Source organism: Lagopus leucura, unplaced genomic scaffold (genome assembly GCF_019238085.1).
Source record: "Lagopus leucura isolate 7727_CA_CO unplaced genomic scaffold, USGS_WTPT01 Super-Scaffold_100016, whole genome shotgun sequence".
NCBI lineage: Eukaryota > Metazoa > Chordata > Aves > Galliformes > Phasianidae > Lagopus > Lagopus leucura.
The window spans coordinates 9,552,977-9,612,445 of record NW_024962270.1 but is presented as its reverse complement, the minus strand read 5'-3'; the positions used below and the strand labels follow the sequence as shown (position 1 = coordinate 9,612,445).

Below are 59,469 nucleotides of genomic sequence, written 5' to 3'. Positions count from 1 at the left end.
GGGGCGGCGGGCGCCCGCGGGCAGCGGGGCGCGGGGGACGCCCGGCGGGGCCCGGAGAGGGCCGCGGAGCTCCGCCGCCTCCGCGCATCCCCCGCTGCCCCGTCCCGTCGGGGCCCGCCCGGCGCCGGCCGCTGCCGCTCGCGGGGAAAAAAAAGAAAATCAAAATTAAAAGCAAATAAATGATAATAGTAACAATAAGTTAAATTAAAAGGAAATTAAAGAAATTGAGCTGTTTCAAAAGTCTCGAGTTGGATGCGAACGGGAGCCCAGACGGAAACTTCCCGCGGCGGTGCGGTGCAGCGCGGCCACCCGTCTCTTCCCTCTCCTCCTCCTCCTCTCCGCCGCCCGCAGTGTGCGCGGCGCCTCCCGGCCCGGGGGAAGCGTGGGGGAGGCTCCGCACCGCCCCGCGCCCGAGGCTCTGCCGGCAGGGCCCGGCCGGGACAATCGGAGGAAGTGCGGCCGCCTCTGGGCCGCTGGGAGCGCTTCCCACGTGCGGGAGCGAGCGGCTCCGCCGCGCCCAGCGCCGGGCTGCGAGCTCCGTCAGGTTTAGCCAGGATCCTCCGCGGGGCTGCCCTCACCGACGGCTCTCTTTCATCCCTTCTGTGCGGCTCGGAGCGCACCTGGGCTATGCGCAGTCCCTTGGCTTGGCCGCGTGCACGGAGCCGCTCGTTAGGAACGCACCTGTGGCAGCCCGCCGTCCCAGCCCCGCCGGGCTCCCGCTACGGCCCAGCTCCCACTTCCACCCCACAGAGGCCCCAGGCAGCACGGGCCGAGCACACCGGGCACTTGGTGAGCTCACAGCTCTGAGCCCCACGAGCACAGCTCTGCCTCCGGTCAGTGCCCGGCGTGGGGGCGCGCCTGTAAGGATGAGCACCACCGTCTCGTCAGCCCGTGCACCTCACAGAGCAGCTCCCAGACCAGGTGCTCCTTCACTCTGCTGAACCAACCCCTACCAACAGCTGCGTTAAATGAGCCGCAGGTGCAGCTCACTGAGCAATTCATTTCCCCGTAACTGGCTGCAGGGGGTGCTAGGGTCAGGGCTGCTGAGCATTGGAATAGGAGTGGAAGGACCTGAAGTATTTCTGTGCTGTAGTTGGAAGTATTTCAGGGTCTCCTTAGCTGCTTCTGGGCTATGCTGGAGGGGAAAAAAAAAGAGAGGAAAAAAAGAAAAAGAAAAAAAAAAAAAAGAGAAAAAGAGAAGGTAAATAAAGGACTGGGGAATGAACCATTGGGGACTTGGGCCCAACTGCCCTGGCTGTGCGGTTTTGTGTGGACTCAGAGGAGCACGGCTCTGTCCCGGTTCCAGGATGAGTGCTGAGTGACACTGCTCATAGTGGAGGCTAAGCCTGCAGCTCTGGGCACACGCAGGGCTGTGGAGCCAGGGGGAGAAATCAGTGGTGGAGCTGAATGAATTTTGCTTTGAACGTCAACCAGCAGTCACTGCTCCAGTGCTGCCTGAACGTGACTCCCCCAGCATCCCTGCAGGGAGAGAACAAACACCAGGCAGATGCAGGGCGAAGCTGGCAGCCTTTGAGGACCATGACTTCACCACCTCCCAGGGCAGCCTGTGCCAGCACTTTGCCTCTCTTTGTGAAAATAAATTTGCCCTAATATCCAACCTGAACCTCTCCAGAGGTTCCCTTCTTGCACGATGCGTGCACTGAAAGCAATGTAATTGTGACATCCCCACATTCTCTTTCAGTCCAGGTGCTTCAGGCTCCTTCGGGGACTTCCCTGTCTGCTGTCCCACAGAGGAGCACGCTTCCCCACTCCTCGTTCATTCAGCTCATGTGGACTCAGCACGGCAGGCTCTGCCATCTCCCTCTATAATTCCACAAGGTGGGGACTCGCTGGGAAGCAGCTCAGATCTCAGCAGCCCTTTGCCGCTCCTAGAAATCCCCACTGCGCTACAGCGCGTTCCCCCAGAGCAGACCTGTAGCCTCAGCAGAGCCGCGGGAAGGGAGCAGAGCAGCGCAGGGCCCCGCCGCACGGAGATACGCTTCCACCTATCGGCTCCATTTCCTCCGCTTCCTCCGGCCCCGGGCGTTATGAAGAACTCCTCACAGCCGCAGAGAGCAGCCGACAGCACCGCGAGCATCTCGGAGGGGTTTGGTTTGCGTTATAGAAAAAGTTAGCTCAGGAACACCTCCCCGAGTGAAGCTGGTGCTGATGCAAGTCACGGGTCCCCTCCCCCTGGGGGCTGCAGCCTCCTCCCTCCTGGGCACGGGGCTCCCACTGGCTCCAGTGCCCCCAGACTGGGGATGGTGGCTGGGAGCTCTTTTTCGTCTGGTTTCTTGTTGTTCTTCCTTAAAGGAACAATAGTCAGCGGCAGGCCTCCCTCCTGGGCTTGGTGCAACTCCAGATTTCACGTTTTTTTTCAAGCTTCACACCATGAAGCACTTTATTGAAACCAACAATTTACCCAAGAAGAAATGGGACCAAGCAGAGCATCACTGCACCCCTCAGCATGTAGCACACAGACCTGCAGCAGGAGGGGTTGCTCTACTTTGCTCACCTTTGGGGCTTCGGCTGCTTTCTGTGCCTGGAAACATTCCTGCACACTTCCTGAGCCTGGGGATAGCTGCCTTCATCAGACAGTTCTTGGAGCAAGAACAAAAGCCACCGGCCTTGTGCGGTTCTATAAAGGATGGTTTTATTTCTATACAGGGCATCCTGTATTGAACACCCCTCCCCAGACACAAGGCTCTGCCTGGCCCCACAGCACCCATCCATTCCTTGCATTGGGTGGCCCAAAGGCTGGGAACAACTGTGAGGCTGGCAGTGCACTCAAGGTGGCCAGGTGTGTGCTGTGCCTGGGGAGGAACCAGTACCCCAGCTGGGATTAAATGGGCTCCTGGGCCCACAGGGTGGGTGTGGGACACAGGTGGGGCTGCTCAGGGCCATTAAGGGCCATCAGTGCCTTGGGGCTGTGACAGCCTGGCTTCAATGCTGTCCTGCTGGAAGGCAGGAGGAAGTGGGGTGGGATGTGGCTACAGGTAACAGCAATAGGGCAGGATGTGATGGCCTTAAGTCGCACCAGGGGAAGTTCAAGATGGATAATAGGAAAAAATTCTTCTGAAAGTGGTGAGGCAGTGGCACAGGCTGCCCAGGGAGGTGGGGGAATCACCATCTCTGGAGGTGTCCAAGAAAAGGGCCAATGTGGCACTGAGGGATGTGGTTAGTAGGTACATGGGGATGGGTTGATGGTTGGACTTTGTGATCTTAGAGGTCTTTTCCAACCTTAATGATTCTGTGGTTCTGTAATGAATCCCAGCCCTCACTGTGGTCCCCTATGGGGATGACGGCAGGGAAGCACAAACTCTGCTTTGCCCTCAGAGGCCAAATCCATGCACGGTGCCCATGGAGCAGCGAGTGAACCCAAGCGTGAGGAGAAAAAAAAGTTTGGAGAAAGAAAGGACTGCAGAGATCCAAGCTTGCCCTGTCCCACACAGGTACTGATGGCAGAGAAGCTCAGCCCCAGGCTGCAGAACTGACCTGCTGGGACCAGGGGTGCTCAGGCTCCAGCCTGTTTGCTGCAGGCTCCATTCATTGCAATAATAAAACACGCCCCCCAAAAAACTGCAAAATTCACAAACAACATCTGTGAGGTTCAAGCTCCGTCAGATTCAGTCTCTGTTACTTCCCTTCTCACACACCACACCGATCAAGCAAGGAAATCCCCATTTATCTCTCCTAAGATTTGTTTCCCCAAGTCCTGTTTTTCAAAACCAGCCTTAATCACTTTTTAATCATATCTGATGCCTCTTTGCCTTTGGCATTCCATAATGCTGGAGATGCTCCCCATGGCACAGCCGGGTCTGCCAGCCCCAGGTCCCATTAAACCAAGGCACCCTTCATGCTGGTGGCTGCTCCGGCCTCAGAAGATGGCAGAGAAACGCTGCTGCTGCTCAAAAGCCAAAGCAGAGCTCAGAGGAGGACAAAGTGGGTCTTCCTCACTCACTCATCCTTCTTCCTGCAGAGTGGTTGCAATACAGTTTCTTGAGGAACCCAGACCCAAATTCACCAGGTCTCTTTCGACAAAAAACTGTTCCTTATTTAATGAATGGCAACATGTGGGCATCTAATCACCCTTCTTTCATCTTCTACCCAGGAAATCACACCTCACAATCCCATACCTATTACTTCTTATGTGCAGTCCCAATGCTGTGTTGTGGTTCCTTGGCTTTTGCTGTCCCATTGCCACATCTCTGCAAGCGTTTGAGTGATTTGGTGCTACTCTGCCAGGGAAGAGCCATGGAGGTGTGGGGGCTCCTTGGGACACATGCTGAGGGGGATTTTTGATCTCTCCCATCTCTCTGGTTTGCATCCAGGGGACTGGGTGACACTGGAAAGAATGGAGCATCCCATCCCATTCCATCCCATACTATCCCTCTTGCAATATTTTTACTATTATTTTTATTATTATCCCTGGCAGGCTGCAACCTCTGTCCTCCTTCTGCTCCTGTGTCAGTTGCAGTACGTTGTCACCTGCACCTCAGGGTGACTGGACCCCACGCTGTTCATTCCTGAGCCCACCCTGCAGGGACCCAATGGGGCTCCTGAGGGGAATACTGGGGAAAGCCACTTGTTTTTCCCCCTTTAGGAGCTTCCTAGCATGATCCTGAAGGCTTATTCTGATGGTCTCTGGGAAGTCCTCTCCATACATACCCCAGAGAGCAGATTGCAGGGAATGACATGGCCAGGGTGTGCCCAATCCTTGGGTTGGAGCTGAGGGGATGTCGTCCTGGAGCCCTGGACCCTGAGCTTTGGATAAGTGGTGTGAGCAGTTCTGCTGGGAGCACAAAATAGGATGCCTTCTGCTTTAAGCCTCTGTAAAACAAAAATGAAGCCAAAAGTTACATGGGATGGGTATCTGAAGTAATAATATGGTGCGTGTGGTGCTGCTGCGTGGCTGGCTTTGGGAAATGGGGCACGTTTTGCAGAGGAGAGTGGACCCAAAGCCCTCAGTGCCCCGGGGCAGAGCGGGTCCCGGGGGGTGGCACTGGGCTGAACGGGTCCCCGGTGCCTTCTGGTGCCGGAGCACAACGCAGCGTGGGCACCGTGGGATGGCACGGGAGGTTATTCTCCATAAAACGAACCTTCGCTCCAACTACAGAGATCTGAGCGCCTTATGCACTCAAACCGTGATGTTTCGGTTCCTTCCACCCCCGGCTGTGCCTACGCAGGGGCAGCTCTGGGGCTCCGTCTGTAGGTCGAGCGCACAGCGCGCTTCGGGTCGCGGTCCGGAGCGACGCTCTCCGGGAAGCGCTGGGAGCACCGCTGAGCTCAGCAGTGCAATTACGGAGCTCTCCCTTAGAGGTCAGCCCAGCACCTACACTGCTCCAAAAATCCGCGCGGGAGAGAGCGATTCCTGCAAACAGATGAACGGGGAGGGGCGGGGATGTCCCTCCGGCCCCAGCTGGGGGGTCTGGGGAGCCGGTCCCCCTCCCAGCCGTGCTGCTATGCCGAAGCAGGAGCCACCAGGAGGGATGGAGGCTCCAAGAGACGCTGCAGGCCGGTGGGATTTATTTTCCAGCACAAACCGAGCTCAGCCTCGTGCTAAAAATAGAGAGATTAAAAAATAAATCTCCGTGGCTTTTTGGGTGCCCTGCTTTGCCAGATTTAATTCACGGCCACGAAGCCCCGAGGTTGGATGTGAAGGATAATTTATTCTCCAAAAGAGCAGTGAGGTGCTGGCACGGGCTGCCCAGGGAGGTGGGGGAGTCCCTGTCCCTGGAGGTGCTCAAGAAACGTGTGGATGTGGCACTGGGTGACAGGGGTTAGTGGGCAGTATGGGTGGTATGTGAACAGCTAGACTAGGTGATCTCAGATGTCTTTTCCAGCCTTAACGATTCTAGAACTGCCTTAATCAACGGGCTGGTGCTAATTGGCAGCCTCAGCCTCCTTAAGAAGTAGCCCTTCCCCTGGGCTCCCAGCAGTAGTGGGACAGGAGCACGCAGTGGTGTTCCCAAACCAGCGTTGAGCCCTTGGGAAACCACTTTGAGGAAGAGAAATGAGACCAAAAGCAACACCTTAAGCGTGGAACACATCCACATGAGGACAGGCAGCTCTGAACAGGTTTGCTCAGCACCCACACTCAGCTGTAGCGAGGGAGCTGTGTTTAGCAGCAGGTGATCAGCACTGACCTGAGAGCTCCCTGCTGGGAGGGGACACTCCAGGCTCCGTCTCCACAGGCCGAGGTCGTGCTCGTGTATCCCATGTAGTTTGCTGTCACTGTTTGTTTTCTCCCTGCCCATGGTTAAGATGCAGCGAAGCACTGGGACTCATCCATCAGTGACACTGGTGCCTGCCCTGCTCCGTCCTCCCTTCACGCTGCTCAGGGAGTTCTTCCCTCCCTAAATTCAATTAGATGCCATAAGGGTCAACCCCATTATAGCCATGGCTCCTCTGGGACAGGCAGGGGGCTGTAGCCTCTCCCTCCCATAGGATCAGAACACAGCCCTATAAATAATAATTAAATGTTAAAAGGAGCAGATTTGAAGGACTCGATTGCACCAGTCAGTCCCAGCTGCCTCCCATTAGAGGCAGCAGTGTGAATACAGCCACCTGGGGCAGCTTGGGCCCCAGGGCACTCAGTGGGCTGGTGGCACTGCTGGACAGGCACACAGAGCAGCTGTGGGACCGCAGAGTTCACCACCAACAGCACTGCATTGTCACATCAGTGACAGCTTAAGCCAACACAGCTTGGTTGGCTCTAAATGAAAATGCTGAAGGTTTGAGGCCTGGAAAGGAAAAGCTCTCAAGCAGGGCAGTGTGAAGACGAGCAGTGCAGAAGGATGTGATGCTTCTCCACAGCCAGGGGACCACAGGAGGGATCAGAGCCACCCACCATGTGTTTCTACCACCTGGAAATGCTTCTTGCAAGGACAAATACCCATGTGCACTCAGCAACAGCAGAGAAAGAGGGGAAAGCTTGGCTCAGGGCAGAGCCTCAAGGAGGGTCGTGCTGCAGAGTGCACTCAGTATCACAGCTTGGACAAGGCATGCACGTGGCAGACAGCAGCTCACTGTGCTCTCTGAAGCACATCTTTGCAACCTGCTCACAGTGTAATGGGAGAGGTGGGAAAAGAGAAAGATGGAATCAAGCACAAGTAAGCCTGATACACAAAGCAGGAATGAAATCAGGTGTTCTCTAAAAATCTGAAGTTTATTTGTTAGAATTCAGTGAAAGGAACATTCAGTTTAAAACACAGTCAGTACATTAAAAAGTCAAGAGGATGAGTAGCAATGAGACCAAAACAAAACAGAACAGTCCTGAGCCTGGCACCTGGCACAGGGCAGCACGCAGCTGGGCTGGACGGGGCTCCCTGCATGGCTGCAATGCGGACAGAGGGACAGAGCTGGGGCAGCTCCGCTTCCCTTGGGCTCCCTCGGTTCCCATGTGCTGCCTGCACTGTGGGCCCCGGGATCAGATGCCAGGAGAGCTGCCATCTCGCCCCGATCCATCCTAAAGAACCCCGACAGTGCCCCTGTTTGTTAAGAGCTGCTGAATTAAAGGACACACAAATCCGAGCAGAGCCAAACATCTCAGCCTGGAACTGCTACCTCTGCTGGTGTTGGCTCAGGGGGGAAGAAGGGACGAATGGGTTTTCAGCTTTTCATTTTCTTTTTGCACATGAGCACTGGGCATTGTTCTCTGCTCAGCTGATCATCACGACCTTCTGCAGAGTTATGTCAGCCTCGTACCCCACACAGGGCTGCAAACTCTGCAGGGGCACTGAGTCAGGCAAACAAAGCAGCATATTCATTCCATTAAAAAAAAAAATCCACATTAACTAGTGTTGGGTCTGAGCATACGCAGAGCTCTCCTTTTGGTTGTGACCCCAAAATTCAAGGCAATGTTGTTCCACTCATTTCTCCATCACCCCACAGCAGTCAACAGCACCTCCTGCCCTGCAATGGCTGAAGAGAACAGCGGAGAGCCCGGTTTGGGACAACATAATTGAAGCACACAGAGAAATCCCAAACTGAAATCCACACAGTTTGGGTGTTTGTTTAAGGACAACCAACAACACTTTCAGGGAAAAATCACCACGGTGCACAAATTCAGATTCAAAACAAAGCTAAGAAACAGCTGACAAGAGTGACAGACCAGTATCAAAACAGACATCCTGGCGGTGTCCACACAGAGCGTGCAGTGGCAGTGGATTGGCTTCTCATTTCTAGAGCTGCTCCTTCAGACGACGCCAAACAGCACTCTGCACGGGGGTGTGGGGAGCAACGTGGGTCTCTTGCATTGCACAGGCAGTGGCAGCAGCAGTGACAGCAATAAATTGCTGTTTCTCCATCAGAACTGTAAACCGCACCATTTTGAAACACATAACGTACGTAAGTAAAAGAACAGTCCATAAAATTTCCCCATGAATATAAAATGCAAAACTATACAAAAATAGATAAAATTGACCGTTTTCTTATGCGTATATAAAAAACAAACAAACAAAGTCCCCAAAACGCAATACAGAGCTACTTGGTAGGCTGACCTGGTCAGGGGTTGGTCGGCAGCAAACAGCCACGACCCACCTCTCCAAGGCTTTCCCTGGATGCACTGAGCTCCGTGAGGCTTAGGGGGTGTTCCTCCACACCTCAGCCAGACTGAGCTGCTCACCCCGGGCTGTGTGCCTCATTTCTGTCTCCGCAGACCTCTTTTGAGCAAGAATTACTGCTCTCAAGCTCAGGTTCCTTGGGTAAGTCTGTATTTTACCAGGTTAGAAGACGATGGCTTGAGCCAGAAATGAGAAGCTGCAGCCCTCAGTGAGCGGTCTGACTGCTTCTAGCTCCCATGTGGTCCAAGGACTCAGGTGGGAAATTCCTCCATCACATTTTTAGGAAAATCACGCTCATTAAGAGGTCAGCATTGGTCAAAGAGCTCCAAGAGCTCACAACCCATAAGGGTGTCCTCCCAGGCCCCTGCCCCATACCACAGAGCAGCCATGGCATCCCACTCAGTGGGACAATAACTTGCTCTAAGCACTCCCTATGACACCAAATCCTCTTCTGTTTGGCTTCAACAAAGGCTGGCCACTAAGCATTCCCAATCATCAACAAACAGCCTGGTAGGTCAGAGAAAGGACACAGGACCCCCTTAAAGCTTATCCTTTCATTCCAAGATGCACTGCTTCTGAAAATGGGTTAATACCACACAAGAATGACTATTTCCCCCCTCTAGCGATGTCTTAATTCGGACTATGCAGCTGTGAGAAATCTCTCCCAAAGCCACAGGGGGACAAGATCAAGACCCAGGAGCTTGTATTTGGCATTCAACCTGTAGTCCCTTTGTAACTCCCTACTAGTAAAGCACAATGGGAAGATCAGGGCCTATTTATTCCATAGCAGAAATGTATTATAGAAGAAGGAAAACGTTAGGTACTGAAATCCAATCTATGGCAGTGACAACTTACAGACTAGGTTAGTAAATTGAAAATGCTTATTTCTTTGGGTTAATGGGGCAGAATACTCCAATAATTCAATAAATTATTTTAAAAATGCTTTTAGAAGCCTCATTTTAAATCAACAGATACTTGATTCATTTAGCTCAAATCAAATTAAGAGGAGAAACCTTTGGTATAAAGTCAGATTATCAAGTCTTGGCTGTATTGCTTTCACACATCAGAGTCTACGAACTGTTGTCCAATAAGTCTCCCCACTACGTACCTACAACCAAAATAATTATTACTACAGACATGCATTTGCAACTGAACATTCATTTTAGCACTGAGACACTTTCATCCTTCACCAGAACTTTGGCAAAGGCTGCACCATTTACAACAAAACACCGCGCAAAAGCCCTGTGAGCCACAAGATGCCTTTGGTGACACGCTATAACAAGATAATGGTTAAAATTCCTGTACAAGGCCACTGCGGAGGCCAAGCGATTCCAGTGAGCACCTATTTGTGTTGTGACAGCTCTGTGTTGCCAGTGATAACTACAGGATCCTTTCTTTGGAACTGGCACTGAGTTGCAGCAGAGCTCGGCTGAACTCACTCTGAGCAAGAGGGAGTTAGGAGCATTTGTTAGGGGATGCTCGTGGCACAAACACTGAAAAATGAAGGTTTAATCCCAAGGACACACAGATGGGTCTGCTCAAGCCTCAGGAATCTGTTCAGAAAACAAACAACAACATACACATAAGTGGAGCTGCCCATAAGGAATTCCAGCTCTGCCTTTCCCAGCTCCTTCATGGACATACAAGGACAGGACAGTAAGAAGCCTCATCTCAAGAAGAAATCACAGGACCCATTTTGCTTAGGAAAACAAAACAGAAAAGCTCTTCATGCCTTGGTACCTTACAACTAGAGCAGTACCAGGGAGCTGCCCGCGTTTCCAACCACAGCCACATGTGTATCTGTGCTGCAGCTGTGGGCAGCGGGCAGTGAGCTGCTCTTGGGGAAGGACTCAGCTCCAAAGCAATGCTGAGCAGAGCCCTGCCACCCCCATGGCGTGTCAGGCTCTGGAGAAGGGCATCACTGCCCTATTTTCAGTTTGTGATTTATTTAATGTTACAACTTCCGCTGCAAAGAGAAGCAGAAAATTGGCAATTTGGGAAAAAGGACACCTAATTCATCAGTAACTGAATTTCAGTCAGAAATAAGAAGTTTTTTAAACCACAGAAAGCGACTCAGAATATCCCAAGTTGGAAGGGGCCCCTACAGATCATCAAGTCAGACTCCCGGCTCCACAGAGGAGCACCCAAAAATCAGACCTGTGTGTAAGAGCACTGCCCAGACCCTTATTGAACTCCTGCAGCTCTCAGCCATGCCCACTGCCTTCTTGGTGCCCTGCCTATCTTTTCTGAAGAGCCTGTAACCGCCCATCACAGCACACCAGCCACAGGACCCTTCCCACCAGGTTTTGCTTACACCAATGATGTAGTAGCTCTGGGACTGAGCCAAGGGTTTTAAGCTCTTCTTGCTTGTTCCTTGCAGGGTGTGTTGGTGGAAAAGCATTTCAGATGCGCTTCATCGTACCCAGCACCTCGTGGAGCAGAATGAAGGATCTCAGCAGCACGCAGCCCCTCCGATTGTGGCGTCCCACCCCACAGTTCATCACCAGTGATGTGGGTGCACTTGAGCTGCGCTATTTGGCTTCTCCCCTCAACTTCAGCACCGCCAGCCTGCACTACCAGAAGCAGGTAATAACCGGAGACCTGTACCAGACCAGGGAGCTTCCTGGTGGCGTCCATGACCCAGGCCCCAGGTTGGCAGCACACTTTCTTGTGGGAAACAGTCTGGTCAGCAAATTGGGCCCTCAGTTCGCCTCAGAACAGAGTCCCCTATGACAATCACCCTTCTTCTGTTCCTGGCAAAGGCAGTTTTGGAGTTTCTGGGTGACTGACTCACCGTACAGAATCTCCTGGATGGATGTTCACCAACATCCTCATCTGCTTCTCTTAAATTCCAGAGCCGCATACCTATTGTGCAACAGCATCTGGGAAGGCAAGGTAGGCTGGGGTAGGGGGGAGGGAGGTTTGCCAGCTACCCTGTGCAGGGACCTGTTTCCATTCCTCCATCTCTTAAGTCCTTTCCTTCTGCCCGATGGCAAGAGGCTATGATTCTGCAAAAGGTCCCTTGGCACCCGCCTCTGCTCTGAAGCTGATCAGCTCGAGGGAAGGTTTGGTTTAGAGACTAACGTGCTTCAGATCAACATGGACACTGGGAACCTCTTCAGGAAAATGTCAGCTCTGCTTTGCTATCCTCCAGCAGGTGTTTCCAAGAGCTCTGACAGAACGTTGGTCTCCTATGCTTGTGTTCCTTCTCCACATTTGTTCAAAAGAGGAATTAAAAAAAAAAAAAAAGAAAATCAAAAGCCTGTAGCAATCTTCGGCATTTTTGTTCCCTCCCATTAGAAGGAAGAAGTTATGAAGCCTAATTTAGGCTGTGCTACATTCTGTATTCAAATTAATAGAATACTTTCCTCGTATGAGTTTGTGGAAAGAAAATAAACACAAAATATAAAACAAAAAGCAACACAGCAACAGCAACTTTACAGCTACAGGCCCAATGCAAGTTTAGCTTATTTAAGAGAAGTCATACACGTGCCCTTGGCCTGGGAGAGGCTGGGGACAAGACATAGGAAAGGTGTCAGCTGGGAATTACACACCATGAAGAGAGACCATGACAGAGAAAAGGGACTGACACTTTGTTCTTGAAAGGGAATCCATCAATAGAACATCTCTCTGCACACTGTATTCTTGAGCACGTTAAAGCTAGAACTGGAAAACGTTATCAGCACGCACACAAACATTCCTACTTTCCTTTCAGGCAGGAAAAAAAAAGTGACAGCAAAGTTGCCCTTGCGGCTGAACGGCCCCCTGTCCTTGCTCTCAAAATAACCTGCATCCTTCCTCTGCAGCTCTCCAACTCAAGATCAAGATGGAAGATGTTAAAAATTTGTCAAAAAAAAAAAAAAAAGTGTTTCACAGAGAAGAGGAAGAAATCCAACTTCTTTTGAAAGCTTCCCTAGGACATGCTCTCCTGGCTGCAGCTCTGAAGTGGAGACTCCAGGAATGTCCACCACAGCACGCACTGCAGCCCAGCCCTATGGTGAGAAACCCCAATGTGGGAGAAGCGACCGCTCACAGCCAACCGACACAGCGAGCGAGGTCACAGCGCAGCAATGCTCCTCACTCCTTCACAGCTGCCAATTGCTCAGCTTCTTTTTTTAAAGGTGATGGTGCCCCTTCATCTGCAGAGAACAAACCTGCCGTACTAGAAATGGGTCCATTTCCAGATTTTATTCTAGCAGCAATGGGATTGTGCACTGAGGCTGCTACCACATTTTGCATCGTGTACTGTGTTCGAGAGTGGTGGGTCGCACTGGAAAAAAAACAAAAGTGCCTCAGTGTTAATCTATGAATCTAGGAGGTTGCTCTGCACCAAACCAGAGTACCCACAGCAGTGCAGAACGGCAGCAGCACGGAGACTATGTACTGCAGCTGCAAGAGAAGTTCATCTTTGTTGGCCCGGTTCGACATAAGTCACTCGTTAGTGTTCACTTTCTCCCTCCCCCCGCCCTCCCTTCTCACCCCTTTCCCCACTTCCCAGCCACCCAGCAGGAGCTATTTGGCTCCCATTACATTCACTGCAGTGCTCAGGCAGCCGCTGGGCAGCGCGCTCCCCGGCGCAGCTCTCGCTTTCAGCAGCTCTTTGCCAGCACTCCCATAGCGCTCTGTGAAGCAGGCTGAGCTTTTTAAGGTTTCGGTGTCGTTGCTGTCATGGAAGTGGGGCATTCCTTGGGTGACGCCGACAGGTTTGCACTTGGCTGGTTTCTCTGGGGACTGGGCAAAGCTGATGCACTGCGGTGGCTCCGGTTCCCCCAGTGGGAGCACACGTGCGAGCTTTTTGGCCGGGGCTTCTCCGTGATACCTATATGACCCAGACGCGTCCTGGGGCTGCCTCGTGTCAGGCTGCAGAGGTAAGTTGGATGGCCTGACCAGGAGCCTGTTTGGCTCCAGATCTTGGGGCTGCCTCTCCAGAGTTTCTCTGGCACTGCTCCTTGAAAGGGGCAAAAAGGGGGAGTCTGCATCTGACCGATCAGATGGCTCCCAGCTGCTCTGCATCCCAGCAGATGAAGCAAAACCCCAGTGTTTGATCCCCCCAGGAGCCAGCTCGGCATTGTACTGGAGGTGCTGCAAGCCCGGCCAGCTCAGCACACCATTGGCCTCCCCACCTTCGGGAGCTGACAGTTCTGCCTCCTCTTTGCTCCTGCTCCTTCTTGCTCCATCGGAGTACTTTTTGTCCCATTTTGACCACAGCTGGCAAGGCTTAAGGCCGTTCTTGGAAATCTGCAATTCTGCAAGTTCAAACTCCAGGCTCTCCGTGTCAAGCGACCTGCTCCTCCTGTTAAGGGAGAGCGGTGCTGGCATGGCAGGGCTGAGCTCATGCAGACGCAGGTGCCGGGGCAGGCTGGCTACCCCCCAGTTACAGCTCTGGAAGGAGCCCTGGGGGTACCCCAGGAACATTCTCTCGTCACATTCAGCAAACGACTCCTTCTGCACATAGCTCTCATCGAAGGCCTCAAAGGATGCAGCCATGTCTTCATCAGCATTCATCTCGAGGTGCTGCTCGCACTCCCCTTCCCCTTCCTGCTCCACATCAACAATGTCAAATGTGACCATGGTGGGAAGGACGGGGAGGTTCTGAGTGAAGGACGAGCCAGAGTCAGAGCTGCCCAGGCTTTCCGACAGGCTGGAGAAGAGGGTGCCACTGCTGGTGAACTCCACCAGAGCTTGTGAGAAGCTCATGGCGTGCTCAGGTTCGCACTCACGGTCAGCCTGGGGCTCTCTGCCAGCAGCATCCACCCCACTATGGTGGTCGCTCTGCGAGCAGCCCTCATGCTCCAGGGGTCTGTGGCTGGGGAACATCCCCGGTTTGGCTGAAGCTGCATTGCCATGGAGAGACCCCCCAAACAGTGCACAGTCTGGATCAGAGCTAAATCCTGGGTTGTTCTTCATGAGCTGAATAAGGCAACTTCCTTGGGCTTTTTGGCTGTTGTAACAGTTCTCTGGACACAAAGGCCCTGGAAAATCACTCCACTCTGGATTTTCAGCTCTAGCCACCAAAATCCCACCACTCACACTCCTGTTTAGAGCTTGAGAAGCAATCTGCTCACTACCAAGGCAACTCTGATTTTTGCCAATCAAGTTGGCTGCTCTAGTTTTACATTCAACATGCTGCTTTTCCCTGGGACACTTCTCTTTGCTGGGAGCATCAAGTCGTTTCAAGCCTGGTTCCCTCTTCAGCTCCCAAAACAGCAGCTCTTTCTGAATGGCAGCTAGCCGCTCTTCTTCAGTTTCCATAACCCCCCTCTTCTGATCCATCATCTGGATCAAGTTCTTCTCAGAAGGGAGGCAGAAGTCCAAGAAGTAGCTGAAGATCTCTGGATGAGAGACTTTGCTCTCAAACAGGGATTGCTCCCCATGAGAGGGGCTCATTAGTGTGTCATCAGGCTCGTAAAACTCATAAAGTGCATCACCACTGTAGCTGTCTCTGGGAAGACGGTCCTTCTTGATCTCACAAAGTCCATCCCCAGTCTCATCCTCTGGTCCCGGTGTGGTGGAGTCGTAATATCCCTCATCACTATTAGGTGCGGACTCTTGCTGGTCGCTCTGCGGTGTCAGGAGCTCGACCCCATCCATTGCCCCACTAGCATAGGGGTGGACCTCCCCCTCACGCAAACCACATGTCTCCAGCTTGCTACTCACTGCCTGCAGTTCGGGACTGCTCACAGCAGGAGGGAGCGGGGCTTCATAGCTCCTGCCCTCTTCAGCGGTGCTGTCCCATATCTGCTGGAGGTACTCCTCCTCAGACATGGCCATCTCCTCCCCACCTCCCTGGTAGGTGACAAGGCATGGGCTCCGTTTAGCAGTGTCTCGGCTGCGCTCCACAGAGATCGTGCTCTCAGCAATGCTGAGGATGTCAGGCTCAGCAATGATGTCTCCGCACCCAGTAAGGGAATCAAAGCTCTTCAGGGATGTGACGTCTCCAAAGAGGAGACTCAGCTGGTCCCCAGAATGTAATGAGGGAGGGTCGTTGTCTGGATGAAGGGCCACAGGGAGATGGCTGTAGTTGGACTCTGTGTAGACAACAGCATCTGCCTCTGATTTTGCATCCAGATCATCCTTGCCCCCAGGCACTACCACCACATCGCCCTCACAGCCGCCCTTATCAGCCTGGAGCCAGTCTGGCTCAGCAGCCTCCCCAGAGTCAGCTGCTGTGCGCACCAAGCAGTGACCTGCTGAGCTTCCTGGGCAGGCTGCAGCAAGAGGGACAGACCCGGGTCCTCCTTCCTCCACAGCTCCAGGAGTTTCCGCTTTCATGCCCTGAGCTTTGCTGGTCTCCTCCGAATCCCCAGGCCACTCAGAGAGCTCTGTTTTCTCACACTCAGCAATCTTGCTCTTACGGTGACGCCGGATGCTGTTCAGAAGTCCCTTCAGGCCTTTTTTTGGTCTGGGGAAGGATGACTTGTCTCCGTTGGGCTTCTTCTCATAGCCCTCAATACTCCCTGGTGGAGAGCCATCCTGCCTGCCAAAATCAAACTTGATGCTGCTGTCTATGGCCACGTGAATGCTTTGGGAGCTTGGCAGCAGGCAAGGATGGGAATCCCTGCTTCCATCTGAAGGGCTTTCCAACTGTGCCCCACTGCCCTCATCATATGCAGTGCCGCTGATCCCATCATGGGTCTTACTTTTACTGAGCCCCTTTTTAGAAGCTCCTTTCCCCTGGCCTTTGTTTCTGCTGCTGAAGAAACTCGGCAGTGTACATATACTCCTCTTCCCTCCAAATAACTTGAAAGCAGTTTTTTTCAGCTTGCCAGAGGGTGCCGGGAGCTGCTGCTGCTCTGCAGCCACGGCTGAGGCATCGCTCTGCTGGGACAGCTGCTCAACATTCTCCTCCGGCTGCTGCTCACCGCCCTTGCACTGCCTGCATGCTGCAGACTGCAACCGGGTCCTGGCAGCTTCCTCTGTGCAGCCTGTTTCCATGGCAGCTGCTCGGTTCTCGTGTTTCTAGCTGGAAACAATGGTGGTAGAATCTTCTTGCAGGCACAGGGACGAAAGCATCGTGGCTGATCTAAAGCAAAAAGAAAGGAGAGAGAGATAAGGAGACAGCAGTGGGTGACACATAGGTGTAGCAAGGCAAAGAGCTACATCACCACCTGCAACTACAGCTGCAAAAACCTCCTACCTGTTAGAATTCTGCACAAAGACGTCACTGTTCTGAATTCTCCGGAACCCACCTATAGCCTTTGGCAATAGCACCACATCACAGGGACAGGTAGACCTGAGCCCTGAGCCACCTCATTCAACCTCCGACCTTTGTCAGAGACACTGAGGTTCTGCTCTGTTAGCAACTGCCTGTCAGCACAGAAAACACGGGCATCTCCAAAAGGGAGAGAGACCAAGACACGCCAAACTCTGCTTCCAGCCATCCCAAACGTAGCACCAAACAGGAAGCATCTGGACAGTCAAGCCAGAGAGCAGCCCTTATGGCAACTGCGCATCCAGCAAAAGCAGCCATTTACCATATTTTGTTTTCCTCACTAAATTTCAATTGTTTTTGAAATCATCTGTCAAACAAGATAAAACTGCATTAGAAATACTTATTATAAACCACCCTGATCAGATAATCTCAGAAGCAGAGAAAGGTAGGTTTTCAATTTCATCCTGGATTGATGTTAATAGCAGCAGAAATAAAACAGTAATATTTCTTTTCCAGAATTAAGATCGGAGAAAATAAATCCGGTGAGAATTGTAATGCATCGCTGAGCTGCAATACCTGAGGCTTAGCTCTGATCAGCCCAGGGCCAGGACAGCTTCCCAGAGATCTCAGTGAAAAACACCCAAATGATGGCTTTCAGCTCCTATAACCCAACAGCCAGCCCACGATGTGAGGTTTGCTCTCAAGCCTTGAGAACCCGTACAAGAGTAGCGCAGTATTTATTTGCCTCCATAATTAATGATAACCTTGGTGTTCACCCTCCTTACTAAAATAAGTGGCTTGGGAAAACAGATGGGACGGGACGCAGCTCTGCTCCCAATGCTGCAGGCTGACCTGTCCTCCTGCCTGCAGTGGGGCACAGAGCCCCAGCACAGCCGGATCCCCAGCTCACTGCTCCCAGGGGCTGTGCCCGTGCCTGATGTTTCTTTTGGCTGCTCGAGCCCTGCGGGCACAGAGCCAGCTGGAGGTAACAGAGAGCAAGGCGTAGGTGGAATTCAGGCCTGCTGAATGTAACCGTGCTGTGGGTGAGTGCCTGACACAATTCCCTGACAGCAGCCAGCAGGATGCTCAGCTGGGACCTTGCTGCACGACCCTGAGCCCTGGAACAGCTCCGACACTCACCTAGAGGCTGGAGACAAGGGGATGTATTTACAGCCATTGCTGACAGAGGCGGATTTAACCACCTTATACATCCCTGACAGCACAGTTTGCCCTTTCTCTGAGGCTTCCAGGGCCTCTCCAGAGCATCCCATGGGCCAACCAGTGCTTCTCGAGCTCTGACAAACAGCACTTCTGCACTCCTGGGCAGATCCAAAGCCTGTCTGGGGTGACTCCAGGATTCTTCTGGAGCCTCCAAAGAGCCTCTCTAGAGAGACCTGACTAGATAGGATCAATAGAAAATAGTATGCAAACATCTGTATACGTGCATTGCTAAAGTAGTAGAAAAATGAAACAGGAACAAGACTTCAGTTTGAAAATAAGCTCGCTCTGGCTCCACATCAGCACTGGCATCAGTAGATGCTCACTGCTGTGACCACACAGCTATTTATGGATGCCAGAACAATAAAGTCACCAAGGGCAAACACACAATTGATGGAATGCAAAAATGGGGTCAGAAACAAACATATACAAATCACAACAGTAAAAGACAGCACTTCACCTGTGCCCAGCTCCCTGAGGCAGCCAGCAGGATGAGGTAGATCTGGCTGTAGTTGGGGTGACACAGCTTCCTGCTCTAGCCATAGGTAGAAGCAGGGCATGTCTGAAACTGCCAGGGGAGCAGGCAGCCGGTGCCAACAGGCTGACCTGGGCCAGAGCTTGGGGCTCTTAGTGTTCAACTGTGACAAAGCACCTCTGCTAACAAGCTGTCCTTCTCCAGCAGTGAGTGCTGAGCACCGCATCCCCTCCTCCAGCACATCCATGGCACTGAAGATGTGTTCTAGAAGTGTTAAGGCAATTCTCTCAGAAGTAGAGTCTGAATTTTGAGTGGTTCTGTGTGGAGCCAGGAGTTGAACTCAATAGTATCCATTGGTCTCTTCCTACTTGGGACATTCTGTGTTCCTATGATTCCATACTAGGGACAACTTCCATCCACCCCAGCATCAGCTAAAGCAAAGGCCTGCTTTTGTCCTCAGCTGGGATCTCAAGACTTTTAAGAGCATCCATGAAAAGGCACAACCACCTCAGCATTCAACAAAAACAGAAATGTGGTAGAGGATGAGAGTCTCACAGCCTGCACCTAAAAGACTTAGGAAAACGGCCCTGTTTTATTCCTTAAACCCACCACAGGCCTTAGGCAGCTCATCAAGCCTTTCTCCTTCATGCAGACTGACACTGCCTACGGTAAGCAGAATGTTAAATCCCTTCTTTGTGCTGCACCAGAGATTAGCTGGTGTGAGTGACCCACTGCCATCAATGGACTCACCCAACTCCACCCTGGCTGCGTGACTTTCAGCAGGGCCAGAGCCCCCCAGATTCCCCTGATGACCGCTAGTGCAGATCACAGCACATTGCTACCCTCATCCGTGGTGGGGACAGCCGCACAGAACACACCCGTTCCCTGCTCTGCAGAAGAGCTGCACAGCTGGGCTCTGCACAATTCCCTCAGATCCTGACAACTGCCATGCAAACGTCTGCCTGCAATGAAACACCACGACACCAGGTAGCATTCATCCACCCGCTGCTTTCTATTCCTGCACGTCACAACAGAGAACTTCCAGAACAGCAAGAACCACTGAGCCCGAGCGCAACAGAACAGTGCCCTCTCCTGCAGCTCTCATGTGGTCAGCTGGGAGCACACAGGCAGTACAGCCGTCAGAATGGCAGGCAGACGCTTGAGCGTGATCAATTAATTCTCACAGGCATCAGCAAAGACAAGCTACGATCAATTAATTCTCAGCAAGAAACCAGGCACGTCATCCTGATGCTACAAATGGGAGACGGGGCATTAAATTAAGGGACTTACCCAACTCACAGGGGAGCTTCTGTCTTGTCGCCAGGATTAGGATGCAGAAGCAGTCACGGCAAGAGCACGGATTTCTGTAATCCAGGATAACTGCCTAAATGCTGGTTGTAGGGCTGGCATCAGACGAGGCATCCCCTCACCCTAACTCACAGGTTGCTCTCATCCTTAAACCACTTTCCCCAGCAGCAGTCTGGGAAGCGCTGGCAGCGTGCGATCCTGACAGCAGCCTCCTCCAGCAGGCCACGTGTTGTACACCATGACATCAGGCTTCTTTCTCCCTCCTCTATGGAGAACATGGCACGTCTTCCCCATGCTGGAAATGCAAAGACGTGCAGAGCAAAGCCGGGCACGGTGCTACAAGGGCTGCATCCCCAGGACTCCCTGCAGGAGCTGCACGCCTCACTAACAGCAGGCCACACAAGCTGGGTCCCAGCTCTGAATGGGAATGAGCCCCATCTGTCTCACTGCCCATACAATGGTGCAGAGTGATGGAGACAAAGGCACAGTGAGGCACACGAAGCCCCGTGCAGCAGGAGGCGTCTGGCACCAGTCAGGGCAGTGGCTGGGAGAACCGGAGTGAGCCGCGGCTGACACAGCACAGCAGCATGGCAGGGTGCACGCCTGCTCCAGACATCTTCAGGCAGCACGATGTGTTCAAGCAGCAGTTCAGCACATTCTGAACGCACATACAAACAAAAGACATCCTTCTACCATCCTGGGAAGGGTCTCAGCTGAGACGCAGAGAACTCGCTGTGACACTGCAGCGGGATGGGTACGTCCCCAGGGACCGAGTCTCCCTCCTGCTGCAGCTGTGCAATCCCTCCCCACTGACCCCACGCTCCTCCACAAAGCAGTTGGGAGCGTCTCTCCAGAGCACTCTGAGCCTGCCTCAGAAGTCAACGGCCCTGAGAATTGCAAACCATCTTCCATTTTCCAATGTAGTTTTATCCGTGGCCATTTTATACATCCTTTATCTTACACGTTACATGCTGTTTTTTACTTCAGCAGCATTCAACCCACAGCATCCTCACCCCTACAAGCAGTTCTCATTCCCTAGGCCAAGCAAACCCTCCAAACTCTCCCCACACAACACGCTCTGAGCTCCGTGAGCCATCCCACGGTCTTTCCCCATGCAGCAACAGAAATCAAAGCCTTTGCAAACAGAGGCAGCAAGAAATGCACATGGTGCCCCGAAGCCCCAAGCACACACAGCACAGCCCTGCACCACCAGAACAGCACAGCCCAGCTCCTTCTGTGAGCCCCACATGGAAACTTCGCTCCATCTCATTTCCCCAAGCACTGCTTACAAACAAACAGCAGTCCTTTCCAGGACACTCCTGCATATTCATGCCATTAATTCCTCGGTTTACAGAGGGATGTTATTGCAGCTGTCAATACCGACAGGCACGGAACTGCTAAAACGTGCTGCCGCTATCCTCAAATAAACTGTTGTGCTAATGATTTTTGTTACAGTAAAACCAGCATGCCACAGAAACCGTTTTGTCGGAAAGCCGCGTATTAATGTCATTCTGTCTCAGAAACAAAGACAACTAGAGCACTTCAAAGTTTCAATCCCGAGGCCCGATTTAGCAAAAGCTTTATAGTTGTAAAATTCCTTTACTCAGAGCTGTGATTTTCTCCAGTTGTTTGTCACTGCAATAATTACACCGACGTGCAGCACCACATGGGCAGGTATCTGTGTGCCTGGAGCTGGTGCTGCTTGTCCCCGGCCTTTCCTCCTGGTGTGACCACATCCACAGCAGGACATGCCGACTCTTACCCCAGCAGGGTGTAATTAGTGTGCTGCATTTACATACTTAATAAGGCAGGCTGGGTCCTCTGGTGAGCAAAATGCTACAGCGTAGGTGGACACAGTGCACTTGCATGTGTGGCAGGGCCTTGTTTTTAAGGGGAGAGATGGGCAGCGTGCCATTCACCACCAACCTCAGCTTTCCCCCACTCAGAGTTTCCATCTCACCTTTTGTAAAAGAAAATCATTTTGCGTTTCGTTATGTTCTGCCACCAGGCCAACAGGTTTGGAGCACACTGACAGGCACAGAGAGAGATGTAGGCAAACATTGCTGAGCACATCTGTGCTCCAGCCCCCAGCTGCCACAGACTACACTCAGCAGTGGAGCAAGAAGACAACAGCTGAGCAGCACCCAAACACCTGAAAACACACCAGAGATGCTCCCAAATCAGCAGCCCCCTCAGTTCACTATGACCCCACCTTACTGTAGGACTTCAGCTCAACCGAAGCTGACCCACACTACCACAGCAGCAGAGGCACAGAGCTCGGGATGAGCCAGGAGCACTGCGCCTTCAGCCTCCACAGAGATCACAGCTGCCACAACTGCAAGTAGTAACCACATGAAAAACAAACATGCAAGTGAACGCTTTTACAAGATGAGTGTAAGTTTAACAGCTCCGCCCGAGGAGCTCACAATGCCTCCATTAAGGCTGCTATTGAATTAGAAGGCAGAGCCCTCCCACGGAGGCATTCCTACGCCTCTCCTGCTCCAGCCTGGCTGTCTGGGTGCCTCGCTCTGCACACACTCTGTCCCTGCTGCTCTCCGTCACCTCATGGTGTCCAATGTTCAGCTTTTGGATGTGAACGACAGAAACCTAGAAGGAAAAGAGATGCTCCCAACAAAAAGTCAAAGCCACCCTATTTCTGGGGGAAGGCCGCTGGCTTCGGGGCTTCGTCGTTGACTGAACACCAGCGCTGCCCAGCAGCTCCAGCAGAAGCCTAAGATGCAGTTATTTCCACCTTACACAAAGCCACACGACAAGTCACTTTTCTATCTGTGGCTCGCAGATACCTGTTTTTTTCAAAACAGGGCACCGGCACAGCGTCCATTGGATCACACCGGATGGGGAGAAAGGCAGCCAAGAATGCAGGTCCACATCTGACAACACAACGCGCCCCGCTGCAAAGCCCTCATCCAAACTCTTTCCGAGGACCTCGTAAAACCCACGGGATCGTCCACCGCTCTCAGCAGGGCACCCCACAGCCATTCCGCCTCTGGGAGCCCTTCAGCAGGCTGGGCTCTGCAGGAGGACGAATAGATGGAAGGACACAGAGCAGCCGGGCCTGTCGCGTTCCCACGAGCTGCCCGCGGAACTCGCCAGAGGAAAGGCGAGGACGGGAGCACAGCAGCTCCCGGCGGGGCTCGCCGAGCCCAGCGGCAGCACGGTCCGGTCCAGCCCCGCTCTCAGAAGCGGAGCCCGGCGCAGCCCCACCTCAGCCCCCCTCCCACGGACACGCCGTCCCACGCACCCGGGCCGAGCAGCTCCGTGCCGAGCAGCTCCGTGCCCCGCCGCCACGCCGGGCTGCAGCCAGGCCCCGGGCGCCGCGCTGCGGGAAGCGCCGCGGATCGGAGCGGCGGGGCAGAGCGCCGAGCACGGGGAGGAGCGAAGCGGCTCCGCTCGCCGTCAGCCCCGGGGCCGCGCCGCCACAATGGCCGCCCCGCCGCACTTACCGGCGCGCTGGGCCGCGATCGGAGCTCGGCGGAGGCGCGGCGCCGTACGGCCCTGCCCGCCGCCGGGAGGGACGGGGCGGCGCCAGCCAGAGCCGCGGGGCCGGGCCGGGCGTGGCGGCGGGGCCGGGCGCTGTGACACGGCGGGGCGGGGAGAAAGGCCGCTCCGCGCAGAGGGCCGAGCCTCACTGCCCGCTCGTCGCCCTCTGCTGAACCGCCGTGAGCCAGAAACGAGAGGAGGTGCGTCAGAAAGTGAGGAAGGCGGAGCGGCTGGTGCCGTGCGTGCTGCTCGCGGCACCGCTCCTGATCACGAAATGTCCGGTAATTAATAAAGATGGGCAGCTGGCACGAGGCCACCGGCTGGTACTGGCTTGGTGTGATTACTGAGAACATGACGTTTTTCGGCCATGCAAATAGTCAATTTCATTCCCGTTATGACACTGCGCCTGGCCCGGGGGTCGCGGTGTGAGGCCGGGGTCCTCCGTCTTCCCGCCCCTCAGACACAGCTCAGCCGCTATGGGAGCCCCGTAGCAGAGGCTCAGCTGCGCTCCCCTTCCTACAGCCCCAAACCCGAACTTTCTTAGCCCACCGCACGTGAATAAGTGGTTTGGTGGAGGAGAAAGGTGCGCCTGGGTGACTCCGGCCATTTTCAGAACAGTTTGGGAACCCAACATCAGGACCTAAGCCCTCATTTCCATCCAGGATTTTAAATTAAGGACTAGAACAAGAGTAGCACAAGAGTTATTTGTGCTCAGCTGCAGCACCAATGCATGCTGCTGCATAGATAGAGCTTGAAGATCACACAGCCTTATCAGCCTTTGCAAAGGAAACAAACTTCACTCTTCCACCTTTAACACTGAAGATGAATTGGTGGTGGACAAGCCGCTGGAGGATTCCCACACAGCGCAAGCTAACCTCAGAGAATGGCCTGGTACTGCTCAGGGCAGCCTACAACACAGAAGAATCACCCCTGTGAAATCCCCATGCTGTTACACTTTCTGGGACGTTAGGGCATTTCAGACTGAAATAATGAAGATCACAGCACCAGCTGAGTGCCCAACCCAGCACATGCAGCAGAATAGAGAGCTACAGCACTACAGCCTTGGAAGTGGAGGGCATCTGCCATGGGGATTTGTTGCTGCTGGCGCTCCCACGTGTGAGCAGGCTGGTAGAGGAATGACTTCTTGTGGTGTTAAATCCTCTCCTGGAAAGAGGCTGCTTTATGCTAACTGGAGGAGAGCAAGACCCACCAGATCAGGCAGCTCCATTCCGTGCAATTGCTCCCCACACTACTGAGTGACTTCCAAAGCATTGTTCAGCTCATTTGAAGAATGCCAAGCTTTAGGGATCTTCCCATGAAAGACTTCCTACAGCCTAGTGAATAGACTCCACAACCTTTGAAATGCAGGACGTACCTGTGTTTTGCAGACAGCAACCTGTGCAGAGCCGTTGTCACACTGACATTTTGCAGGAGCTTAATAGTGACCAGAAGTCTGAACCAAAGCCAATGGGCCACTCTGCCAAGGGTGTTTGGAAGCACACACTCTTCCCTTTGCCTTCATTTCAACAGCAGTGCTGGAGTGAAGGAACTAGCAGTTAGCAGAATGTATCCCTGATGAAGGCCATCCAGGCATAATGGTCACTTCCAGATAACATGGGCTGGGCTTCTAGTCTCTTTCATGATCAGTTTAACAATATTTTACCAAACAGATCACAACAGTTTAATAAAAATATTAGCATACATTTTTAATTTTAAAATCCTGCACTATCATACGCACTCAGGCAAGAGAGATGCTTCAGCCCTCAGCGGTAAAGTGAATCACTTTCAGTAAGAGTAAAATGGCATTTAATGGTACTCCTTGAGCAGAGAAGTGGGATTTCGGCCTTCAGGGATTTTTGTCTGGGAACATGAAGTGCAACTTCTGCCCGAGTCATCTGCAGGCATGGCCACTGGGAACAGCCTTTGCGTTTACCCGGTGTCAGGGCTTGGCACAGGGGTGCAGGGGAAGTGACAGCCACATCTAGGTAGTGTTAGGGCACTTGAATGTGGCTGAAACAGTCTCCTGCTGCTCTCACCAGGCTGCACAACCAAGGAAGTACCTTTAAAAGTACCTCTCTGGGAAACAGATCTTACACACAGCTGAGGAACAACCTGCAGCTTCGCTCAGATCCATCTCTGCCATCACTCTGATATGCCCGGTGCACAGCAGGAGCTGGAGACTCCTGGTTTTCTCTCCTCCTTCTCTCACTATCTTTCCATACAGGTTTCAGAGACACTTTGCAAGCAAAAAAAAAAAAAAAAAAAAAAAAAACCCAAAACTTTTTAACCACAAATTCACATCTGTTTTGTGCTGTGCAACAGCAGCATCAGAGGAGCTTTTAATTCAGGCACTGGGCATGTTTCTGGGGCAAGTGTCTTCCATGGTCTCTGCTAAGGCTGATGTTGGAGGTAGCTCACCAGCACTGGTGGAATGTCCAGGTCTCTGAGGGCATGTGCACGGCCAGCCTGCTTCAGGATGTGTCTCACCACCAGCCTAGACTGAGACATCAGGGATTTGGGATGAGCTGTGGAAAGAAAAGGAAGGAAGAACAAGATCATCACTGCAGACCTTCAGGATACACAACCCTGCTGGAGAGCTTGTGTGGTGTCAGCAAAGGGTGAATTGATGCACCTAAACCAAGTGTTTTTGCTGGGGTTGGTCACAGGGTATTTTCATGGGAATTGGATATAAAGAAAGAAATTTTGATTTATGCTGAAATAAGTGCAGTTTCCCTGGACTTAGCCAGCACAGGAAAGATGATGGTAAGCAGCAGAAAAAGAGAGACATGGAGAAAAGCAGTATTTAACCCCACAGATTTAGGTTAACCAGGCATACCAGCCTGTGGAAAGACCGTGTGCTCTAGATTAGCACCAGTGGCAGTGAGAACACTCATTTAAAGTAGCTTTGTGAAATTGCTACAAGCAGCAGACATTGAGTGAGGTGAGTCCAACTTGGAGGACAACCACATAACCAGCAGCTGCACCGTCACCCAAAGACCTCCAGTAGGGTAACCTGTCTCCAACAACAGCCAGCAGTAGAAGCTGGCAGATACTACAAACAAGTCCTTCCGTGATACTCCCACCTAAATTCCAACCATTTCTTTTGGGAGTTTTGTGAGGCAATGTGTATCTAAGCTATCATGTTTCATTACCAGTGCTGGACCTATTCTCTGCTAATTTGTTACACCCTCATCCTTTGCATGCATCGTACTGGAGCTTTTTATTGCTCTTACTGTGAAAACCACTATCACTGGGGGGAGGTAGGAATAAGTGTTCAGAGTAAAAGAATGATAATATTCAATAGTTTAAGACCAGAGAGACTCATTCTCTCAAGTGAAGCTGCAAAGAGGGTCAAAGCTTGCAAGAAAACTTGCTTAAGCCAATCTCTCCCCTCTCTAATGGGAAGTAGAAATAAAGTGAAGGTGACCTGAAGCAACTTGCCCCCATATAAGCCCTGGGGGCACGCACACAGATTACCTCTTGCCTGCAACAGCAGCTCCAGGCCCTCACTACCAGGTGCTATCTTCTTGATGTTTGGCAAATACACATTGGCTCCAAAGTCAAGAAGCAGCTTGATGAACTCACGCCGGCAGCTGTGCCTCAGGCAGATCTCCAACAGAGTCTTGGGCTCCTTGATGCGCGCGATCATCCTCTCATCAGTGCAGTTGTAGTTGGGATCGGCACCATAGAGCAGCAGCAACCTAAAGCATTCCAGGTGCCCATAGACAGCCGCGAGGTAAAGCGGACCAGAACAAGCAGTGGAGTTGGCAGCCCACTCAGGCACCCTGGCGTGGACATTGGTCTCTGCACCATGCTCCAGGAGCTGCTGCAGAATCTCAACGTTCCCATCCCTAGCTGCGGTCAGCAGCGGTGAGCAATTGTTGTAGATGCTGCCAGAGGGACCGGCTCCTGCCTCCAGCAGCGCTTTCACACACTCCAAGTGGCCATTGCTGACTGCTGTGAAAAGTGGGGTTTGTGCCTTCACGTCCAGACTGTCCACCTCTGCCCCATGAGACAGGAGGACCTCCAGGCTCCTGAGGTGGCCCTTGGAGGCGGCCAGGCGCAGCGGGGTGCTGGGAACACCCCAGCCACTCCTGTTGTTGATCACTCTCTTGTACCGGTCTTGGTGCAAGAGCTTGTCAAGAGTTTGGTAATCGTCCTCAGATACCACTTGGTTCAGCTCCTCACTTTCACCATCATCTTCATCTTCTCTGGGCTGGAGCATGGAGAAAATCTTAGTGATGTCCATTAAGCTCATTTTTTTTGCCTGTCTTCTGAGCACCACTTTCATTGTAAGCAGTAAAACCTGATGTCTATGGGACAACAACAAGGGTGAGAACCAGGTCCCTCTGACACCACCCTCACCTTTTCATTACTATTTGTTACACATTTAAGGAAGATTCTGGAAAAAAACAAAAACCAACCCTATTATATTTCTGACATGCATACCCTGCTGCCTCCATAGGTGAAAAAAACCATGCTGGTGAAGTATTAATGTAAAGACTGAAGACATCTCTGTAGCACTCAAGTGGGCCACTTCCCCTTAAAATGTTGCAATCAACAATGTGCCAAAACAGATAATTTGGTGTTGAAGTTCAAAGGCTGCATGGGTGAACTCAGATCTTTTCACTTAGTACTTTAGTTTACAGCTTTACTGCTGTCCCCAGAGGTGATAAAGGGTATGGGACCACTCATGGGATACTCAAACCCAGATCTCAAGAAGGCTTCTGTATGGCCACAGACTTTTGTGAGCATTCTGCACCCAGCTCGTAAATAAAGCCGCCCATTTCCCCAGAACCCTCAGAAACCTCCCCATCCAGCTGTGCCCCATAAGTGCCTGACAAAAGACCATGTGGAAAAAAAGAATTTATTCTGCTTCATATTGAGCAGCACTGTGCAAATAGCTTCACCTGCAGCTGCATTTCTGAATATAATGAAAGCTATGGAATGCTCAAATGATCCAAGAGATGACAGCATTACTGGATTTTGCTCAAGAGCACACAAAAACAAAACAAAGCACTCAATTTTTACACCCAGTTGAGTTCTAAAGGGATTAAATTTCAAAATAGGACTCCAGAATAGAAGATGAAGTTAAGGTGAGTATGGCCATGTTAAAGACTTTTAGCACTGCACTTCCTTAAACTGTTTACATCCCAGTTCAGCACAGTGCACGCTCTCCTGCCTGCTTCAGCACAAGGAGCAGGGCTGCAGGAAGGACTGAGGATTTTCCATTGGCCATGCAAGGAGAAAAGAGAGGGGCACCTGACAGTGTTACACACAAGCCAGGCCCAAAGCCTGGGGATTTGCAGGGCCCAGCCCTGCAGCAGGGTGGCACTAGCACAAAAGGATGCAATAGAAACACTGCCTGTCAAGGACAGAAGAATTTGTGGCATGGCAGCCCTGCAGTAACTCAGGTTTCCTACAGGAGAGGCTCCATCATCTCCACCTTGACACAGGAGAGAGCTGCACTGAGCAATTAGCCCTGTTCTGCAAGTGTGCATCTGCTGGTAGCAAGGAAAAGCCACAGGAGATGTGTCCCACATCAGCCTTTGATGGAGAGGAGAGGTGAGCCCAGGGAGCTCCCCAGTGCCAAGCCATCTCAGCAGCTCTATTTTTGGGTTAAGTAGAGCAAGTTTGATGGCAGCTGATTAAGGCAAAGCTCTGTTGCACTTCCACCTGTTAAATTAACCCAATCCATCTCTGTTGAAATAAGTGGAAGTATACATTTTTGTTATTCATTAGACACACTAATACCAAGAACTGGGGCTCTGAAGTCACCCAACCAACACTGCTAATAGCATATGGGGAGGGGTAGTTTGAGGACCTGAGGCATTAGGGTTATTAATCCTGATCCAGGGAGAAAAAAAGAAAGAGCTGTCATCTCTTGGGCTATAGGAAATCATTCACCACCTGTGGACCCAGAAAAGAGGTTACAGCTAGGGCTGAAAGAGACAAAAAGAACATGTGTGAGTTCATACTCACGCTTTCAAAATCCTGGCTAACAAATTGCCTCCAATTACCCCAAGCTGCCCACACGCTGTTACGCTATTGCCTTACCTCTGCGAGGCAAGTGATGCTCACAGCCAAGACAGGCAAAGCAGACGCTCTCCCATGGAGAATTCTTCCTTGGTTTTAATTAAAAAAGGGGAAGAGAAAGAGAGCCCTTGCTCTGTCAGGGATGGACATCCACTCTGCGCAACTGGAAGGGCGCAGGCTGTCAAGCTCACAGCTGAAATGCCACCACAGGGAGCAGGGCCAGGGAGCCTGGGCTAAATTTAGCCCCCACAAGCATTTATCTTCCCACTTCCATTCTTGGAAAGTTCCCACTGGGTAAATATAGAGAGGGGCAGCACGGGGGGAGATTCAGACAGGTGCAGGAGGTTGCTTGACCAGGGGTATTTGCTCCAACCAGGAACCATCTTAATTTGCTTCACTGTTTCCTTGCTGAAATCGCAGGGAACTTCTCAGTTTTGAGTCCCTGTTGTGACCCAGCCCAGCAGGCAGTACCTTGCCAGGACAGCCCATCGTAGCACTGGCTTCCACAGTATGCTGCTTGCTGCCCGTTGTCCAAAAGCTCTCCTCTTCACAGCACACTCAAATGCTTTTTCCACTTTCACGGCAATAAAATGACCAAGCTCCCCTCTCATCTAAATCTGCAAAAATAAGTCACTTACTTGGTTCTATAAGATTATGCAGTTTATGTGCATAGTAAAGCAGAAAACTTTGTGGGGGCAAACAAAACAAAGAGGAAGAAGTATGCAGGCTGTCTTATCAAAAGCTGTCAGCTGGTGAGTGTAATCTTATTTTACCCAGTTCCCCCTCAACCTTTTCCAAACTTCTCAGCAGCGGAGCAGGAATGGTCTGATGGTTTGAAGCAGCACTATCAGTAGTACTAGATAAGAAAGAAACCAAGTTACCAAGCAGAGAAATCTCCACTACTGCACAAACTAAAATCAGGGGACTTGGGAAAATATTTTTCAAGTCCACCCCACCACACTCTGGTGAGTTTGTAGATGCACTGTGAAAAGTGTGAAGAGCAAGAAAATGTTAAATAATAATAGGCTTTAAACTTTTGGCTTACTTGCAGTTTCCCTCTCTTCAAATTCACTTAAAATACTCTGTTACTTCAAAAAGATCCCTTTCCTGAGGTCAAGACTGTGAATGAAATTATTGAGAAGAAGCATGGATAAACATCGTGACAAAAGCTGAGAATTAAGTATTCATTAAACATCAAGAGGTTGCAATCACAACTAGGATTCTGCAGTCAGAAAAGCCAACCCTGACTCTAAAGCCATTCAACAAAACAAAGAAATAGAGGCAGTAATTAAAAAGGCAGAGATTATAAAGGGGAGAAAAAAGATATAGATAACAAAATCAATATACCTTGAAAAATATGAAACATGGGAAATTGTAAAGGATTTAGACATGAAAGGGAAACCATTGAATGGAAAAAATTAACAATAAATTGCATGTTCTTTTATTGCTGCTGCTGCTTTCAACCAAGAAATCTTAGAAAGACCACCAACTTTTTTTTTCTTCCCCCTCAAGGAGCAGTGATAAATAAACCCAATACTAACAAAGCAAGGAGTTGAAAGTACTTGCTGAATAAATCCACCATTCAACCGGACAAGAGCAAATAGAAATATTCATTATGCTCCTTTAACAGCTGAAGAGCCACCTTAAACAGAATCTTGCATGAATATTTCAACCAGTAGCTTCAGATAAGCTCCAAACAGGAGCTTGAGGAGAGGTGGCTGATAAGTCAGACCTGTTCCTGTTAAGCTTCCTAACACTTCCAACTCTGGGGAAGGCTCAGAAGTCAGGTCATGAAGGACTCTCCTATCTGGGCTCCCCCCAGGCTGTGTCACCTGACACACGCTCCAGGAAAAGACATTCCTTTGTCAGCTGTCCATTAATTGGGAAAGAATTAAAGGACAGGTGTACATTTAATGTCAATCAAGGAGGTTGTTTGGAAGATCAATCCTGCTCCATGAAGTTGCTCTCAGAAAGATTAGTTATTAACACAGCTGAACAAAGTTAATGAGCTTTCTGACTTAACACTGCAAAGCAACCAGATCTGAAATTTCAGCACTCAGTCGTACCAAATAAATAACTTTACAGGGATTAGGGATTAATAGCAGTCCTCGAGGTCTGAAACGAGCATTTATTGTGAGGGGATATTTCTGACTCCTCTCTTGCACTGTAAATCACTGCAAAACAGAACACAAGAGCCAATTCAAACTTGGGGTTTACTCCTGTGCCCATAAAATACCTGCTTGCAGCTTCCTGGCACTTGCAGCTGTCTGCCCTGCAGTCACTCCCTTAAAAGTGGCTCTGGTGACAATCCCCAGCAGCACTGAGATTCAGATTTTAGCCACGAGGGGGCACGAACACCTGCACACATCCCATGCTGCTCCTACCCGCACGGCGACAGCTGCCGGGTGAGCTTCGGCATTTACAGTCTAAAGGATGCATGCACATACATTGTGTACCTACAATCATCGTGAGCTCAGATGAACTCACTGAACCGAAGGAGGAGCCATGAAACTCGTGATTCTTCCTCCATGAGCTATAATTCCTTAAAGAACTCGAGCCACAGAAGCACGGTGGTGCTGACAGCTGCTCCCTGCGTCCCCTTCCTTCCCATGCTTTTTTCCCTTCCAGGCACCCTGTTCTTTTTCAATCCACTGAAGCCAGCACCTATTAACTGATGCCAGAATATGAACCTTAAAGACCTGAAATACAGAACCCAAACTCAGCACGTACCCACTCTTAAGCAAGTTAATCTGTGTAACACCATAAATCTGCTCCTCTCAGAATTCTCCACTCAACGTGCTTCAGGCTGGTAATGCTTAGAAGTTATTTGTGGAAGAAGCAGGAGGCATCTGTTTCTATTTTGCATACTAAAATACACTGGGTTTAATTCTAAAGCCTTGGGACAAAGTAAAACCAAAAACTAAGCCATGCCCCAAACCACCTTGGCCCTGAGATGGCAAATCACATGCTCAATAGAACTGCAGATTTTTGTGTTTGCTCAGAAAAAGCAGATAAGATGCAGCAGCCACCTCTCAGTTGTGCACCACTTCTCTGATCAGCAGGAACTGCCATGTTTACTGCCAACAGCTTTTAAAAACAAAACCAATCAAAAACAAACCCCACAAACAGCAAGAGGAAGTATTAAGTTCTGAAGTGAGGTATGAAAGGAACATATGCACTCCCTGTTTCTTGCCTGTGTCAGGTAAGCTCAGTCAGTGTCTTGTCTGTTCAGCTGCTGTAAGTACCTCACCAGTGAGGATGACTGAGAAAGAGCAGCACCTGCTAGCTTTGGATATACGTAGCTGACTTTCCCCCTTCCCGAATCAGTGCTATTTATATCATTTTTAAGATCAATTCCTACTCACACTGTATTTCTTGCTCCTCTCTCCCATGGCTGAGCAAAGCTCCCAGATCTGTTTTGTTCTTGGGGGAGGAAAGGGGCATGTTTTCGTAAAGAGCATCCACTTTTCTCCAAAGCCACTGCAATAGAGACATGAGAAGTATGGCTCTGATCTGACTTACTTATTTTCTTATTTATTACTCCTAAGGCTACTTTGTCCCCTCACATCTCCTCCTTCATCTCCAAGTGAATGAAAACACTAATTAACACTCGAATTGAAAGATTGTGCATGATAGAAATTGTCATCAATACGCCTTCCACTTGTCATTAAAGAAACATTTAGAACAGAACTTCACTTCAGAGAGATGAACTTATTATTTCCAGGAGCTCCACATTAACTGACCCGTGCAGATCCACACAAGGCATTGCATGCATTTCCCATCACTGGTGAATAACTAAGGTGAAGATTCAGTCCTGTTACTATACTTTGTTATGAGGTTGTCCTTCCACACATATGCATGAAGCTTTAACACCAGCAAGTTACTGCCAGCATCATTAATTGCAAGGCAGCTGAAACGGAGGGAAAAGGGTACAAAGTTAAATTGCTATCAAAGAAACAGAGCACTACTGCTCCAGTGCAGAACTGAAATGAATCAAGCACTAAGATCTTTGGTACGTATGAACCTGAACCTCACCAAGACAGCATGCTAAATGTTTTTTCTGTCTTAATAGCACACTTGTCTTCAGGACAGAGCTCCAGTTAAGTTTACTGATCAGTATTTTCATTCTGTGAAAGGTATCCCCAGTGTATTAAAACCTAGAGCTCTTAAAACCACAAGCCTTTAGCAAAACTGCTACCATGACTCTACATGGAATCCACCCCCTCAAAGCTTAAGTTAAAGCTTAAGCAGGGAAGTTTTAAATCCTCCTCACCAAAGGCGCTCACAGACAGTAAGTTCCCCAAAAGTGCAAATTACATCTTTATCTCTTTCATTCATACTATATCCACTCCATGCTAATCCAATTAGATTTCTCTAGCATTTAATTAAGATTTCACTGACAGCATTAGGAATATTTAACATTAGCAAAAAATTTAAAGCAAACATCTGAAGAATGTACATAACCAACTGTCAGGAATATTTTTGGCATTAATTCACAGAAAATAAATATCCACTTCTAGGATGCACCGTGCAGTGGAAAGCTCTCAGCAGCTGGGTAACAGGTGTTGGTTTTGGGCCCATTCCTGGTGCTGAGGGGCTTACTGCCCTCCTCCCGACTGGGATGAAGAGCAGGCAGCTATTATTACATAAGCCTGAGTGTTTCGGTGCTAAACTGACCCGGTTCCTCCATCTCTGCTGCAGAAGCACACAGAAGGTCAGCAAGGCACAGCCCTGTGACTTGGTGTGCTCCCCAACCCCTCTCTGCACCTCTCACACAGCTCAAGTCTCCAAACGCATCTTTTAGAAGTACCAGAACAGCCTGCTCTGCTCCGCCACACAGATTCAAAGTATTTACAGTCCTACCATGAGCGAGGGATAGTCTGCCAGGAAAAGAAGTCTGGAAAGAATATTAGTTTTTAATAGAAAAAGAGATCTAAGCGCAACAAAACGTAGAGAAATACATGAAGATTCAACATCTCTTCATTAGAATCACTGTTAGAAAAAAGCACAGGCACCAAGCAGTGCTGTATCCAACAGGCCCTCCTAAAACCAGGGACGTCACCTACTTTCTACTGTGAAAAAAAAAAAAAGGGAAATCACACTCATTGAGATCAACTCGCTACGTAAGAGCCTTCAGATGAACTTACATTTCAAGATATAAAATTCTGTGTTAAATTTAATTAACAAACAGACCAATCACCACCTTTAAAAAGGCAAGGTATTGATATTTTCTTTTTAAGAAATAAAAATAAACTGTAATACAAATGTAACTCTGAGACAAATACATTCAGAGAAAGGACACAGTGCTCCTCTTAATACGGTACAATGTTTTTAAGCAGTGCATTAACTAAAATGACTTTCATGTGCACAGCCACTGCAGCACATTCAAGAATATGGGATTTAATCACACACAATTTTATACAACTGTCCCTCAACAGTTACAGTAGGACAAAATAGCAACTCACAGAAACAGCAAAAACATTTAACATTTTCAGCTGAGTACTATACACAAGCTTAGGCAAGCTCCTACAAAGATCACTTTGTGATGAAAAGTACATATGTGTGCTCCAATACATATGATTAGATCCAGTGCTACAAGTTATTCCAGTAGTATGCTGCTACATTAAATACAAAGGCATATACACACAGGTCAACATTATGAGAAGAAATCAGGTCAACCCTTTTAGCCTACCCTCCTTCTGCATTGCTTCTGTAGTCCAGGAGATGCCAAAAGGACACCGCACTGCATGTTTAAATACTTACACTAACAAATTACAGACTGCAACTGGCACCAACCTGGCTGCTTTTGGTGCTGAAGACACTTAGAAGAACATGCACTTTAACAGGACCTGCTGCTTGTTAATGAAAACAAAACTATTACATTCAGAACAGATAGTCTCCTCCCAGCCTGGATTTCAGACATGGGAAATGCTTACACACGCAAGAGGGACAGCATGTAAGCAAGAAATTGCCCCAGCTTCTAATAATAGAACACACACACAAAAAAAAGATTCCAGCTTTCAATGCAAAGTGGTGGTGAAGGGGAGAAGAGAAACAACAGTCAATTTTTTTGGTCGCTCACTAATCATCATTACAAAGTAGTGCCAAGAAACTGCTCCTCTGGGGAGTAAGCACTGGAGTTACCAAATGCCAGCTTTACCAGGAAAGGATACAAAGCAGCACCTGGCAGAAGAGCTTATGAATACTTCCCCTCACATTACAGGCTTGCCAGTTGCGAGGGTACTCCGCAAACACAGACCGTGATCCCTAAGCGCAATGGAAACAACAGACGCTGCGTCCTTCAGCAACTTGGTCATTTCAACCTGCAGCCCAAGGTCCAAGTCAAGGCAGTGAACCCCACAGATCTCTGCACACCTTTAGCTGCCAGCAATCCCTCTCGCTAGGGCTTGGAGACTGCATATAAGAATTTAACCATGATACCACAGAGAATCTCAAAGCAAGAAGCGCTCCAGAAAAGGAAAAGTTCTGCATAAGCAGAAACCACCCACAGCAAAAAAGATCCCTCCTTCATCCCTGGCAAAGGAATCCGAATGGAAAGCAGCAAGTTCCACTGTTCAGTTAACAGCTCCCCATAAAAAAGTACTCATTGACTTTGCAACACGCAGGTAGATGATCCACTAGGAATAAATAAGTTACAGGAACTTCTCACCTATACAGTGCTCAAATAAGGAGATTCCTATCTAAGAGCTTTTAAATTTCCCTTAACACTTCCAGGGAACATATACTGAAGTCCCTCACTACTGCCAGCAGGGCACCAGGATCCAGAACACAGAATGCATGCAAGACTCCAGAAAGCCAACCCCAGTTGGCCAGAGACCTGAGGACACTGCAGTGCTTTGAACAGCTGCTCATTTTTTGGTCTTAAAACAAAGTCATCTTCAAAACAACAACAAAAAACACCCCTTGTAGCTAAGCTAATGAGTTTTCAAACAAATAATCTTATGAATTCCAAGAAACCCTGAAAATATATTTCAACTCCCTTAATTTACAGCACCAGCATGAATGATTTTTGTACATTGTAGACTTTGGCCAAGTTCACATACATTAATGCCAAACTCTGTAAGACCACAGCTCATTACCCTCCCTTCAGCTAGGCTCTGCATTTCCAAGTACAGAGCCACGCATTGATTACTAACAGCTCCTACATACTTTCAGTGCATCAAGTAATCTTTTCAGGGCTGTATGCTCCTAAATATCATCTTTCAGAAAGATCTGTGGAGACGCCGGTGTCCTATTTTAGGGATAAGCAAACATTTACACTTGGGGAAAAAAGACAATCTAGGTTAATTCAAAAGACAAGGCAGTGTGTAAACATAGAAACCTTCTGCAAAATGTTTGTATTTATCTAAAGATTATCGAGTGGCATATCTGAACTCCTCAGTAGTCAAAGTTTGCCTACAATGACCCCGTTTTCATTACAAAAAGCACAGAACCTGTTGACATTTGGAATAACTGGTGCTAAGAACTGCCTTCCTTGGTCTTGTTTACCATTTGTGAGTTATCTATTTCAGAAGCTATGCAAGCCATTCACTACTCTTCTACTACCTACAGAAAGGAGCGAATCTACTGGCTTGTTTGAACAGAGCTCCAAACTGCTGAGCACACACATGAAATGAGCCTTTAGACTATGAAGAGACAAAACTTACTTTCCAGTGAAAGTCTATGGCAGAACTTTAAATCCTGTGCATTTAGAGCAGCCAGAGTAAGACATGGGTGTAATCTCTCTGCTTGATGAATAGGTGGATATTGCAAACAAGGGCTGGCAGACTATCTAGCTTAATGCCGAGCATGATTAGATTAATGTTAATAAGATCTTTTTAACAGCCCAGAGACAAAACAACAGATAACCTTGAGATTAAAAGAAGATGCATTTGGAAACGAGCATCCCTCAAAATAAACATAGCTGCTCGCATGACGCAGTACGTAGCTGTGATGCTCAAAATATGTTGTGGGTACATTTGCTCAAGTGTAGCTAGGTTCAGTACTTGATGTACTTAGCTTTTAAATCAAGCATACATTTATAAACCTTAAAAACAGCTGCTTTTTAAAACAGACTTAAACATTACTTGCTTTAAGGTTTAAAAACCTGTAACACTAGAAAAAGTAGAAAAAAGTTTTTCCTTGCCACTGTAGACACTAAAGAAGCTTTCCTCTGGTATTACCCTTGCTACTTGAGTCTCTGGGTATGCTTAATAAAGCATTTTCCTACCCAAAGGGATAAGGGATAAGAAATCCTCCCACACAGGAGGATTTTTTTCTTCTTCTTTTTCCTTCTCTTCTTGAAAGTGTTCATCTTGAACACTGGAACTTATCCAGTCACCTCACCATAAGTTGTATGCACACCAACAATGGTAATGACAATGCTGTTATGGAGTAACTGGATGTTTCTACTTTTCAGTGTAGATTGGGAGGGTTGATTTTGAAACAAAATATTTTTAAGTTTTATCATAGAGATTCTGATTTAAACACCTGATTTGAACAACATAGTCCAAAGGAGAGTAAAAAAGCATACTGAATTAAGCTGCATCAAGGGGAGTGTTTCTGCAATTTAAACACATCCATAGGTTAAATCTGTCCAGAACAAGCACTGTGGAATAGCTTTTCTGGGCTATCCATTTCCCCAGGGAGATGAACTTTTGGAATTGAATAAATGGAATATATTTCTCCTTTAAACCTTTGACTTCAACCAGCATCTCCACTGCAGATTAAAGGAACCAAGTAGCACAAGCACTGAACTGAGTCCAACATGGAGCCACAATAATGAGTCAAGATGTTCACTTCTTGATCCAACAGTGGGTGACATCCTGATCTATAAATTTATGTTTTGTCACCAGCTCCACAAAATTACCAAGTTCAATGCTCTGAAACTGTCCCTTCCCTCAGGTCTTGACAATGCAGATTAGTCACACCTAAGGTCCCACGTAATTTTAACATTCACTATCATCACTCAACAGGTGATCAGAAGTGATCACTTTACATCTCATTTCTACAACAGAATACACCTCATCTATAGTTGCCTCATTGAAGGATCGGAATAAAGCACAACAACCCCAAAAAGAATGAGTTACTCACTGAAGTTTAACCAACACCAATTAAGAGAAGAGGAAGACTCCACATGAATTTCAGTATTTCTCGTACATTTCCTCATTTCTGATCTGTCAAAAATTCACGTGCTACAGGCTCTGTGGCTTGCTACACTCCCACAGATAAGTAAACGAGGTCCATAAAAGCTCACTCTTTCAAAGGTCAGCTTAGAAAGAAGCTGCTCAACTTGGGACCAGCACAGATCCAGGGGAAATGTGGCAGCAGATATAAAACTTTGTTTAAAAATACTGACTACAAAGACAAATAGTACACTCCACACTAAAATAATACCACTACATTGCACAGCTAGATATAAAAATGGTCTCCATAAAAAGGCACAGTTTTTTGTTTAACAAGTGTGCATAGGAAACAAAAAAAATGAATCAGTTCTTCCATAAGGTGAAGGTCCATGCAGAGATTCACTTGCAGCCAAGGTTTTTTTTTTTTTCACTTTTAGATGAACTGAATATATATTTATAACCCTGCACCACCACTGAGAATAAACACATTGTATCTCCTATTCCCATCATGAATACTGCATCAACTCTTAAACCCCATGTTAATTGGCCATGATGGCTTAAAATAGCAGTACTGCCAGACAATTCTAAGCCTTAAAACAAACATCATACCTCCACTTAAAAATAAGGTTCATACTGTAACTCAGGATAGCCTTCTCAGCAGCTCTGTATGCATCTTCATCATTTTAGCCCCAAAATGATGCAAACCAAACACGGACTGCACTCGTTACAGCGAGAGCACAGCACCCTGCAAACAAACACAGTAACACTTAGCAGGCTGGCCAGGTGCTCTGCACCCAGGCAGGGTCACAGATCCTCCATGTCTCACAAGCACCTGCTCCACTGAGTACAATTCTCAAAGCTGATCAGTGGTGCTGAGGCTTGCCATCCTTAGCTTCAGAGCTTAAAACATCAACACTGTCATTAAGACGGAGGTCTCGGCGATTAGCCAGGTTCTCCTTGTTTTTCTGGTCCACGTCTGACGTCACATCTGTGTCTCCAACTGAGATACCGTTGGTCAGCACAGGAGGTGGTTCCCCTTCATAATCCTGGGGAGTGTTCAGCATGGACGTTTTTGAAGCAGCACATCCTACTTTAGATAAGAAGCAAGCTTCCCTGGGTAACGGACCATCAAGGAAAGGAAGTTTCTACAAAAACAGAAATACATCATAAAAAAAATAATGAAATAATGAATTCCCAGATGTCAGGGTACACAACAAACACAGCTCCATGTCAGTGCCTCTTTTTCAGCTCCCTAATTGGGAATTAAAGTAACACGTGCAAGTACCTACCTAGATCATTTTGGGCTTTTACGTACAAACATTAGGAATTTGTTCAACTAACTAACTAGTAAAACTACAGGTTTAAGCCTTCACATAAAGCTAGCACAGACATTAAGAGGTCTTCTCACTGACATTTTTAGATGACTATCTCAATACTGTATTTGTTATTATTAAGCAACAGAAAGAATATTGCAAGTAGAGTTAAACATAAATATCTACTTCTCTTTTAAGCAACTGTTCATAGGCACTATGGAGAAAAACAATCCATAGCACTTTAAAAGTTAACAGTATTGACATTTTTTGCTCCCCCTCCCCTCACCTTCCCTCTTGCTGTGACAAGACAGTTATCTTTATCTTTGTATAAAGACAGATCTCTAGGGAACCTGATCAGTGCTGACTGAGCTCCTGTGCAGTGCATTGCTGTGTACTTCATTTTGTGGTTTAAAGGAGAGAAGCTGGTTACTCTGGACACCATTTGTGCCTTCCAGCATCATCACAGAAGTGGGAAGCGCACAAGCATCTCCTGCCTGCATTAACAGAGCACTTCAGCTCCAAGACAGCCACTTCCAGAAGACAATTTAGCCTATGACCCAGTTACATTTCAGCCATTACATGAAAGCCAACTTTCGCTTCAATTCCACTGTTCTGGTAAGTGGCTGAAAACTTTTTCCAGCATCTTGTAAATTAAAAGACAAAGAAAAACTGTGAGGATAAGCTGTAAATATTTTTATTTTTTCACGGGTGGTGATGGGGAAATAGGAGTCCATTCTTTTTCTCCCTATCAACTCCCTGAAGTTCGCTGCGTATCAAGTTGAAACTCAGATTTATTTTAATACCTGTTTTGTTTAGACAATTTGATTAGGAAATTAAAGAACTTCTCAGCCCTGCTGAGGACTTATGGGCCCTGGTTGATGAAAAACTTAACAGGAGCCAGCAAAGTGCACTTCCAGCCCAGAAGTCCCACAGTAGCCAGTGTTCCATCAGAGGAGGGGTGGCAGTAGGGTGACAGAGGTGACTGTCGCCTTCTACTCTGCCCTTGTGAGCCCCAGATGGATCCTGGTCTGGGGCCCTCAACACAGATAAGATGTGAAGCTTCTGGAGAGGGTCCAGAGAACAACAGATATGATCCAAGGGTTGGAGCACTTCTATGAAGATAGGCTGAAGGAACTGGGCTTGTTTGCTCTGGATAAGAAAAGGCTGAGGGGAGACCTCATAGCAGTCTTCCAGTATTTAAAGGGTGTTTATAGACATGGGGGAAAACCAACCTTTTGAATGAGTAGATAGCAACAGGACAAAGGGAAAGGGTTTAAAACTAAAGGAAGATTTAGATTAGCTATCAGAGGAATTTGTTGGTTTTGGTTTTTTTGTTTTGTTTTGTTTGTTTGTTTTTTAAATGAGAGAGTAGTGAAGTGCTTCAACAGGTTGCCCAGAGAGGCTCTGGAAGCCCCGTCCCTGAAGGTGCTTAAAGCCAGGCTGGATGAGGCCCTAGGCAGCCTAATTTTGATCCAGTAGTTAGCAACACTGCAGTACAGGGTTGTAACTCAACGATCCTTGAGGTCCTTTTCAATCCAAGCCATTATATGATTCTATGAATGAGAACATCATGGAGCTTGTGCCATCACTCGCCCAACCAACTTTAGCAAATGAGGGTTCTGAGTCAAAGAAGCTGTTTATTACAGTAACATAAAACTTATCTTCTCATTTTGTCCTGCTCTGCACAGAATGTTGAAGCAATTTTTTTTTTAGTGTCAATGTTTAATCCCAATTATGTTTGCCAAAGCCATCCCATGACAAAAGTACTACTGACATTCAGGACTCACATTCTCCAATTCAGATGCATTGTCCTCTAGTTTTATCTTTTGGTTCATGCAGCTCAGTAGATGGTCCAATACACACTGCTTTGGATGCATTCCTTTGTCAAAGCGATTGTACATCCCACACCAAAACCTTAAGAACGTGGCAAGAAAGGAGAATTAGGCAGCAAGTTTTACACTCCTGGTCATAACAATAAAAACAAGGTGCTTAAGGAGGAAAGTGGTCAACAAACAGATCAGTAATTGATTTTAAACAAAAGCCACAGTCTTTGACTCCAAACTTCAACACGAGATTTTCTTAAAGCTTTAACAAAGTTCAAGAAAAACCTTTGAAGGGTTGTTTCTTCCCTATGATACAAATGAGCTGGCAGTAGGCACTGAAATACGACACAAATACAGTTTATTCTGCAGTAGACTCACTCAAGAGTTCACCTTCAAGTCTTCATTTTGTCCTACTTCCCTACTTCCATGAAAATCCTCTCTTCCACGTTTGCATCCCTCTCTCAGCAGGGAACAGAAGCAGCCAAAAACAAAGCAAAATTACCCAATCCAGCTGAGGGACCCAGGGAGGCAAATACACATTGCAACAAGAAATCCCTTGTTTTTGTGAAAGCCATCATCACTGCATAAGTCTGGGTGTGATTGGACACTGAAATTAATATTCCTTAATAGATGTTAAAAAGGAGGAAAAGAGAAACTTTAACTATTTACCCTCTCGAGTAAACTTGTCAGAGCAAGGAGTTAGAAGTGGGAATGGGTGCATAGATTAATCTACAGACCTGAAATTCATCATCTTTCCTTTCCTCACCACCTTTATTAACACTGAAAAAATTACATTACTGTACCTGCATTTATTCAGAAAAATTGCCTATATACCACTGCTCCCACTTTGTGGATGAGGAATGGAGTGAAAAGAAACAAGCCGCTCTAAGCAGCAACAAAGTATTTTAGTACACTTGAATTACCAATTTCTGTTACCATGAAACACACCACACACCACAAGCAACTTACTGAAAACTGAACGGTAGTGTGTTGGGTTGAAGCTCTTTGTAAGCTGTAAATCCTCTGTACAAAGGATTTCTCAATTCCTGCTTCTTCTGTAGGAGGAAAGGCCACAGAGAATGGGTCTTCTCAAAGATTCTGTCAATTAGAAATAAGATTTTTTTTTTTTAGTTATTAGATCAAGTTAAGTAAACTAATTACATTGACTGTTCTGAGTAGAATTGGACTGAGGAAGTTAAGAACTACTTTTCCATAGTAACTGATTAATGTCTTAAAGACAAAATACATCACCGAGAAGCACATACAATCATTTTAAACGGACAGTATCCAGTCCTAAAGCTGTATCTGGAGGTTATTATTGCACTTCAGATAAAACATCTGACCACGGCACAGGTAATTCATCTACAATTCTTTCTCACACTGAAGTTATCTGTAGACAAAGTTATCTGTTACCCTTTACAGATTTACAATTACAATAAAAACAAGCACACAACGTGCCCTTTTTCTGACATTTGAAGTGACTTTTAAACTGGTGGCTTCACAAAATGCCAACTCACTTCAGATCTTCACGCTCCTTATGGCAGGTCCCAAGGAAGTTTCCAAACTGGCAGGAATAGACATGATCATGGATTTCCAGAAGAAAGTGTTCATTAAACTCAAATGCACAAGGGAACTGCTGCATGAGCTGCCAGACACATTCAATGAACTGAGTGAAGACAGGGGATACTTCCTTCGGGTCACCATCCAAATGGCCACACCTAGATAGATGCAAACAGGGTTAAATCCTGTGTCACCCCCCCAAAAAAAGGGCAGCTTGGCCACTAAACAACTGAGAAATATTCCGGTAGTGAAGAACACAAAAATGTTATTGCACAGCCAAAAATAACACAGTTTATCCTACAACTGCCCATTAAGGTGTGCCACCCTCGTGGGATTAAGCTCTTACAACTTCGCCTTTGCAATACAAAAGGGTTCTGATCAACAGCAAAATCTCACAGTGCTTACAGACCTGTGTTTTGTGCACAGCGATAAATAAAACCCCAGCAACTCCCCAGTCCTTTCACCAACACAGAATCCAGACTGGAGAGTCCATACCAGCAGAGGAAAAGACTGATATCAAAAGGTAGTGACTCTGAGCAGCCTGCCTGCCTTACTTTAGTGCTAACCCACGTACTAACAGGATACCACAGACACACACAGACTGCACAGCACCCTCTGGACCACAGAAACACAGGGAACAACTGAACCTCAGCTCACCAAGGCAATAACAACATTCCCAAACCACTCAATACATGGCCAGCATTTTAATAAACTATCAGAAAAGAAAAATACAACCAGGATAAAAAAATCCCACCACCACAGTACTTTTGGAAGGAAACCAACCCCCTGCTGTATTACACTGCCTGTTCCTTCTTCACAGGAAAAGCTGGGGGATATAATCTGGAAACCAAGGGAAATAAACAAGGCCCAAGTAGCTGTATATCTTGAAATAGCTTCTTCTAAAGAAGTAGTATTAAGGGTGCACACATTGCTCATTTTTCCTTATTAAGGGAACAGATTTGTCATGCTACCAAATGAAGGATTCAGTTCCACCTTGAAAACAAAGTCTCCGTTCTTAGTAAGTTAGTATCACTATGCAGATCCACTCCCAGCATTCCTTTGGATCTTCAATTTCTACAGAACAATAAGCACCCCAAGGCAACATTCCTTCTAGAAGGCAGCTAACAATTACAGGAATGACAACACTTAATCTGCCTAGAGAATGCAAGTCACAATTGATTTTTAGCACTATAATGGGATGAAGTTTCTGTACTACATATTGGGGAAGTCCCAAAAAACCAGTAGACTCAATTTTCTTCCAGAAAATGCAGAAGAGCATCCCTGCCAGAACATCAGCGCTTGTCACGTAACATGGATGCTTTTTTACAGGTAGGAAAATATTCAAAATTCAAACAGCTTATTCAAAACCTTCTATTTCAAAGTAACGACAAAAGACCACCCTCAAGTAGCACTGGAGAAATAACCCCAGTTATTTCACTGACTGTAGGTCACCAACTCCAGTGGTATCCAAGTTTTTTTCCTTCCTATTTTTAGAGGGAGCACACAAGTCTGACACCACTGATTAAGTCTCACCATCTAGCCTTCACCCCAGCCATTACACCAAGGTAACACGTTCTTACCTGTGTGAAAACTTATGGCCCATTGCAATCCACTCCTTTTCTATAAGAACCTTCATTTTCAAAGCAGAGGTTGGGGGAAAAATAAAAGTATTACTTATTTACAAGCCTTTGATGGTAATTCCATACAGCTCAAAACCAATGCTACCTGACTACTATTTCAAGCACAACCACAGAAGTCAATGAAAACTCTAACAGCAATTTACACGTTGTTTATCCACTACACTGTAATCTATCCACTATCAGTAATCCAGTACTGTGTGTCTTGCTACATCATACAAATATCAATTCCTGATATCATCAGCCAGAGACCTAAAGAAAAGAAAGGCAGGAACTCACAAGAGATCTCTTTCAAAATTAAGTTATACTGATTTTTTTCCAAACTTTTTGCTTTCTTGACAGTTCTGTTGCATTCATCTAGGAATAACTGCTGCCTTAGGATCCATGCATACAAACTATTTTGGCAGAGGACAAGGATTTGTCCCTTTCGGTTACAGCTCCTGATCCTAATCAAAGCTATGTTCATCACACAGAATTGTCCAGAGCACTATTGAAGCCCACGTATGTGTTGTACTGGTATAATTTTAATTGTTTAAAGGCTGCAGTGTAATCCAGAAGCAAAAAGTAATAATAAAAAAACAGCACGTAATGAAAGGAGCAGGCCTAGCAGTGCAATGCAGTGAGGGAGGCAAAATCTGCATTGTTCTGATCTCAAGGTTTCTTTTAAGGAACTCTGAGAAAGAGCAGCAAGTTGTCTTTGGGGTGATTAACAAAACAAGACGACTGGAAAGATCACAGATCTGTCTGTATTTATGCAGTGATGGCTTCATATAAGAAGTACCTTACTGCAGAAGCAAAGGCCAAATTCTTGTGTTATGGCTTTACTCAGACCTGATATGATATACAGGTTATGTATTTCCCTGTGTACTTCAGAGTTCAAAATCCTAGAAGAAATCCTCACTGTAAGCCTTAAATGACCAACTTCTTCACCACTTTTTCTGTGGATTGCTGCCAGTTGCTCCCTTTACTCACTCATATCTTGCTGCAATGCCTCAATAAAGGCTCTCGTGGACTTCCAAGGAAACAAAGATTTGGGAATTGTAAATCAACTACCACTGTTCTGTGCCTATAGTGTTCAGAGCAATTAAAGCTTGTTGAAAAAATCAAAGCTGTTTTTATATAGGTCACCTACTGTTTGTTCCAGGAAATGGCCTGAAACTTAAATTAGGCCTTGTTTACTTTTCAAATCCAAGGAGCATTTTTTATTTTTGAAATTCCAACACCTATGCTCTTACCATGAAGCCTTTAAAAGTCCTATAAAATGGATCTAGGAGGAGGCCAGCCAGGGAGCAGACCTGTGCTGTGCGGTCCCACCCATCAGAGCAGTGCACCAACACACTGGCCTTTTCATCTTTCACAGCCTGTGAAGAAGAGCAGACAGAACAGTTTAGCAGCTTTCTGGTTTGGTTACTGTAATTAAATGCTATCCCTTCATCTGCATTTACCGGATTGTTCTCAAACCTAAGGGAAAAATTTGTCATTTCTAATCTGAACCATAGAAAAACACCATTTCTGGGCATGCAGCCATCAGCCCCAACTAGAATAGAATGCTGCAGCATGCCTTGTCAGCAACACAGATCATCAAGAAACAAAAATCCTCTGATCTGAAAACACTTCATCTTCTGAAATGCCATGAATTTTCAGTCCTTTCCTCCGAGGGAGGATTTGGTAGATGAGTAAAGAATAACTAGAAGCTTCAAGAAAAAAAAAACCAGAAGCGCTCTCATAAGCATCACCTTCTTTCCATTTCTGTATTGCTGGCAGAAAATAGCTTTTTGCTCACTACACTGAAAAGTTTTAAGAGAAAAGACAACATTTACAGAAGTAACTACTACTACAGTTTGTCATCTGCATTCCCTTCACTGTTGCTGAAGAACAACGTGCTTTATGGACTCTTCTCTCTTGACTGACCTGCAAAGCCACGCTCTTCAAAACACCTGCAGAAATGAGGACTCAATTGAAAAATACAAATCTGTGATTCAGCAGAAAGCAGGATGGTCTAGAGAATCCCCCAGTTAAAGCACAACAGTCCAACAATTAGTGAGCGCGCTGCATTAAGAACGTAAGGTTACAAACTGTACTCCTAAACATGCTATAGGGTACAGAGGCCTTTACAAGTGTCATTTATCCACATTCTGTGATTCCACTCATTTCAGTGAGTTTTAAGGATGTCAGAGAACCATAGAATGGCCTGGGTTGAAAAGGACCTCGAAGATCATCTAGTTTCAACCCCCCTGCTGTGGGCAGGGTTGCCAAAAAGTCCAGATAGTCCTACTGATTGCATTAGAACAAATGGCTCTCTCAATTCCAGTGGTATTTCCTCTAGTCTCATGAAGAAACGAGGAGAAAGAGAACTGGGCTATTGACTTGATGTGCTCCAAGCACAGGTTTTTCAGCTGAAGCTCAGTATATCAATTTACCTTTGCGAGAAAGACGCTTGCATCCATTACAGCCTTTATGTGCCGTAACCAACCCGAGTTCTCCAGCCCAGTAAGGAAATCACTCATCGATGGAGACTTTGTTTCACACACTAAGAACACAAACAAAATAATTAGCTGAGACTCTACTAACATTCTTTGCTTTCCCCATCATCACCTTTTCACAGCAGCAGAGTTTGGTAGATTCTAAAAGCTCACAATCTGACCTAAGTGTCTGCCTAAGGAAAACGACTGGTTGCATGTCTAAACACAATCCAGCAGTTTTTTTAGCTACAAGAGAACTTGAGATATAAAAGTATCTTCCTCCTCCTCCTTCTAGAACTAAGTCAGTTTTATTTTTTCAGCTAAGCTCCCTCTGTTAAGATCTGGCATTCAGTGGCACTCCACACCAATGACCCTCACACAGACACCTAACAACCACCTGCACGGTGACACTTTCAGAGGTCCAAAGAAAGGAGAGTTCTAACTTGTAACATACAACCTTCGAGGTTCATAGGCGCCTCCTCCACCAGCACAGAATAAATCTGCCAGCCATAGGCAACTGAGGACTTACATTTGTGTTAAAGCCAATCCAATCGCTGTGTGAATAGCCTCATTTTTCTCCAAGGTCACTACAGACCCTGCAGAGCTCCCTGGCCAGGCAATTGGCAGCATCAATTATTCAGCTACTTGAGGCTAGATGGCCATTATGCTGACTACTAAAACCTTAAACTTGTATTTTGAATGACAGCATTTGTACTATAATTAAAACTAAACACATGGACCAGAGAAGGATTTACAGCACCTACTCTGATGTGGTTTTCATCTTTGTCAACACAAGGAAGTTAACAAAGCTGGAAACAAACTAGCAGAGTATGCCTGTTTGATCCAAGGTGCTCTCATCAACTTCAGTGCAACTTCCAGAATTACACCAACAAGCTCACTCAATCAGAAACTGATCTCATATAGAGCTCTCATCTCTAAGTCTTCAGAAAATCAGGAGAATTTCTCTTTCAAGTAGACATACTGTTTAACACCAAAATAGCACAAACTAAGCAACAGAAATCTCAGAAAAGTATCTCAACATCCAATGACAGCTTCATGGTTGCATTAAGCTACTAAAATAAAACTACCTGAGCAGTACAGTAAGTTTTTCTAGTCTTTTAATTTGGAACATTTAAGAAATTCACATTTTAACTAACATAAAATTCAGAAATGTTGCTCATGTTACCTGCTAAGTTTGATTCCCTATAAAACTAAGTGCAGCAGTGTATGAAATAGCTACCAGGAAAACATTTTAAAACTGGTATCTTCAGCCACTTCAATAAAACAGACAAACTAAGTTACTTTGACTAATTTATCACAGCACCCAAGTCCATGCCTACTTGTGCACACAGGACAGATCATATATTGGTCAAAATTAGGTAGAGGCAATAGAGAGGCCAGCTGCATGCACACTACTTACCTTCCAGGAGTTTCTGCAAGCTGTTCCGCATCACATGGATGTTTTCAATGCCAATAAATTTAAAGCGAATGTTATCATAATTGTCTTCATTCTCATAACCCTTCCCAGCAGCTCGGTTGGCCATGGCATTTAACTGTCAGATTCAAAGGAAGAGGATGGAAAAGAGAGAAAACGACAAGAAACAATACAGTCTGCTTGCCAGGTCTTTTTGTGTGTTTGCTTGTCATCTCCCAGAAGGCACACTCAACAAAAGCTGCTACTCAGGTGTGCTTCCCCACCTCCCCACACATCACTTTCAGACATTTTACTAAATGTATGTCAGCATCTCCAGTCCATTAGTCACGTGCAGAGATTCAGTAAGACCTTGGCTAGCACTTCTTATGCCAGGCAAAATCAAAGCCTGACCCAACAGCAAGACTGCTGTCACAAGGAAGGTAAAGAGACTGTCTGTCTTCACTGTGAAGCTACATAAAAAAGATGCAGACAGAAGGAAACAAAGTAAAACTAGGAATGCCACTTCACGAATAACATACATACATGGTAGTACAGAAGTAGTTAGAGAATTCCAAAGCTTTTCATAGACATGCATGCACAGATAAAATAAAGCCATCTGAGGGAAACACAGAACATCAAGATTGAGCAAAAAGAATACAGCAATAGAGTGGAACTTCAGAAACGAAGTTGAAAAGCTGCCGGTTGTGTTAATAATCACCCCAAATTGCTCAAGAGCTACCCTAATCTTCAGCAGCGACGAGGAAAAGAGTACCTCAACCTCCCACAATGATTCACTAACACAGAAAGGAGAGAAGGAAAAAAAAAAGAAGACATAGATATCTGAACATCTTAAAAGTAACTGAGTAATTCTGGTGCTTCAATTCTATCCATCCAGGGCACGACATGGTGCTTTGGAAGGGAGGCTGATCACAAGTGTTCCTTTTCACCAAATCTATCAAAATTACCATCATTAAGGGTAGATGCCTGTGGAACATCTGATACTAGAAGCTGTGCATGCAGAAAAACCATGCTACAAACAGACTGTTCTGTAATTAAATGGAGATCTCTTATAGAACATCATACTATAAAAAGACAAAATGCATCTTGAAACAACAGGTGAAGCACTCTGTGCTTTCCCCAAAGGGCTTTTCCCTCCAGACCCTCTCCACAGTTTAACTGTGTTTGTAGTTTCTCTAAAGTAACTCTAAAATCTGAACATGCAGCAGTTTCTCAGAGCAAAATCTATGTTAGATTTTTATATTTAATCATGTGCTGTGCAAATCCTTGTCCTGATTTGCTTATATTCCCAATCAATATGATTACAAGCCAATCATTTGATTTAGTTTCTAAATTCAGTTCTTGAGATCATTACAGGCAGTATTTTGTCTGTTTCTTCAAGGTTATTCTTACGTGAAAATCACAACAAAGTTCTAGCTCCAGAGAGTGGCTACCAACCAAGTAGCTGACTGTACTAAATTCCAAGCTGAGAGATCATTAATGTTTTGTTTTGTTTTCTTTTACTGAGGCAAAATTGTTCTCAGATTCCATACAGACCCACTTCTGCCACCAGGTAGGCAGACAAAAGCACTTCAGTCTTGCACAGCTGATTCCGAAAGCGTCTCTCCAACCCAATGTTTTAAGAGCACATCTTGAGAATGGCTCACTGTTTCAGCCAGCTTCAAGACTGCTGGTCATCTCAGGTGATCCCTACCACAAATCTCAACCTAGAGCAATCCAGGAGTACAAGCATTCTTAACAACACTTGACGTTACAGTTTGTTATTCACAAGCATTCACCATATCAAGAGACACAGAAAAAGGAGCCTGATTCTGAATTCATCACTTAAGACTGACACAATTTAACCTAAAGCTACCTGAGAAAGCCTTAGCAGAGTAGTAATGATTAATTGGAAACAGCCTTGCTAGCACAGATACAAGCTCTAGAAGTAACCACAAACACATGAAGATACCTTTGGCCTTGTGTCCACAACGTACATGAAGGGACTCCCAGGGTTGGCTTCTCTGATTGCCTGCAACATTTGTTCATCCTCCAGACAACGAGCACTGAACCCAGAGAGGGGTTGGCTACAACGACATATGGCAGCCTGCAATACACAACAGATCACACTTCAGGGCAACGCAGCAGAAACAATCTGAGAGCAGGAAGTAATATCACATCATTCATTTTATATCTCACATGTTCAGTGAGATTCAGCTTCTTAGGTGGACATGCAGAATTGCCATTGGAATATTCCACAAAACTAGGATTTTGAGAATCTTCAGAAACAGATATATATATAAAACAGAATAAAGGAGCCCTTTATTGCTCTGCTCTCAAATTCTCTGTCAGATTAACATGCACTATACCATGCTACATTTCAGTTTGGCTCAGTAGCTGTTACCCACACAGAACTGTGCTGGGCACACTACAGGAAAAGTTCAGCTGTTGCCAGCACAACCCCACAGGCGCCCAGGTCGAGGCACGCTTCCTCAGGAAAACAACAACTTGACTGTGACAGCATTTTCCTAACATCTGCATCTAAAACACTGCTGAAGCAGCACAGTTAAAAATTTACATTGTGGTCTTTAGTGAAGGAAAAAAACACAACAAAACTGAAACCTTCACTTATTCTGAGTTAAGAAGAGTTATTTCAGGACAGTTCTTCCTCTTCCTGAGTAAGAAAATTTAGCTGAGTTAACATGCATCTTGTTAAACATTATTCAATATAGCTACAGGCAATCAGAAACAGTACATTAAAATAAGCACACAGAAAAAACAGCACAAAAGACATTCCTGAAAGCTGATAAGAAATTTCCAGACAAGAAGCTTGAAGAGCTCGTGCTTTTTACACTGCACTGCTAGGTCTTTGGTATGTAGCTTATTCTGCGACTCAAAGCAATTCTAGAGCCCTTACGAAAAGAACAGATAAACAAGAAGTTAAAGCACTTCAATAATGACCTCATTCCTTCCCTTCACTGGAAGGGAGCTGTACAAGAAGGGGGACCCTTGCTCTCCAGCCCCACCCCACCCAAGATAGCAGACAGTTGAACTACTTACATTGTTTTCTTTATATAAGTAAGAAAGCACTGGAATCCGCCCCCTGCTTCTGAACCTTGAGCTTCCAATCACTGTTGCCTTACTAGCAGCTCTAGGCACCACAATTTCTGGAGGATACGTGTTGCAAACCTGAAGTGAGAAGAAAGAATTTAGATGTTACTGTTTATCAATTCAAGACACAGGACAACTTCGTTTTCAGTACACAATCTCACATTTATAAGCAACAATACATTGTTCACCGCAGTGTATCAAAAACCATATCTGAAGCATCAAGGCATTAGAATGCATCTAGGAACAAACAACACAAGGGAATGGGTAAAAATAATAAAACAATATGGGAACAAACAATTTTGCAGTGGAGCCCCAAAACTGAATTGCACAGTGTGCCACATGTTTTGAAAGGAAGTTCTTTAAAGCCATACATTCTATGAAAGCTACTAATTTATCACAAAAAAATATGAGTAATTATATTTTAAGATTTCCCTTTAAATCTCCAACTAGAAAGGAGCTTGCAGCCATCAGGTATCATCCTCACAAAACAGCCTCATCCACTTTCCTCAAAAAGCCATAGTCTTTTCAGTAGATGCTTTAAAGATGAGACATCCTCCAAGTCTTTACTTGAGGCTTGACAAGTTTCAAATGCAAACTGGAAACTCTGAGGAAATTGCTAAGCATTGCCAATTGAAAGTTACATAATAGCAAGTAAAGCTTCAAAACCGTCAATATTTTAGATACCCACATTCTGATGCCTTGATGGGAAGAGCACTTCCCACGTCATCTCAATTCAGGCATCCAAAGATGGCCACTTAAAACTCCAGTCATTTCTGACAGAAAGGCATACACTACTTCAACCCAAAGCATAACAATAAAAAAAACGGTGGGGAGAGAATGAAGAGCACAGAGGAAGGATTCAGGACAACATACTGGTATCGTCCTCACTCAGAGATATCCAGCTTATTTTAGATAGAAAGACTGTGCATAAAACCAGAGGAAACAGAAAGGGAAATTGTACAAAGCTGGAGTTTGAGTAAACTTGTTGAGTGATGTTTCCATTTGATGTTGTTTAGACCTAACCTGATCTTAAAGAGAAGGAAATAGCAGAAGCAAGTTAGAACTGAAACAACTAAGTTTTTCCTTAGCATGAGATCTAAACAAGCAAAAAAAAAAAAAAAAAAGAAAGCATCTTCAGTTTCTGTTTTTTCCTTCCTTACTCTAGTCCCTTGTCACTCTGCCTTGATCCTCATCAAGCCAAGCCACTCCCATGTATTCCTCCTCTTAACATCTCTCATCACACAGGAGGGACACAGTCTGGAAATACATAAAGAACTTAAGGGTACTTCAAGTTCTTGTAGCAGATGGTTTGACATTTCTCTAGAAAAATAAGTAGCTGATATTTTGCCAGAGGAATCAAAGCAAACCAAGGTGACTCTGCAGCTCTGTTCCTTCTTAGCATCATTATCCACAACTTCACATTAAGCTGCTGCATCGATTAAAACCAACTGAGCTCATTTTTCCCCAGAGGCAACACTTATGCAGCAGCAGGATTGCTGAATGTCATTAACACAAAGAGGTATTGCACCAACTGGCTACTATGGACAAGAATTACCTCGTAGTCTTTATTAAGATCTGTTATTTCCCAGTAGTCATTTGGGATTCCCATACGCTGGTAATCTACTTTCAAATCAATCAGTTTCCATCCAATCTCCCGGTTATCTTTAGACATTTTAGGATTGTAGGAGAAAGCATAAAGTTCTTCAGGTTTCACTAGGAAGAAGAAAAAAATTAATTAGTTATAATTCAATACAGAAAAGTCAGGATCTCTTCCTAAAGGTTTTTGTTCCGGCCATCACTGTGCAAGCCACTGAGGTACAGATGTACAACAACTGATACAAAGATTAAAAATTATTCAGCTAAGAGCAATCAGAAAAAAAAAGTGCTTTTTTTTCCTCCACAAAAGCCAAGGGCTGTGTGACTGCTGTATCCATAGTTGGCTATATTGCAGCAACAGCTATTTTATTTACGTTCCTGCACCAAAGATCACTTTGTAAATTTCACTCATCTAAGCAAAATATTCAGACTGGTTTTGACGCCTTAGAAAAATACTGAGTACTACAACAGAACAGTGTGGATATCTGGAGTTTCTCAGTCCATCAAAAACTTTCCTAACTTTATCAAGAAAGAATTATATGCATACAAGTTTCAGCCATAATGCAATGTTCCTCGTGTTTATAAGGTTTCACTCTGGGTAACGCCAAGTGCCAACAATTCATATGCAGATCCTCAGGAATTTCCAGTACTCCTTTCCCCACAGGCAGGGAGATGTGCTACAGTATTCTGTTACAATTAAAACTTCAACATTTCTGGGGAAAAAAAACCTACTGAATTTTCTGCAATACGCATGCTCCGAGAGACTGATATTCTAAGAATGAATGCAGAATTAAAAACATTTATGAAGAGACCTTTTCTGTGAAGCACTCATAAAAAAGCTCTTGCAAAGCTTCAAGTTCAGTGCTCAACAGTGAATTCTGAGCTGCATGGAAAGCATGACAGATGTACTGAGCATTACTGGTGGCCCAACAGAAGCTTCAGGCTGTACCTGACAAATGATAATTTCTTCCTCCCTCCATCTCTACCTTTCCAATTTCCCTCACTCTCCTCAGGAAATGCAAATCCCACCAATAACTCCTTTGGTTGATTCCCAAGGCAGGAAGCTCTCTGGAGAGCACACCTGGCAGTGTGTGATAACACAGCCAGGTTACCAGACAGGTAACCCATACCTGTCAGTCATACACATGCAAACTATAAATAATCAGATGCTCTGACAAATAACATGAAGGAAAAATACACACAAAAAAATTTAAACCAAATGAGTACAAAAAACAAAAGTACAAAAATCAAATAGAACAAAAGAAAGAGCCACAAAACGTTACACCAAACTACACAAAAGAAACTGACTGATGTGATCTCCTGCAGTGACAGCTCCCACGCTTCAAGATGCTACAGAACTGTCTCATTTTCAAAACTGAAAGAACAGTGACACCTTTTAAACACAACAGCAGAATTCTGACAGAAACAGCAGAAAATTAGAGCTTCATAACTAAGAAAACTCGACAGCCTGGGACACAAGGAAAAAGATGGGAACTGACAAGAAGCTCTAATCTCCATAGGTGGCTCAAAGCCAAACTCAATAAAACACTTCTACTGCAGTACTTCTAATTAATTCCTATGTGATGACCAGCATGAAGCAGACTGATGCTATCAACTCTCTTCCTTTGAACTACTGCTAAAGTTACAAAATGCAACACCAAGCAGGATCTTCATAATAAAGCACGACTTCAAACATTGGTTCAGTAAAGGAAACAGAAGCTGCTGAAGATGGAAGCAGGTAGAAAATGGAATTCTGTCCTGCAAGGAGAACAAACAGCCTGAAAATTCAACCTTACACTAAACAGCTGAGCCCTGAATAGACCACAGGCTTCTGAGGATGTTTTGCATCTACTTGGAGACTGATTCCAAGACAGGACACCAAGGTGAAGCATAGGGTTTCACATCCAAAAGAAAATAAACACTAAAGAGTTACCTAAGTGTGCTACTGGGAAACAACAATAACATTTACAACTTTGTGGGATCTGGAATTCTATGCACATCTGGCTCAAATGGCAAGAGCAGAGCTATGCACAGCCATGAGCCAAATCACAGAAATGACTGGCAACAACAGGACTGAAGCACAACCTGGCACATGTGCCACACTCTGGCCAATCAACTCTGCACTGGTCTTCAGAAGATTCCTCATTTCCACTGCCAGAAGACGTGTGCTTACTTTACAAGCAAGTTGTTTGGCGCACAGAGTAGCAATCTACTGCACCAACACACACAGATCACCTCTGACAGTGCGAGTACATTCTGATTTCACACCCTCCTCTCCTGCTCTGCTACAATAAAATCAGTAGTGTGACAGGCAAAGCTTTCACTAGCGCTCAGATGAGCCTTTGAGCTTACTGCATTTCAACAGTTTAAGAAACAGACTGACCCAAATACCTGGTTGTGAAAGTTTGAGCAAGGAGGTATACACTTCATGACAATCACGTTCCTGCCCAATAACAAAGTGAGCCACGTGGAAGTTCTTGCAGTGAATAAGGAGTGGGCATCCAGCTGTGGTCAGAGGCAGTTTTTCTACAGTTGCAATATGATGATGCAGAATCTGAAAAACAGGAGATAATCAAAATCTTTCAGATAACACTAACAAGGCCATAAGCTGTACAAGCAGACTGGAAAGCTGTGCAATACACTATCAGCAGAAAGTGAATTGATTTATGACATTTATCAAGCAAACATAATAAATATCCAGACTGCGTACCCAAAGGCTATATAACAAAGAGCCAGACTGAAAGTATTTTTAGAGACTGATATGTAGAACCAGGTAGATCCAATTACAAGGAGCAGAATTATCTTCTTCTCTTCCACCCACAAACACAACGTATTAATTACAAAATAGGAATAATGAAACAAAGGTCGCTAATTTCAGTGCCAGTTTTACACTTCAAAGTCCTGTAAATTCAAGTTTGGTGGCTTTGTACATTGAACTTGAAGCCATTAGACATGTTCATTTTGTTCCTGAAACTATTGGGTCACACAACCATTGTGTTCGTTTCCTCCCAAAAGGGCAATTTCTGTTAAACATTTGGTATCCAAACACTACAAGGAATACAACTTCAGAATTCGTGGAACTATTCATATTGGATATGAGATCTTTAATCTTTTAAAACTTGTATTTAAACAAGTTCCAAGTATCACACATACCCATGTTTCTTTTCTGACTTCAGCAGAAGCATCTACATAGATAAGATGGGTAGCTGTCAGGTATAAAGTCCCGCTTGCTGCCTTCCTATTTGTATAGCGATCCAGTAATTTCACATTTTCCACCTGCAGTAAGAGCAAAGGGTTATAAAGTAAATTTAGCCCTGATCAAAGAAATTCTAAACATCTGCTGAACCACAATCATGCCACGGCTAAAACAGAATTCAGGGAACAAGAAAAACCTAAGAATTACGTGCACCAAACCAGCTTTACGGTATACATTAACAGCAGGGAAAATAATCTTAAAGTCAAAAAGGTTAAATGAACTGTCAAGATCTAGCAGCAGCATAAAGAAAAGGATCGCTCTGTAGCCAAGGCGATCAAAGTTTGTTGTTGTGCCAGCTGCGGAAACAAGGAGACAGCAAAGACCTACAACAGACAAGGCAGCCCATGTTTGGTGCCATCAAAGTACTGCTGGGAAAGAAACGGCCCCGACAGTTTGACTGCCAGCATCTCGGCCCTCACAGAAGGCACTGCTGCCCGCGTGCACTTACACATTAACTGCATCACATCTCATAAACCACACTAAGCTAACCAAAACAAGTTTTAAGAGACATGGGCACAGACACACACACACACACACACAAAAAATTGTTTTAAAAAAATATCTACTTGTGTGTTGTTTTATTTTTTTTTCCCAGCCTATCTGTTTGTTAGTTATGGAATTTCTCATTCCTTCTAAAGCAAAAACCAAAAGTTAAAGGGGAAAAAAAATGGCAGGAAATACACATCTCAAGAGCCTTATCTGCCCTGAAGGAAAGTTCGCTGGTTTATGACCACAGAGTACACAGATGATCCACTTACAGGCGCTTGCAGTAACGCCGCCCAGTCCTAGAACAGACGCAGGGCGCTCCTCACACATCGCCTCTCACACATCTGCTCCTCACAACCAGCGCCCGGCCTGCGGCTCCGCCAGCACGGCCCTCCGCACGGGGCAGCGGACACCGGCCTGTCCCCTCACCCGCCCCCAGCTCCAAAATCCAGCGTTCTACACGGAGCTGAGCGAAGCCGAGAGAGGAAGAGGCGCAGCCCGCGGATCGCAGCGCGGCGGCCGCTTACCTTCGGCGTGGTGATGTGCTCCATGATGGCACCGCCCGCACCCCAGCTCGCCCGCGCGGCCGGGCCTCCGCCCCGCCATTTGCAGCGGGCGGCTCCCGCCCCGTCGCAAATCTCGCGAGATGCTGGCGGAGCGGGGCGGAGTGGTGCCGCGGCCGCCATTTTGAGCGAGGGCAAGTGCCCTGCGGGGATCAGCTGTGCGGGCGACGGCTCCTAGTGAGGCCCCTTCATCCCGGCACGCTCAGGCTCGCTGCGGAAAGGTGTGGCGGCAGATTTGTCCTGCGCTAATACATGAAGTGAAACAAAAGTGGTCGTGCTTGCTTTACACTCAGAACTTCACTTCGAGGGAGGATGAGGCACACCAGTGCTGGGGTCACCAGGTGTCAGTGGGAGCCCCACTGCAACCAGCTCCCTCCCGGGAGCCAGTGGTAGAAGTGCATACAGCAGCTGCCTGCGCCAGTCCGCTGTTACAGATCGCTCGCTCCTCCATGAACGAGAGCTGGGTGTTAGGACCACTGTAATTATTGCATCCTGTTATTAGTGAGCAAGAAAAACTTGCTGATGGAAACCCAATGTCCAAGAAAGCACATGATTGGAATTGGAAAAGGACTGTATTTCTCAATGCCCTCATTGTTTTTCTAAGCACAAATCTAAGGAAGCTCATTCAGACGTGATTCAAGGAAAGGCAGCACAGTGCTTGCATTAGAACTTCCTGTGATGCCTATGAAAATCCCAACAGATTTATCTTTCTCTGTCCCTGACTCACAATGGGAATAAGAGGAGGAAAAAGAGAAGCACACCAAAGTTTGGAGGAAAATACCAAACTCATCTGTAATACAATTTTAGTTCCTTGAATGGTTATGGTGGTCGTTCATTTCTAGTCACCTCTCTTCTGTTAGGCCTTTGCATCTGTGCTGTGCACTATTCCCAGATATTTTTTTTCTTATAAGGTTTGCAGAAAGATGATGGTAATTTGCAATATTAATAATAAACTGTGTGAGAATCATTGAAAGGAAATCTACAGTACTGCACAGTACACACATATAATAGCAATGCATCTCCTTCCTCTTTTAAAAACCAAGAACACACACAGAAGGCAAAAAGCAATAAAAGAGGGAAGAAATAAGCACATTCAGCTGAGGAATAAAACATGGGAGTCACAGAGGCACTTCTTAGCCAGCTACTATCACAAACTCACAACCTATTCCCAAATATTATTATTCCACAGAGGTCAATCTGAGCAAGAATAAAAGGTGCTGACTTCTACCAGGGAGATTTTCTTAAGTAATAGATGGAGCTATGAAAAAAGTGCAGAGCAGAACTGAGGTCCCAAGGTTGGTGACCCATCAGTTGAGACACTCACTGCTGAGATCTTGGAATACGACTGTTGACTAAGGCAGCCTCATTTACAAGTGTTAAGGGGAGAATAGTGCCAAAAATAAAATGAGATGACAGGTTCAGATACGATTAAATAACCTGTTCCAGACATTATGCGCACAGTCCTACCGAGATGTTGGATTTTGTCGCTTTGAAAAGAGAGAGCATAATGTACATGCTGGGGACAAGTCCATGGGGTGCTGATGTTAACGGTCAGTTAAGTGGCACCAGACATGAATCTGGCCTTCAGTGTTCTTTTTTCTCTCTTTAATGATACTCGGAAAATAACTGTCACAAGAAATAACTTCAGGAAACACAGATTTTTCCCGTATTATAGAGTTTTGATTGTCACAAATTGTTTCTGAAGTATCTTCCTGGGGAAAAAGAACTTGCAAGTAGCTTCTTATTTCTGGGAATATAAGCTGCTTAGGAGTAAGAAAGCAGAACTTGGTACAGATTCCTACAAACCTCACTGAAACCTTTGGAACCACCTTTATTCTAATGGGCTCTTCAACGGAATTTTTTTGAGTTTTG

The 59,469-nt window shown here is 46.6% G+C and overlaps 3 protein-coding genes across 6 annotated transcripts; all 3 read right to left on the bottom strand.

The window, feature by feature from the left end:
• Positions 1-7,149: 7,149 nt before the first annotated feature.
• Positions 7,150-24,812, bottom strand: AMER1 (APC membrane recruitment protein 1). 3 transcript variants are annotated; one of them, XM_042876702.1, is made up of 4 exons: positions 23,182-23,247; positions 13,095-16,587; positions 12,719-12,834; positions 7,150-11,769 (listed from the first exon to the last, which is right to left on the bottom strand). In XM_042876702.1, exons 2-3 carry the CDS (start codon positions 16,497-16,499, stop codon positions 12,757-12,759), a joined length of 3,483 nt encoding a protein of 1,160 aa, XP_042732636.1. In that variant the 5' UTR covers positions 16,500-16,587; positions 23,182-23,247; the 3' UTR covers positions 7,150-11,769; positions 12,719-12,756. The 3 variants fall into 3 exon arrangements, with proteins under 3 accessions (XP_042732636.1, XP_042732635.1, XP_042732634.1); XM_042876701.1 differs by lacking the exon at positions 23,182-23,247 and adding an exon at positions 24,594-24,812 and having other exon boundaries at positions 7,150-12,834; XM_042876700.1 differs by having other exon boundaries at positions 7,150-12,834.
• Positions 24,813-25,512: 700 nt separating this feature from the next.
• ASB12 (ankyrin repeat and SOCS box containing 12) lies at positions 25,513-30,511 on the bottom strand. The gene is made up of 3 exons (XM_042876705.1): positions 29,276-30,511; positions 26,696-27,531; positions 25,513-25,743 (listed from the first exon to the last, which is right to left on the bottom strand). Exons 2-3 carry the CDS (start codon positions 27,507-27,509, stop codon positions 25,610-25,612), a joined length of 948 nt encoding a protein of 315 aa, XP_042732639.1. The 5' UTR covers positions 27,510-27,531; positions 29,276-30,511; the 3' UTR covers positions 25,513-25,609.
• A 3,901-nt stretch (positions 30,512-34,412) lies between these two features.
• On the bottom strand, positions 34,413-57,641 carry MTMR8 (myotubularin related protein 8). 2 transcript variants are annotated; one of them, XM_042876704.1, is made up of 15 exons: positions 57,562-57,641; positions 56,446-56,568; positions 55,684-55,846; positions 53,252-53,409; positions 51,646-51,774; positions 50,558-50,692; positions 48,595-48,727; positions 47,133-47,242; positions 45,948-46,073; positions 44,656-44,705; positions 43,033-43,233; positions 42,485-42,613; positions 41,480-41,606; positions 39,212-39,524; positions 34,413-39,124 (listed from the first exon to the last, which is right to left on the bottom strand). In XM_042876704.1, exons 1-14 carry the CDS (start codon positions 57,583-57,585, stop codon positions 39,243-39,245), a joined length of 1,890 nt encoding a protein of 629 aa, XP_042732638.1. In that variant the 5' UTR covers positions 57,586-57,641; the 3' UTR covers positions 34,413-39,124; positions 39,212-39,242. The 2 variants fall into 2 exon arrangements, with proteins under 2 accessions (XP_042732638.1, XP_042732637.1); XM_042876703.1 differs by having other exon boundaries at positions 34,413-39,524.
• Positions 57,642-59,469: the final 1,828 nt, after the last annotated feature.

What these genes read in the sequence shown, in the direction of transcription:
- MTMR8 (XM_042876703.1), bottom strand. Translation starts at nt 57,585, where the DNA reads ATGGAGCACATCACCACGCCGAAG. An exon ending in AAGTCAGAAAAGAAACATGG is followed by an intron (nt 55,847 to 56,445) that starts GTATGTGTGATA and finishes CCTGTTTTTCAG; the next exon opens with ATTCTGCATCATCATATTGC. An exon ending in CAAGCGTCTTTCTCGCAAAG is followed by an intron (nt 46,074 to 47,132) that starts GTAAATTGATAT and finishes TCTTCTTCACAG; the next exon opens with GCTGTGAAAGATGAAAAGGC.
- AMER1 (XM_042876701.1), bottom strand. Translation starts at nt 16,499, where the DNA reads ATGGAAACAGGCTGCACAGAGGAAGCTGCCAGGACCCGGTTGCAGTCT. An exon ending in GCCTGAGCACTGCAGTGAAT is followed by an intron (nt 12,835 to 13,094) that starts GTAATGGGAGCC and finishes TTTTTTTTCCAG; the next exon opens with TGCGACCCACCACTCTCGAA.
- ASB12 (XM_042876705.1), bottom strand. Translation starts at nt 27,509, where the DNA reads ATGAAAGTGGTGCTCAGAAGACAGGCAAAAAAAATGAGCTTAATGGAC. An exon ending in GCTGCTGTTGCAGGCAAGAG is followed by an intron (nt 25,744 to 26,695) that starts GTAATCTGTGTG and finishes TTCTTTCCACAG; the next exon opens with CTCATCCCAAATCCCTGATG.